The sequence below is a fragment of the Euphorbia lathyris genome, chromosome 10 (genome assembly GCF_963576675.1).
Source record: "Euphorbia lathyris chromosome 10, ddEupLath1.1, whole genome shotgun sequence".
Taxonomy (NCBI): Eukaryota; Viridiplantae; Streptophyta; class Magnoliopsida; order Malpighiales; family Euphorbiaceae; genus Euphorbia; species Euphorbia lathyris.
Window position 1 is genome coordinate 39,373,547 of NC_088919.1, and position 72,089 is coordinate 39,445,635.

Here is a 72,089-nt window from a genome sequence, read left to right on the forward strand (position 1 = left end):
CGATTAGTGATTAACCGAATTTAATGGACTAGTGTATGGTTAGTGTTTTTAAAAAAACCGATTAAATGGTTAACAGACTAAATTAACCTTAATGGACTGGCTAACCGACCACGTACACCCCAATAATACATCACTTAATATATCATTTAAAAAAATAAATATTGATAATGATAAAGGATTGGAAAAGAGATAAAAATAAGATAGTTGAGAATATTATTTCATATTTGATATGTTGGATACAGAAATGGATAAAATATTACATTTCACTATATTAACCCTACTTAAATTACATATTACCTCCATTCCACTTTATAAGTCATTCTACCAAGTTAGTTCTTTTTCCAAAGTCATTTTAGTTTTCTAAGAATTTAAGCATTAATTTTTTTTGTCTTGGTCTATGTGTTTTTTAACATTCCAATGTTTATTCTCACAATTACATACATGAGAGAGAATTTTTTTAGTTAACCAGTATAACTTCATTAATTTGACTCCAAATTAATTATATTTCTTAATTTATATGAAATACCATAAAATGACTTGTATAATGGAACAGAGGGAGTAACATTAATTGAGAGATAAGATGGAATTTTCCATAATAAAATTAACTCACCCTTATGGGGTTCTCATCAAACGCATCCCCATCACTATCGTTATCGGCATTTCGAACAATAACATGATTAGGATGTCTTACCTCATGAACCCGAGGGTCCATTGGTTGTTGCATTGCGTTTCTCATAATGGGTGGTGAGTGTGGTTGGGGTTGGGGCCGAATAGCCTCCTTTTGTCTCCGGTGAAGATCTCCGACAGGTTGTACATGGGTGTTTTGGCCATTTAGATGGAGTCTTTCAATTGAGAGAGTTAACTCCCATGTACTCGTTTGATGCCTTTCGTCGAGCTCTTGAAACTTATCACCTAACATCTTCAATGTTGCTTCAAACCTTTGATCATTGGATCTTATAGCTTTGTTTTGAGGACGTGATTGTACCATTTTCGAGAAGAAGTCTCTGGGAAGAAAAACGAGTCCGCTCTGATACCAAATGTTACAGATTAAAACGATATAAAGGTTTTAATCTTAAACCAACAAAGAATACAAACTTCTCAAGCTAAACTTGAAGGATGAATAACCCCAAATGGATAAGAATCCAAGCTCTCAATGGAGGCTAAAATATTTGATTTCATAAAAAGTTCCTCTTCCGTACAAAATAAGGAGCATATATACCCCTCTCTAAGTTAAGTAAAAGTACCAAAATGACTTATTAGGGCTACAAGCTTATATCTAATAGTAGAGATATGGGAGGAAGAGATATATAAGATGAATGGCAAAATAGTAATATGTTGAGTGGCAGGACAATAATTATATGATGGCAGCCATTGTCTCCCCCAACATCAACTTGTCGGGAAAGGCAACTTTAAGGACTCCACATATCGTGTCATATAACTCACACGGCGTGCTAGTCCAGTGCTGGATTCCTGAAGTTCTTCGCTCCTCATTTGCACGACGAGTAGCGGGGCACATCGATTGGCACATCGTGCGAAGTATGACTCGGTATGCCATGCTAATCCTGGCCATTCCTCCTATCGGCTCCATGGGTGGCACGCCGTGTGACATCTGGCTCGGCATGCCATACTGATTCTTCCCCATCGTCTCTCTTCCACAGCAACCCATCACCCTTGGTCTCTCACACTTTGGGTCTCATGCTGAAGATGTCTGCATCATATATGGTGATAATAATATATATAATGTTGATAGAAAGAAGTATAGAAATATAATGAATTCCCTTAATTAGGGTTGAGCATAAAGTTTTATGTATATAGTGGAATACCTGAATAGAGTTTAATTAGAAATATAAATAAATATAAACACTAGTTATTACATAACTCTAAACAAGTCTAATAGTTATCGTTAGTATTTTAGGATAGGTATCCAACACAAATAAATCATAATTTTATTAATTTCATGAATGAAACTAAATAAAATAATGATTTTGAATATATGCCCCAACACTTCTTAATAAAAGAGAATCTATAATGAAACCCTGAAGCTTATAATAATAATTGATAAATAGTATGAAAAGGAGAAAAGATATGATAAAATATGAAAAAGATATATAATAAGAAAAGGGAAAGAAAGTGGGGGAAGGTTGAAAGAAAGACATTGTTAGAAAAAGTAGGAGAATTCTATCAAAAAAGAAAAAAAGAAAAGAAAAGTAGGAGAAGAAAAAGACAGAAAAAGGCCATGCTTATATATATGAACCCTCAACAAACAAAAAGAAACAAATTATAATGTAGACATAGAAAGGCCATGCTTATATATATATATATGGACCCTCAAGAAAAAGAAAGAAATAATTAAATAATGTACACACACATGTGCTTCACTTTCAGTTTCAGAGCCTTCCAGGTTTCCTCCAACCAAACCTTCCATGTTCATGTTTTTCTTTTTGGCTTAATGTGCTCACTCTTTCTCAGCAATTGCTTACTTTCTCTAAACATTGATAAAACACTGATTTCAAAATCAAATTAAAATTACAACGGTGTAAAATGAATTTAAATATCAATTTAGTTTATAAACTGTCAGATTAGTAAACACGTAAAATGTCACTATATTATTTATTGTTTCAATTTAAGAAGTTTTTTTTTCAGGATTTGTATTTTACTGATATGTTAAAATAATTTTTTTTAAGGTAAAAATGTTTTTTTTGTTATAATCAGAACTTACATGAATTTTCACATGCATCTTAATAACAAGTGAATTTGCTCATTCACCATTAGATATATGCTTATTAAATCTAAACCTCATGACGTTTTGAATCTCCACCTTAGGATTCTAATAAACCTAGATCTAACGGTGAATGAGCAAATTCTACATGCTCATTAAGGTGGATGTGATCAAAACTATAGAACTTAACTGTATAATTGTAATACTTTGTTTTGTAAATAAAACATACCACATACCTTCATTTGTAAACTTTTAAATCACAAACATTTTTTTTTTCCCTTTTATCTTCTTCACTTTCACTTTCTCTGTAATTCATCATCTTCATCAATATAATTTTTTTCTTGTTTCATTTCAATACATGGATAACTCAGTCCTTTAGTTTTTCTTTGTAATTTATTTGTTTTAACTTAAAATATATTCACATCAATAATAACTAACAACAATAGTTATAACAATTTATCATATTAATTATCAATTCATTAATAGTAAATAATAAATAATTAATAACAACATCAAAATCTAATAACAATAATAGCTATCGGTCAACAACTCTCTTAAACTCAAAAAAAAAAAAAAAAAACCCTTGCTTTCATCTTCCTATCCAATCTTCTCTGTTTCCCACCGTTCTTTTTTTTTCTGTCCAAATTTCATCATTTGTTGAATTTCGAATTGTCCTCTTTTGAAGATCTACTTTGAGTAGGAAGAAGGAAGGAAGTTTGTCTTCCTTCTTCCTACCTCACCGGGCAAGATTTTATATGTTTTATTTTATTGTTTTTTCTTTTTAGTCTGTTTCCATATATTTTATCGGATCTATTTATCCGTTTGAATTATATATGCTCTCTGTTATTCTTTCATTTATATCATTTTCGAATTTAGCAAGTGCGGACACGGTTTATCTTGTACGTGGATCAATATATATACGTGGTTGCATCAAAAGAAAAGACTCAGATCCGAATGTTCGGAATGACCTAAATGCTGAAGATTGGATTGCATGTACTTTTCTGCAGATTTCGATTTAAGATAAATATATGTTTTATTGTTGTTTTGTGTTTTTTTATGCTTTTATGACATTTTTTGCTCTCTGTAGCCGTTTTAGTCTCTTTGTAGATCTTGTAAGAATTGATATCTTACTGTTGTTTTCTTATTGTACTTGTGTTTTAATCTAATGAAGTTATAAGCATTTTCAAAAAAAAAAACTGAACTAAACAAATCAAGGTTGGTTCTAGACTAGAAATAACATTTGATACCAAACTTAAACGATTAGAAATGATTTCATTCAAAATGAAATTTAATTAATATGAGTTATAAATAGATTTTGAAGTATTGGATATCAAAAAAAAAAAAAAAAAAGAAGATAGCATGACCCAGGTCAATTATGAAAATAACAGATTATCAACTACTGTTGATTTATTCAGTTCACATATTTCCAACAACTAGATATCTTATGATGTGTGTCCAGCTGGTCTATACTCATTAATCTCTAGCTATAATCTTCTTACTATGCATGGAGGATCATATCTATTATATATGTCACAATTTTAATAAATTTATTTAAATTTATTAATATTAAGAAAAATATATGAAAACAATTCTTTTTTTTAACAAAAAAGAAAACAATTCTAATTATGTCAAATATAAACATAATTTTAGTGTATGATCAGACCGCCTTAAATATTTTTAGAGTTCTATGCTAAATAAAAAAATTGGACCCTATATTCATTCAAAAAATGGGCTTTTTGCATGAATATCATAATTGACTATAAAATTACAATTAAATCATATTATTAAACTTAATTCTTAATATGTCATTTTTCTATATATAACAAATAAAATATGCTTTTATACCTAATTTAAAAAGTTTAAATCCCAATTCGTAAATCTCAAATTCTTGACAATATATTCTAGACCCCTAGTTTATAAAATTTAATCTTTAAAAATAATGATTTTATTAATTTGACATAATTCAAAATTATGACTTGACACAGTTGTAAATAGTTTTTCAAAGGTGAATTTCTATGTAAATTTCCCTAAAAAAAATTAATAAAATTGGGCGGTTATTATGTAAATTTCTTAATATTATTAAATTTGAATTAATTTACAATTGTGTACTTTCATACAACAATAATGTTTCTACAATACACCAAAATACTTTTAACTTGATTTTTTATCGTAATAAATATAATAAAAATAATTTAATTAGATAATAATAATAATAATAATAATAATAATAATAATAATAATAAATTGGGATCCATTAAGATTCTTAGAGCGTTAATATTCTAAATAAATTAACATTCACTTAATTTTTTACATAATAAATAATAAAGATAATTTAGATAGATTTGTATAATATAAAAAAATTGAACCCCGAACAGCTTTTTATACACCATTGTCATGCTACCTAATATGATAATGATTATGGTTTTCAAAACCAAATCGATTAAAGGATCATATTAACCAATTCAACATAATAAATTCATGATATAAATATATCATATTTAGAATTAATAATAAAATTATAAATGTTCATTAATATATTGATAGATTTTTTGTTTTTTTTTTTCCTAAACAATGAATTTGATGCTTAAAAATATTAGCTACTTCCTATGTCGGCGGCCAGACTCACCATACCATGGATGGTTTTTGACCCCCGACTGTCGGAACCACCCCTACTGTAGATGGTTTTCAGTCTCGACCGCAGGAACCACCCCTACCATGGATGGTTTTTTTGCTCCTTGGCCGTTAGAACTACCCTATGATGGTTTCTGACCCCCTGTTTCTGATAAATTAAGTTTTAGCATGGTTAATTAACTCATTGAGTTTGTATTTAATTACAATATCCAACTAGATTAATCTATGATAGGTGATAAATTTCTCCAAGGTTGTTCAAAACGACTAAATCTTACTTTTGTAGTCCAAATCTAGCATAATTTTGAAATGTTTTATATTGGTGTATAAAAATTAGTTTTTGGTCCACTTAAATTATAACACTTATATATACGCTAAAAAATTTGAGCAACTTTGATTTAATAATTTTTTTTCCCGTACATATCAAATTGGCTCCAACAAACTAATCATGTAAAGAATTGTCATGTTACTATAATTTTTTTTCCATAAGAAGTGATAGAAATCATTTTATTGAAATAAAAAAATGATTATTAAAACAAAATGAATTTTGTAGAATTGATCCTGCTAATGACATATAAAGACAAAAAGATATAGCAAAGAGGGAATAAAAATTATAAAATGATTATAGTAAGAATAAATAATTGATGCATATGGGAAAACAATGATGCCTAGTCAAAAAGAGATTCATATATTTAAAAATAAAATTGACCCATATAGGAAAATCCTATTGGCTGGCTACTCTTATCTTCAAATCAAATAGGAAATTATTATTCCAATTTCCTTCTCTCTCTCTCTCCCCTATATAAATCATCATCTCATATCCCAAATTAATAAAACCAAACTTAAAATTCTCTCTAAAAATGGGCAATAGTTGTGCATCACCTCAATACACTAGAAAGGGCAATCTTAGCCTAGAGTGGCAGTCCACAGCCAAAATCATACACTTAGATGGCACACTTGAAGAACTCCACCACCCAACCAAAGCCAGCCATGTTCTGTTTCAGAATCCTAATTGCTTCCTCTGTAACTCCGAAGCTATGTATGTCAACTGTCACGTGCCTCACGTGTCTCCTCATGAACACCTCCAACTTGGCCATATTTATTTCCTTTTGCCCCTCTCTAAATCCCATTCTCTTCTCTCTTTGCCTCAATTGTGTGCATTGGCTATCAAGGCTAGCACGGCCCTTGCAACGACCCCGTATTCGCCGGGAAATGGTGATCACCGGTTTTTTAAAGTTCCGGTTGCTGCGAATGTGCGGCCGGCCAGGCAAGGCTGGCCACAAATTAAATTGTAATTTCTTATTGATTTTATTAGGGAAATTTATTTTATCATTTACTTTTTTGGTCTCTAGTAAGTAGTCAATTGTAACATCCAGCTTTAGACATTGCCAATAGGAATATTAAATTAATTCTCTAATTTTTAAAAATTATGATGATACCCACTAAGTCATGTTCACACAATAAAGGTGATATAATGATAATTAACATTATCTTTAATTAAGCTTTACCAAGGGAACTTCCTTGTAATGATAACATTAATGGCAATGGAATTTCTTTAAGGAATTAATTTTATTTATTTATACAACGTTGACATAATGCCAATTATAATGGACATAATATATATATATATATATATATATATATATATATATATATATATATATATATATATATATATATGAATGAGAGTTATACAAATATTTCACTATTATGTTCTAGTTTTGTATTTAGAAACAATTTAGTGACTTTTGTTGTTATTTACTTTTTGTACGGTTGTTTTTTTATATTTATGTTGTTTTTTTAGGTGATGATGAAATAAACAACTTTTTCAAATATTATATAACGTTTTTACAAAATGAAAAATCAAAATACTTTAACTTGATTTTTAACATAATAAAAAATAATTTAATTAGATATTATATAATAATAATAATAAAATTAGACTCCTTAAAACACTTAAATCGTTAAACTTTAAATATTTTCTGGATAACTTAACATTCACTTAATTTTTTATTTAAGTAATTTAGTTAGATATTTTATAATAAAAAATAAATTACACCCCATCCCTCTTAAATTTGGAGTTCTATGCACGCCAACTGTTTGAACTCCCTCCTTCTATGCCCCATGTCTGTGATTCTTCTTCTTTTTTTTTTTTTTTAAGAAAAACAAGAAATTTATTGATCATTTCTCACAGCTGAAACAAGAAAGAGAGGGGAGCAAAGCACGACAATCTATGTACTCTGATATAGAACCAGTCATCCTAACTAAATTTAGTGAATTGTTAAATACCGCTCACAAATTACTAGTTACCGCCTCCATTCGGACTTTTTTGCCCTTTTCATAATTTTGATAAAAAACTAAAAATTCTTTCTCCAAAATCACAAACTTGAACAACAATAATTAAAATTATGAAAATAATTGATATGTGAACCCGAATCCCGAAAATGGATGATTACGAATCGGAAACATTAAAATTTACATTTTTTCTCTCAAAAAAATCATGAACATAATACATATTTTTTATGACGATTAGCATTTTTCGTCACAAAAAAAATTGGAGAATTTTGTATTTTTCATCGTAAAAAATTGAACGATTTAACAATTTCCATCGCTAAAAAATCTACGATTGTGCCTAGGCCCAATTTGGGTCTAGGAGGGTGCTAGCTCCGCCGAGCCCATAAGCTGGGCAGATCCAGCATCCGACCAGCCAATGGCTTGGGCGGATATACCACCTGCCCAAGTCCTTGGTTGGGCGGATCCAGCATCCGCCCAGCCAATGGCTTGAGCGGATATACCACCCGCCCAAGCCATTAGCTGGGCGGGTGCTGTATTTGCCTAGCCAATGGGCTGGGCGGCTGCTGGATCCGCCCAGCCAATGGGCTGGGCGGGTCCAGCACCCGCTTAGACCAAAAGTGGCGTTTTTTTTCAAAAAATTTAATTTTTATTTTTTTTCAAAGGGCAAAATTGTCCAAATGAAAATGGTAACAAGTAATTGGGGGTGGTAAATAGCAGCATCCATTTAGTTATGAAGATCTCTTGACAAATCGAACACAATAACTATGAATTTCCGTTATGAACTCTAATGGGTTCAAAGTAACAAAGATTAAGGGGGTGTTTGTTTACCTACTTTTCACCTCCTGTTTGCCTTTTCATTTTAAAAGGCAGAGTTTTAGGTGTTTGGTTAGGCTTCTCCTGTTTGCCTTTTACAGTTGAAAAGCAGCATTAAGTGTTTGGTTAGTGATCTCCTGTTTGTCTTTTACACCTGAAAAGCAGCCTTTTATAAAAGCAGAGAATCTCTGCTTTTTGGAAAAGCAGCCTTTTCCAACAGCAAATAGTAACAGCAAACAGCAAACCGTAACAGTAAACAGCAAACAGTAAATAAAACAAACGGGTCCTAAATACCACTAGACTTGTATGAATTGCCATTTGCCACTCACCTATTCGCCAAGTAGATACTCCTGATACGGTCCATACTTTTCATAATTATGTATATCAATTAGGATTGAAGACGGTCTGCTTTTAACACCTTTATCCTAACAGATTAAACAGATACAATAACTTAATATAAAAACAAAGGTAAAGTTCAAATAAAACTCACGTGGTTTCATTAATTTTCAAATAAAGGACTGTGGTTTACTTTTTGTCAAAACGGGGACTGAGGTTTTCAACTTTAGCAAAATAAGGACTCTTTCGATTGATACTATTAAAATCACCCTTAACAACTTCAAAAATGACATCTTTTAAGAACTACCAATATTCTAAGCAACTTTAATTCTTCAACTTGTTTATTTCGAGATTATTTAGATGATGTTTGGTAAAGAGAGAGAAAGTTAATGTTTAGAGAGAGAAAGTTCCAAAAAAGATGATTTTCTAAAATCGAAAATGTAGTTCCATAGAATATATGACATTGAACAACTTTAATTCTTGAAATTTTTTATTTTTAGGTCGTTAAAGATAGTTTTAATAACATTATTAAAAGTGCGAAACCTCAGTCCTCGTTTTGATAAAAAGTAAACCATAGTCCTTTATCTGAAAATTAGTGAAACCACAGGGGTTTTATTTGAACTTTTCCCTAAAAACAATTAACCCGTTTATAATTATACCTAAAAAGAATATAATATATAAAGCTAAAAAGTACTGAATTAATATAAAAATAATATAGTCTCTGATAAATGTGCTTCAATTAGGGGGTTTCTTTAATTAAACAGATAATGGCGTATAAACTTGATTAGTTTTTTTTTTTTTTTTTTTTTTGATAATATAAACTTGATTAGTTAATTAGTGGCATTGCCAAAACAAAAGACATTATCATCATACTCTATATATATATATATACACATGAAATTTCTGTGTTTCTTGTGGATATCACGTGCTTGGCTTTTGCTTTGACAGATATCAATTAATTATATCCCTAAACAATCTTCAATAATTGCAGAAATATATTATATATTTGGGAGAATCCTAATATATTGATGGGAATATATACATATATATATCCACACAAAAGAATCCTAATATATTATATACATATATCCACTCAAAACACATATATAAAATTGTTCGATTGTATACAGAGTCCGACTATTTTTTTTTAGAAAAGTGCACATATATTTATAGATAAGAAAAAATAAGGAATAAAACTGAAAAAAACGGGGTAAGAGTATTTAATTTCTTACTGAATTTCTCATTAAAAATAACACAGTGCTTAGTGCTTAATATGTACCTATTACAGGCTTGTTGATCAAGAATAAAAAGGACAAGCATAAATGACAAAATAAGAAAGGACTAGGATAAGTGGAGCAATCATAACTGTTAATCAAGGCTGATGGTGATGAATGACAGTGATCAAAAGGAGGTTTGCTCGGCTGGGTAGCAGTGCATGATTGCTACATGTGGGCTTTATTCTAGAATGTTGTTCTGGCAATAAGACTAAATTACCCTTGATGTTGAGACGTCTTCAAGAAGACTTAAAGTCTGAAGTCTGTATACTTAGCTTTGGGAATCAAAAGATTATCAAATAGAGAGAGAGAGATAGTCTCTTCTTCTTCCTTCTCTTCTTTCTTCATGTAACTTGCTTTCTTCCTTCATTAGGTTTCAAGACTGTAACTTGAACTTAACCTTGAGTTTATATTTCCAGTCTTATTACCCTTCCTCAAACTAGGCTTGGTAGAGATTACACAAGCTGAGTTTGCTAAGCAGAAAATGGAGCTGAGGTGAATGATTAGCCTTTGTGCGCCAGTTGCATAGCTGACGAAATGGGCATAAGGCGGATCAACCCCGACTGGACCCTTTCGCGAATCATGTGGCAATCAATGTCGATGTGCTTCGTGCGCTCGTGGAACACCAGATTTTGCACGATGTGCATGGCAGAGATGTTGTCATAGAAGAGCAGAGTGGATGTCGTTCGCGGAGCTGCTAGATCAGCGAGCAAAAAGGTTAACCAGTGAAGCTCGCAAGAGGTGGAGGCCATGGCTCGATATTCCGCTTCCGATGAAGAACGAGAGACCGTGTTTTGCATCTTCGATCTCCAGGAGATGATGGCGGAACCCAGAAAAACGACATAGCCGGTGATCAATTTCCTGGTTTCGCTGCATCTCAAAATCCGAAAAGGCCTGGAGCTGGAGGCTGCTCGACACTGGGAAGAAAAGTCCAAGGCCAATAGTGCCTTTGAGGTAGCGTAAAACTCTTGTAACCCTTTGTTGGTCATCTGTATTTGGTTGGGTTAAGTGTTGGGAGAGTTGGTTAACAATGTATGAGAGGTCAGGTCTTGTGTGGGTGAGGTAAAGTAGTTTGCCTATGAGTTGCCTGTAACTTGTGATATCTGATAGTGGGGTGAGATTTGAGCTTGGTTTGTTGTTTGGGAGTGCTGGGGAAGAGGCTGGTTTACAGTCAAGTAGATTCATTTCTTGGAGCAATTATAACGTATACTTTCTCTCTGACATGTGCAGTCCCCTAGAGCTGCGAGCAAAAACGAATCCGAGAAAGTAGTGAATGGAGCCAAGGTCCTTGATGTTGAAGGAGGCATGCAAGTAGTCTTTTGCCGTAGAAATGGCATGTTCGTCATTACCCGAGATAATAACATCGTCAACATAAACAAGGAGCATAATGACGGATTCGTTCTTCTTCCTGGTAAAAAGAGATGGATCAGCGGTCGATTGTAGAAAATCCATGGATTTGATACTAGCAGTGAGTTTGGCATTCCATTGCCTCCCCGCCTGTCGAAGGCCGTAGAGGTACTTGTTGAGTTTGCAGACTTTCCAGGGAGAGGCCCTTTGTACCCCGGGAGGAAGTGTCATATAGACATCTTCGTGTAACTCACCATGCAGGTAAATGTTATCGATATCTAACTGTTGAATATGACATCCCTTTGATGTGGCGACGGTTAACAACGTTCTGATGGTTTTGAATTTCGCTACAAGTGCTTGCTCAGCGAATGTGGTGAATTGACAAAGTCTGGCACTGGAGCTCCTCGTAATAGGGCTATGTGGTAGTCATGTAGGTAAGTGGGAATTCGCCTTGTTCTAGCTAGTCTTGTGTGTAGGAAAATAGACAAGCCTAGGCGTAGCGGAATAATAAAATTTTATCTATTTTATCTATTTCCCTTTTCTAAGATCTGTTAATTGTTATTTCATATAAAGAGGGATAGAATGAAATACCTTTCTGAAAAACTATCTACAGTTGCAAACGAAGTGCCCACAACTTCTTATATTCAATCCGTAAGCCACGAAAGATTTTGTTCAACACAGAAAACAATAACTTATTAGTAATCAACCTTAATAATAAGCAATCGCAATGATTGCCTCTAACAAAATCGATACGAGATCAAAGAGAGAGTAAGAAATAATGTAAATTAGCCGAGACGGAGACGGAACGATTCCTCTTGCCCTAGTGTTCAGTGTGTCAAAATATGAGGGTTAGGGAGTCTATTTATAGACTTCTCAAAACCCTAATCCTAGTTGCATTAGATAATTAATTAATTAGAATCTTATTCGGAATAGAATTACTAATTAGATAATTAAATAAACACTTATTATTATCTAAATAATAACTAATTATATTTAGATAATATTACTAATCAAATTAGTAATTTAATTATTATTAGGGATAATTAATTAGAGTTCCAATCTCATTAAAATCTCTAATTAATATTATCAGATAATCCTTTAATTTAATTCACAACTATAATCCAATTATAATTGTTAATCAAATTAATTTATCCCTAATTTAATTACAAATTTCGGCCCATAGATTAGTGTCTCACTAATTACATTTTCGTCCTCTGGTTCCAAGTCCCATATGCGACCCAATAGGTCCTTTATTGCCACTAGCCGTATATATCCTTTGAAATTAATTCATCATGATTAATTCCACCATATATATAACGGAATACCATCGTGAGCTGTTACTAGCAGAACCTATGATATTCCCCCAGAGCAATTAAGAAGTCGGGTTGATAACTGACGTTAACCTTTCTGCATTAGGTACAGTATAATACGATCCTTTATCAACTATATCTTGTTGGTCAATTCCTTATAACCATGGAACGTGTCAAGGTTAAATATAACGAAGAGTCTGTTTTACTTGTACAGGTTGAATTCACTCTGAAAGATAAGTTAAGTGAAATATCTATTTCTACTCTTAACTCTATCACCTTGCAAGGATTTCAGTTAATTCACCACAAGCGGCCATTTGGATATATCTCCCACTTATCGGGAGTGACAAATGCTCAATCTGACATTAACTATTCTACAATCACTTTATGTGATACCCAACCCTGCTCTCACACACCCCAGGCTCTCACCTATAGTGGATCATGCTCGCACAGAATCAAAGCATCACACTCCACAATCCAGAATCACTAATTAATGAATGTTTGAGTCTGAGGATTAGTTATACCTACTAATACCAATGAGATGAACAATTGACACATTAGACAAAACAATCCATGCTGTTATCTCAAGTCGGGTCCCAATCCTAATGAACTCCTTCACCGGATCCATATAACTGTCTAGATATCTAAATATCTAAAGCTTGTGAGATCAGCTTTCTGTCTCGACAGAAAACACTGTTACATGCAAGTCTCAACAGTAATATGCCAACCCCTATAACATATTACTTGACTTGGGTTAACTTTAAGTTTATTGGTCTTATTATAAAGTACAGTCTCACTTCATGCTTGTATGAACACTTTATAATTACTTAAAAAAACTTAGGATTACTTTCTTTATGAAAGATTTGTGCCTTTATATATAGTTACATTTTAATGTTATATATCTGATTAAACAAATGATTAAATAAACAATTTATTCATTAATATTTATATCCTAAAACAATTGTCTTTAGGAAACTAAACTCCAACATTATGGTTGCATGTTGTTGTGGAGGGTCTGGTTCTGTAACCTCTTCGATGATGTGAGTGTCTGTGTGTAGGTTTGCTTGCATATCTTCTAGCTGCATTGCTTTTGTACTATCTTCTATGTCTTCATCATCTTCCATCAATGTCATGTGAAGAATGTCGAGTTCATCTTCTGTGCAACATGATGTGTCCACTGTTCTATTTTTATCTGAGAATGGAAAATGATCTTCGAAAAATTGAACATGCCTGGAAAAGAAAATTGCATTAGTGGTTAGGCTCAACAATTTAAAACCTTTGGTATCTTTTCTGTATCCCATAAAAACGCATTTTATGGCTCTATCTGTGAATTTGTTATTGTGTCTATCCAGGGTTAAGGCATAAGCCAAACACCCGAAAGTCTTGAGATTTTTCACATTGCTCTTTTCTCCATAGATGCATTCATATGGTGTCTATTGTTGTATTGACACGGACGGTAGTCTATTTATCAGGTAGACTGCATGACTGACTGCCTCTCCCTAATATACTTTCGGTAGTGAGCTTTGCATCATTAATGCCCTTGTTGTGGTCATTATGTCCAAATGCTTTCTTTCCACACGTCCGTTCTATTGCGGTGTTTCTAGACACGAAGTTTCATGTGTAATTCCTTCGTTGACATAGAAATCCCGCATAGTAAACTCGGGGCCATTATCAGACCTAATTTTCTTTACTTGCTTGTTGAACTGTCTGGCTATATAATTGCAAAAGTGCTGCAGTGTTTGTCTAGCCTCCCTTTTGTTCTGCAGTAATGCAACCCATGTATATCTGCTGTAGTCATCAAGTATAGTCAAAAAATAGTGTTTATCAAGATGGGATTCCTTCACAGGACCCCATATGCCCACGTGTATTAATTCGAAAGTCTGCGTTGCTATACTACTGCTTAATGAGAAAGATTTTTTCTTTTGCTTGGCCCTTTGGCAAATGTCACATGGCATTCGTTTGAATTTTTTATAGTCATTACATGGTAAGTTTAGGCCCTTCAAACGCTCATAAGAAGGATGCCCAAAGCGTGAATGCCATACATTTGTTTTGATTGAATAAGAAAAAACAGAATTGTCTCTGGCTATACTAGGTAGTGGATGTTCTAGGTGATATAGGCCTCCCTGTTCCTTAGCCCAACCAATCTTCATCCAATTCGTGGTGTCCTGTATCACACATGTTGAACCAGTTATAACAATGCGTATTTCACCCGTGTCTATAATTTGGTAGTTGATATCAAATTATAGTCAAACTTGGGAATGCATAACACACGATATAGGATGATTTTTGGACTTAGAATGACTGTGCCAATATATTCTGCTTTCACTTTTTCTCCATTTGGTAAACTAACCCAGCATTTTTCTATCTTTTTGTACGAGCTGAAAAAATCAACATTGCAAATAATGTGGTCGGTGGCCCCAGTATCTATGATCCAACAGGAATTCGCAGTTTTATCAAGAGAGGTGTTAAAAATGTTAGCAGAACTGTCTCCTTTCATGAAGGCGTTGACACTACTCGTTGAGGCTAGGGCCTTTCCTTGCTGTTTCAGAGGTAGCAGCGCTACATGCTTCTGGTATTGATCTTTGGTGAGAATGAAGTGATCCCCATTGTTTTGTGAGTTGTCTTCCTCACTCGAATCCTCTACTCCTTCCTTCCCTTGATTGGTGGCAACATTTGCCTTGGCTTGTGGCATTTTATAACTGCTGTTTTTCCCTTTGTTGCCGTAGCTCGGAGGATAATCGTGCTTCTTGAAGCAAATATCCTCAGTATGGCCAGTATTGCCGCAAAAAGTGCAAAGGGATGAGTTCTTGTTGTTGTTGCCTCTGTGACTTGGGAACCTGGTATTGCTGCGATATCCCTATTTGTTTTGTGTGTTGGTGAAGCCGGTGAAGGGGCTATTCTCATTCCCCTCATTTTGTTTTGCAGGTGATAGGCCGATCTGCCGTTCATGTTGTATTGACAATGCGTAAATCTTATTAAGCGAGGGGAGTGGCTCCATCAGAAGGATCTGAGAGAACATGGTGGAATAGGCCTCGTTGAGACCTTGAAGAAACGTCATCACTTGTTCAGCATCCTGTTGATCGCGTAGGATCTTGAAGGCATTGCAGCAGCATGCCAGCTTGCATGAACATACTGGCATCGGAGGTTTGAAAGCTCATCATATAATATTTTAAGGCTTGTGTAATAATCATTTGCGTTCCCATTCCCTTGTTTCAGGCTCTGAATCTCCCTCCGCAGCTCAAGGATCCTCAAGGAGTCCGTTTGAGCGAACCTTTCCTTCATATCTGCCCAAATTTGGTGTGCCTTGTCCAACCACATGATGCTCTTGGCTATTGACGGAGAAAGTGCGTGATGGATCCAAGACATGACCATATTGTTGCATCTTTCCCACTGGCTATACATATTATCTTCAACTGAAGGTGCAGTTATGGTTCCATTAACAAAGTCGTATTTGTTTTTGGGCATCAAGGCCACTTTCACTAATCTAGACCACTGATGGTAATTTGGTCCAGTAAGGACCTGTGAGACAAGGCCCAAAGTTGGGGTCTCGTTTTGAGGGAGATGGTAGGGAATGCTAGATGTGATCATGGGGCCAGCCATGATTGCAAAGAAAGCTTATGATGAAGCTTGATAGAGTCAGAGTATTTGCTCTGATACCATGAAAAGAATGAGGTAAGAGTATTTAATTTCTTACTGAATTTCTCATTAAAAATAACATAGTGCTTACTCCTAATATATACCTATTACAGGCTTGTTAATCAAGAATAAAAAGGACAAATATAAAGGACAAAATAAGAAAGGACTAGGACAAGTGGAGCAATCATGACTGTTAATCAAGGATGATGGTGATGAATGACAGTGATCAAAAGGAGGTTTGCTCGGCTAGGTAGCAGTGCATGATTGCTACATATGGGCTTTATTCTAGAATGTTGTTCTGGCAATAAGACTAAATTACCTTTGATGTTGAGACGTCTTCAAGAAGACTTAAAGTCTGAAGTCTGTGTACTTAGCTTTGGGAATCAAAAGATTATCAAAAAGAGAGAGAGAGAGTATCTTCTTCTTCCTTCTCTTCTTTCTTCCTGTAACTTGCTTTCTTCCTTCATTAGGTTTCAAGACTGTAACTTGGACTTAACCTTGAGTCTGTATTTCTAGTCTTATTAAAAACCTTATATAACTACAGGCTATACCTAGTACAGAAACCATAAAGGTAAAAAAAAGAACTACATAGAGTAAAATAAATCATGAAAGATACATGTAAAATAAATAACAAATGAAATATATACTTCCTCAAACTCCAAATTTACAGAAAAATATATGTAGTCTGACTATTAAAAGAAAGAAAGAAAGAAAATTCTACAATGAGGGGCCAGCTGAGTTTTTAGGGAAAAATTAAAAATTAAGATTAAAAACTATAAATTTTAGAAAATATAAGTCTCTTCCTCGTAAGAGTTTCTATCTGTCTCTTCCAAATAAGTGATGTAGGCATTTAGTCGACTAAATATGAAGAAACAAGTGTTGGAAGAAGCCAGGTCAAATGGACAACATAGCGAATAAAATAGATTGCCATTTATATGAAAACAGAGCTCACACATCGTATGGAAAACTAGCATATTGTGTGGGTCTAAAGAAGAGATTCAGCTTCTCATTATGTAATCGCGGTATGGCTATTCTCACACGCCATGTGGACTACCAAAATCACCATCTATATTTCGAATATAAAGTCCACACATCATGTGGCTATTTCCACACGTTGTATGAACTTTTTAAAAAGTCTTACAATTCAGTATTGTTCTTCATTCCAGTTACTCCTAATTACAACTTTGCCACCGGTTATTTACAACTCATACCACCATTTTATGTACAAGTTTGCCACTCCTTACACTTATTACATTTTATCATTAACCTTATCTCTTTTAATTACTTATGTAATTTGGCTTTTATGTAATTTGTTCTTTCGAGTTTTGAAGATGATATAAATTCATCTATTTCTTTGTAACGAATAACTTTTTATCAATCAAACTTATATTTCTCTTTGAGAGCTTTTGTTAGGGTATGCATATTGGGGGTTTTGACTCCTTCAAGTTTAGCTTAAAAATCTCTTTGATGATTTAGGGTAAAAATCAACTCTATCATCATAAATTCGTATGAGTAAGAGTTTCAGCTAGGGTTCTAATTTTTGCTGTAACTATTTTCTGTCCCTAAATTTATATCATATTGCTTTGTGAAGGCTGCGAGGAGAACAAAGCGGCACCTCCTAGTCAGACAATTTTTTTATCGGAATGGTCAGTTAACCCTGTGACCATTAAAGGGGAAAATCAGCGAAGGGGGCCTTGTATCTTGATTGGTTCCCCTTTCGATCATCCTGAAACAATAGTCCTTTAAATAACGCCAAGTGGCATCTACTGAAGCCTTTATAAAAGGACGAGAAGGCTATATGTGACTTCTTGGTCGGACTCGACTTGTCCTTTACTAAAGAGACCTTAGTGGATTATATTGACTGAAACGGGGTTAATCCTTTATTTAGTGCATTACTAACAAAAAAATATATATATTTAGTGCATTAATAATACAGTAAAATATTTTAAATAATTTTTTAAAAAATTGATTAATTTATATGTAGCATGTTTAGTTTTTTTGAAACTGTCTAAAATATTTTACTGTGTTATTAATATAGTTACAAAAAAAAGTATGAAACTGCTTCAATTTATCGATAACCCGGTTTAGAAGGTCCGATGTAGGGTTTAATAACAGTCAAACAAGTATTTTCAAATTTTCAATAGCACGTGGTTAAAATTGATTTTGTTTGGAAACATTAGGGTTAAATTTAGATAATTCTATACATTAGAGCTAAATCTGCACTTCGCTTACAACGGTAGGGTTAAATTTGTATAATTTCAAATGTTAGAGCTAAATCTGCACTTCGTTTGAAACGTTAGGGTTAAATTTGCACAATTTCATACTTTAGTTATGCAGTAAATATTTAATCTCAATGTTTCAAACTACAGTTTTGATCACATGGACCTTAATAATCATGCAGATTCAGTCCTAACGTACGAAATTATACAAATTCAATCCTAACGTCTCCAAATAAAATCAAATTTAAAGTTAAATAAAATTCTGTAAAACAATAATTTAATAATATAATTTTATTTTTATTTTATAATATTAAATTTTAAAAAATTATTAAAAGAAATTGTGGGCAGTGGCTATGCCACTGCCCAATTGTTGACAGGAATCCCTTTGAGGATTCCTGTCAACAACATGCCCATTACGGCGCCAATGGGTAATAAATTAATAAAAAACTGCTTTTCTTAACCCTGGTTGGGAAATAGCCCCTTCTAGGAGAATATTTCCCAACTAGGTCCAATAAAGTAATTTTTTTTCAAAATTACCCTCAGTAAGGGATTAATCCACTGAAACGTCCCTTTTCTCCTTCAGTCCCCCAAAGGGGTGTATATTTTGAAGGGTCTCCTGAATATGCAGCTTTATTTACAGGTATTTTCTGCTGTTTTGTTATCATGTTTTGATTTAATCCCTTCATGTGTTTGCAGACTCTAACATGCTTTCTATTCACGAAAAAAATGTTAGCTTGTCAAGTTGCCTAATGGATTGCGGCTAAGGAGAAGCATAAGGCTCATACCCTCTCAGCCTTTTGGAACTGATTGAACTAAAAGCCAAAACTGATAGTTAATGGCCAATCATAAATCTTATATACACCACTGGTCCATCCTACCACGTGTTTTTAATTCCGCAAATTAATGAGGTTGCCAGGACTCAAACCCTCGACCGTTTGGTCCTAAAGGCTCTGATACCATATCATGGAACCGATTGAATTAAAAGCTCAAGTTAATAGTTAAAGTCCAATTATAGATCTTATATTAATGTCTGACATATTATTCATAATGAAAAATACTGACTCACTACTTTATTTACTATAGTTATGCTGTTCAAAACGATATCATCACAATAAAAGTTTTGTTGTTCATACTAATTTTTTTTTTAAAGATCAGGATGGCACCGGACCGTCGGTTTCTGATTCAACTCCGATCATGTCAGGTTTGTTGAGGATTTAATAAACCGCTAAAGTTAAGACCGGATATCTGGCCGGTTTTGTGATTCGGTATGAGTTTTATAAGAATAAAACAGACCAAAAAATTCTTGGTAACATGTGCATATAATATAAGCATATGTTCATGGTCAATCTTATTTCTTCAATTCATTGACTATCATATATTTACCACTTTATAATTTCCGACTCTATTTTTCAGATATACGCGAAAGGTCATACTGGATATATGAAATCCTTTCCGATCATATATTAACCCACTTTCTATACAATTCATTGTATTATAGGCCGTCTTTTATTTTTATTTTATAACTAAAATTAGATTAGAGGAGAGAATATGTTGTATTATTACTAGTAGTTTATAATTTATTTTAACCGATAATTAAAAGTAATCATTAATAGAAAATAATAATAACAAGAAAGGACATAGAGGAAGGTCAATTTTCAAATACGAAAAAGGAAGAAGTAGAAAGTGAATTAGATTAGATAGCTTACAGTTTTTGTTGCAGACTACTTTCTACTAAGAGAGTGTTTGTTTACCTACTTTTCACCTCTTGTTTGCCTTTTCACTTTAAAAGATAGCGTTTTAGGTGTTTGGTTAGATTCCTTCTGTTTGTCTTTTACCGTTGAAAAGCAGCTTTTTATAAAAGCAGATAATCTCTCCTTTTATGAAAAGAAGCTCTTTCCAAAGACACCAGCAAATAGGAACAACAACCAGCTTGTTTGTTAATACTTAAATGATTTCTAATAGCTATTTGTATCAAATATGGTAAAACCTTTATTTGGGGTTAAGAGATAGTAATTAGGGATACAAATGTTTTTCAAAAGAGAGAGCAATAAACTAATTGAAAAACTCATAAAATCAGTTTTTTCAAAATTAGTTTTTCGGATCCAATAAACTCTTTCAAACTTTTATTCATCAAACACATATTAGAGGTTTGACTAGAACCATAGCCAAAAACTCTAATTTTACTCCAAAACACTCTTTACCAAACAATGCCCATAATAGACTATAGTAACAAAAGCTAATTGGTCAACTAATTTATTGAGTTAGGTATAATATAAGGGGAGAGTGTAATGGGGGAAAGTTGTTGTAATCTCAAGCTTGTAATGGAGAGAGTGTATATATGTAACGGAGGAAGAGTGGGGGACAGTGTGTAGGCAACCAGGGCAGCAGTGAATGAAACATTGTAACATCCACTGATCCTGGGCTTGGACTTGGTGTAAGAAACAGTGCGAGTGACTACTCTATCCGGGACTTGTCATTAGGATTGGCCTACTTCTTTTCATCTTTAGTAATGGCCCCTAATACCACCACTGGTATTGGTAGGGCATTGAGAGTGTATAATTGTTGCCTTTGAATTAATAAAATGAGCAGTACATTATTCATATATCATGTCTCTTTCTGTATTGTTGTTGCTTGTTGTTAAGTGTGGTTGGTGCTGATTGTCTATAATGTCTCTGGGCTGGGACTAGTCATTGGCAGTCTGATTTGATCATGTAGCTCGGATCATATGTGCATCTTACCCCTGGGCGGGCAGCGGAGTTTCATGGAACCGATTGAACTAAAAGCTCGAACTGATAGTTAAGGCTCAATCATAGATTTTATATTAATCTCTGACACGGAAATGGCCGGGGTCCAGAGGCTATCGGCGGCTCTTACATTAGGGTTTAGCAAAAAGAATCGGTAATAAGTAAGGGAATCGTTTCTAACTTAATTAAATTGATAACCAAAATTTCATTATTTTGACAACAGTACAGAACAAAAAGTACAAATATACATACCATGAAACACAAGTACATTCATTAATAAGAGGAAGGCTTCATTTCAGCCTTAATGGAAGCAACAAGTTGGTCATAAGCTTCACCCCAAGCACTCTTCATTTCTTCCGACCAAATTTCTCCCACTGCTTCCTTTATCGTATCCAATAACGCAAACTTCGTCACCTATATCCAATCAATTCTATTTTGTTTATCTGAAATTGAAAAAAGAAAACATAATTGGGAATTTGTTTAACAAACATATATACCTCAAAGTGTTCATCAACAACTCCGAATTTGAGGTGGACAGCTCCCAGTTTTTTCAAAGTTGTTTCCCTGACAGTAACTTTGCCAGCTTTCCTAAGTTGGACAGCTGATTCACATGTCATCATAAAGACAGCCATGGCATGAGACTTTAGCTTACTGTTGTGTTGAAGAGGAACATTCGACTCCTTTAAGAATGAGAACATCTTCTGTGCTGATGGTGCTATCTCAAATATCCTAATCATTCATTAATTATAATTTCAAAAACAATTCAAATAGAGGAAGGAACAAGAATATAAAATAATAAAAAATTGACTTACTTCAAGAAGAATTTAAGACCCAAATCTGCAGAATTCTTCTTCATAATATTCCATGATTGAACAACCAAAGCTTCTTGTTCTTCAGTGAAAACAACTTTACAATCTGAGGAGGTACTCATGGCTTGTGGTCTGAATATATCTTTGAAAATATAGATATATGATGGCTGTATAAATAGTCAAATTGGGAAGAAATAAACTTAACTCTTAGGAGGATTGAAAAGCCAATGTATGTTTGTTAATTTATGAACATGGAAACATCCTAAAAACCTGCGGCTGCCGCTGTTTGTTTAAACTGGAACTGGTGTTTGGTATGGTATGGTATGGGATTGACTAATGGATATTGTTTTTATTTTGGTCACTTTAGCTGTTCAAATTGAATTTTCCTTTCTTTGGAAACAAAATATTATCACTTAGGGAAGTGTTTCGTCAAGTATGTTTGTATCTTCCATTTATGAGATACAGATGTTTGACAATATATGAGAGATCCTAACACATCTTAGATAGTGATGAAAATAAGTACAGATTTCACCGCTATCCCTTATTAGGATCGAATAAGTACAGATTTCACAGCTATCCCATATTACTCTATCGTAATGCACGAGACTATCTAAATTCTTCGAGACAGGAATTACATTTTAAAAAACATTATCCTGAAGGGTATAGGACGGGAATGAAAATATTCCTATAAGGTATCTTCTATCCTAATTTGTATTTGCTAATACATACTAAAGAAATGAATAGAAATAACATTTTAGATATGAAATATCTTGTAATTGTTGTTGAATAGTGTATTATGTTAACAAGTGTTTGAATTGTTTGTTAAATGTGTAGGATACTTTTATGGTAATGCTACTTGTATATATATTTTAACGACATTTATCTTCCATAAAGTGGTATGTTGTTGTTGTTTACTTTTCCTTTTTTCCTCTTAAAGATTCATACTTTGTTTTTTGGAATGCTTGTTTTTATTTTTGGGTGAAACAGGGTTTGATTTTCAGTCTTATCCCATTGGTTTTATATGATACCTCATTGATAAAATGAATATCTTTGGCTGTTGGTTTTCTGATCTCAGTGATTTTTTTGCAATAAAACTAAATTGGTTTCTGGAACTACTTTGTTATTTTAAATTAGTCATTGATAAGCTTTGGAAGTATCAATTTTTCAATAAAAAACATGAAGAGGGTCGTGAATCAAATGAATAAATAAATAACAAAACATCATGATCTTAATTGCCAAAAGTTCCTGTCTTTTTTTTGCTTTTCATTTTGATCAGTACATAGAAACTTTGAAGCTTCAAATATGAGTTATCTCTCTTCCCTCTAAAGATTTTGAGAATCTGGCTTCATTTCAACTTTAATGGCAGCAACCAATTGATCATAAGCTTCAGCCCATGCATTCTTCATCTCTACTGACCACATTTCTGGTACTGCTTCTTTTATTGTTTCTAGCAATGCAAACTTTGTCACCTACAAAATTAACAACTTCCTCCATTAACTCCTCATATCATAATTCAAGATTACCAATGTAAAAATTGAAAATTATTATAACCTCAAAATGTTCATCAACAACCCCATATTTGAAATGGGTGGCTCCTAAATCTTTCAAACTCGACTCTTTCACAGTAACTTTCCCAGCCTTTCGAAGCTGCACTGCTGATTCACACGTCTGCACAACGTAAAATTTCTCATCTTTCATTCAAAAACAAACTTGGGAAATAATAAGAAGATGTTGGATGTGAACTCACCATAACAAAGACAGTCATGGCATGAGGTTTAAGCTTTGGATTTTGTTCCAAAGGAACATCTGAGTCTTGCAGAAATTTGAATAGCTTCTTAGCAGACGGTGCAATTTCAAAGATTCTGCATAGTCAATCAATCCCAATTTCAAGATCACTTTAAAAATCTAAAGCCAATTTGATGTTGAAGATTGAATTATTGAAAAAACATGAAAAGGGATAGAGAATGGTTTACTTAAGGAAGAAGTTTAGACCCAAATCTCCAGCATTTTTCTTCATTGAATTCCATGATTTGACCACTAGAACTTCATGTTCTTCAGTAAATGCATTCACTTTCAGTCTTCTACTCTTCTGATCTGCACCTTTCCATATGCACAAAACTCATATTATGAAAGGGAAACAAAAATGAAAGCAAAGATCTAACAAGAATCAAAAGAGGGGAAAAGAAAAGTAACTAGTACCATGTTTAGTGTTTGTGCTTGAACAAGCAAACCTGGGCAACTGAAAAGATTGGTTGTGCAAGAGATTAAATCCATGTTTTAGTGTTACTTTATTGCCATACTTGTTGATGCCTGGACCTGTGATTTGTTTTCCATCAGAGAAGAGAGGACAATGAATGAGATCCAATAAAGTGAAAAACCTTAACTAAAATGAAAGAAATTAATAGAATAACAGACCGTGAGAGAGGAGCATATTGTTTCCACATCTAAAAGTGTTAGTATTCATGTCTAAGAGCAATAACAGAAAGAAAGAACACATAAAACTAGGGTAGATAGATACAGGTGCAGCTGAGATGAGAAAAAGCTTTCACCAGTTGAGTTCTACCACTTGTACAAAAGGAACTTTACTTTGACTGTAAACATAATTAATTATTATTATTATTAATTAAATAACCTTTGGAGGTCAGATGGAGCCAACTTACTCCATTTTATGCGGCGAGGAACAGTATTTGGACTTGATTATTGAATGAAGATCATTACATAATAAAACACTCAACTTTACCCTCTCCATTGAACAGAGTTTTGTTTTTAACCACAGCTTTATTTTCCAATTATATAATCTGAAATTCTAAATTTAGTTATCAGTCAAACTATAGTAGTAACAACTCAAACATATGGTATCATTGGAAGGAACAGCTTCCATGGAATTTCCGGGCATTTTTTGGCAACCCGTGGATGCTCAAGGCCCCTTGCCACTTCTTGGATCCATCACCGGCCTTGTCTCAACTGTAACGTTTAAATGAATTGATACAAAATAATTTTTGGACAAATAATTCACAAAATGCATATTCAGCAATTGCAATAAAAGTAGCATTAGAACCCAAAATCTCTGCTGCGGATTGGAAAAACGTCATAACTTCCCAAAAGGGTGGATGCAGCAGTTATTAACTGTGACATATTCTCTAGGCAATTGATACAAAACCTTTAAACCGCATATTGAAGAAACAAGATATACATATAATAGGGTAAGGATCTAAAAAAAAAAAAATCCTAAAACAAAAGTTAAAAGGAAGAGGAAGAGGAAGATAGGCACTAGATACCACATTAACCACATCCAAAATCTACATCTGGCTTAGCAACCACTGCTGCAAAAGGAATTGCAACCCTCTCTTTGACAATGCAACGAGTTTCCCCATTTTCCACCACCAAAACTCTCCCAGGTGGGCACTCGCTACGGCTCTTCTCTTCACTTGCTGCTTGTGGAAACAACTCCAAAATCTTCACTGGTAGACTTATTTTCCCAAGTTTAGGCCCGAAACCGGACAACCTTAGCACCGATATCACACCGACAAGGGTAATCATTGTCTTGGCTGCAGCACCAATGAAAAATCCCAACCCTTTGCTTGAGTTTTGGGAAATGTTATTAGCTGGTTTGCTATTTGAATGATTCAGATTTTTCTTCGCTTCAGCAGTGATTACCCCATTTCGCGTAGACTTGTGTGAGAGATAGTGATTATCTATAACTAGGGATGGTGGAGGCCGACTTGGATAAGGAGGAAGTAAAAGATCATTGTTATGCTCTACTGTTTCACCAGCAAATCTTGAAGCTTCTTGTATTACTTCCAAGTCTGCTCCTTTGTAATCCTTCAGTTTATCCAGTAACATCTTGCGGCTATGTTCAATGTCGCTAAGGGCAACTTCTCTTTCATAACGTTGCTGTTGCTGCAAAGCCTGTGTATAGCATGAAGAAACAATGAAAGAGTCCTTAACCAATATACATGATATTTCATAGAAGTTTACATCTCCATTTTTAGGTATTCCTATTTAATCTTTACCTTTATATTCACAGTAAGTACCTTATTTATGAATAGCATGGACTCGAAACAAAAAAAAAAAAAAACAGAATGCAGTCTTCCCTGCACTATCAATCATGAGTTTCTGCATAAAAACAACCCTGTCTCGCACATGGATGCGGGGAATTTTTGGATGGGATAAACAAAGGAATGTCTAACACCTAATCAATATCACTCAGAACAAGAACAATTTTGCAACATTCAAGGAACCAAGGACCATTTCCTAGTTAACAAAGCAGATTTAACGATCGTATGAGTACTTTATAATACAAGAAGTCACACATGCAGTCCACAGCAACATAAAATGACTATGTTAACTTGATAGACCACATAATACTTCGGTATAGGTCAATACTTGAGTATGATACAAAACAAAAGGCCAAGACCTTTAGTAGACACCATGATCCAAATGTGCCTGACCTACATCAACATTCTATGCTATGCCCTCAATTAGCTTTTAAACTGCGTAGCAAAATGACGTGCATCCATGGTGTCCAACACATTCTATTCTCACCACAAATTCACAAGCTAATGGGATAATTATGCTATTCATGTGAGCACATAACATGAAAGAACGTCACTTTATTAATTCAGTATGAAGACTAATGATCATGCATTCTCGGACATTTATGTTTGGATAAAACAAGGGTATTAGGACTCCGGCTCTACTTCATCAAAAGTCATAAGCATATAGCATACACAAAAAGTTCGCCTATGAACAAAAAAATTGAAACATTGAGGAAGCAACGACCTTTAAGGCTAACTTCATTCCACAGAAGCATGTATACACAAATTTGGACGCCAATTCTTGGAAATCCTCAAAAAGAAAGTTCCAAAACTTGATTTCAAATATAAATTGAATGCATTTGAAGTTCTCTGTAGGTATGCTCACATGCTGACTAATTTATGCATAAACAAGTACCTCAATTGGATCTTTAGAAATTAATCAAATAACTGAAATTTTAACTATTAACATATCAATAGCCCTTTTTCTCGGTATAACAGATGAAGCAAAAAAGAAAGGAAAAGAAAAATGATTTTCACACAAGAATTAAACACAGTTATGATAAAGGTACTCTGTTTGCTGCTTAGGTACAAAAAGAGAACCTTTAAGGACATCTGCCCTCAAATGATTATTTCGTCAATAATTTCACATTATTAGTCAACATTTTCAGGCAAAAAGAAGAAAATGGCAGGTCTTATAGTTCAATAGTTTATCTGTGTAGTGACCAAATGAGAATCACAAGTCAGAACTCAGAACAGATAAAGAACGCGTCTCTCACTCACTCATTCTCACAGCTAGGTTCACATATGCAAGATAATCAAAAGAAGACAAATTCTGTATTTTGATGTAAAAACCCTAACTTTTGAGAATAGGGTATTGCGGAAAAACCTGCAAGTTAGAGAGCTGGTGCTCAAGGGATTCAAGAGCATCGAGGATATGCAAAAGTCTCTCAGCATCTGCATCTGCATCTTCATCGTCATAATCTTCTGCTTCATTGTGTGAGCCGTCCTGAAGAGACAGAGAATTAGGGTTCACTTCATTCAAAATCCTACCCTCTTCAAGACCCTCTTTTTCTTGTTTGTTGTCTTTAGAAGGTAGAGAGTTTCCATTAGTGTTGTTGCTTGCTTTGTGGATGCAATTGCTGATCTTTAACCTCAGTTCTACAGCTCTTGACAGTACTAACTCAACTCCCTCTTCTTCCATGGCTCTGCTCTAGTTTATCTCTCTCTTTCTAGGTGGGTTTTCCAAGCATTCAAGAAAGCTATGAACTTTGGGCTTGGCGGGTACATTAACAGTGATGGGTTTTGAGAGTTTGTTTGTATTATGCAGCAGAAGCGCCAAAAAGAGGGTTGTGAAATTGGGCTTCTTGTGCTATATAAGTGATTGTGGTGAACTCTCAGCAGATAGAAATCTCTCTCACACTGTTTGTGTTGTGTTTGGCGATTGACAGCTGAACCAAACAAACTTTTTTTCTTTTTTTCCTCTTTTCTCTTTATTTCAAAAGCCTAATAACCAATTAAATTTTAGATTTTTCTTTTTCTTTTTCTTGGAAAGAAAAAAAAAGGAAAAATATGTGGTTGAGACTTATACTTTGTTTGGGAGGAGGTTAATGGGAGTAAATGGGAGTAATGGAAGGTTAAGTATTGAGTTAACCTTGTTTGGGAGTTATTTTTTTAGAGTAAATGAGGTTAATGGGAGTAACGTAAACTTTTTTAAAATTTTTTGTGTCTGCAGAGTAAATTTAACCTTCCTTCCCCTCCATATTTAAACTCCCAAACAAGGTTAAACATTTAACCTTATTTACATCCTATAAACTCCCAAACAATGTTAATTGTTAACTTTCCGTTCCATCACTTCCCTTCCCTTTCCATTACCTCCTTTAACTCTCCCCTCCATTAACTTCCAAACTCCCAAACAAAGGCTCAGAGAAAATCTGTTGTTTCTATAGAGTATAGACAGACTTAAGTGAGGGAAAAGCTTTTCTCTTCTCATTTATTGGTATTTTACTTTTCATTATTGATGTGAATTCAGAAACAAAACTAGCAACTAAAAGGTATAGTTCTAGGTTCAAAAAAAAAAAAAAGTATAGTTCTTTTTCTATTTAGTAAAAAAAAAATGTGATTTTTAGGACTTTATTTGTAAGATAAACTTTTTTTTTGAAAAAAATCCAACAAAGTGTATATTCATAGCTATTTTGAAAGAAAAAACAGTTAAATTTACCTAATAACATCAAACATCTAACAGGAATAGCAAACAAACAGAACCAAAGGCGACCTAAGGTAATGAACACGCTAAGAAAGCGAAGGTAGTTATGAGAATTTCTCAGTAATTATGCTCTGGATTCATGATGGCTCGACTATTTCGATCAAATTATTAACATTTACAAGTTCTATATTTGAAGTTAGGATAAAAAAAAAAAATTAAATAGAAAGCCTTCTCATTTTACATTAAGTTCAGATGGCCTAAAACTATACAGCAGATGCAAACAAACTTCAAAATTGGTGATAAATGCTTGTAAGCAATTTTCCTTATACAGACAAATACAGAATAGATTACTTTTACACAAATTGGTTGCAAAAGTTGGGAATGACAGCTAAATCACAACATAACTGCCTTAAGAATGATCATCATACAAACTTAATTAAACAGACATTATTCTAAATTCATCTAATATTCAAGCTCAATGATCTTCAGCCTGTATGATCATCATTCTTCTAACCAGCTTACTTCAATATAGAGTTGAAAAATCAACTTCACAACTAGTTGATCAGTCCGAAAAATCTAGTTATGATTCCCTTTCACTCCGCGTGGTATGCTAGCAGAAGTAAGATATATATATTGCATAAGAGAACTGCTTACTGATCAAGAACATTCCTTCCATTAGGCTAATTCTTTTGAAAGCAAATAGCGGAACGTGAAGTTGTGAGGAATCCATTCAATGCTCTTGCTCAACTTTCTTTGTTTAAACTGAAGAATGCTATTCCTCATAGAACTAGGCAGTAGATCTTCTATCATATCCATCAAACCAGCAGGACAAAGATCTAATTCTTTGGCAAATGACTCCACAAGCTTTGGTAGATGGAGTTTCTTTTCTTTATGTACAATTATGTTTGATTGAATGTACTCTTCTTTTGCTGCTTCCAGATCCTCAAACACTTGCTTCGGAGTGTATGCTCGAACCTAATGATTTGCAACGTATTAACAGCTAGCATATCAGAATTCAAAACAATCAAAATGGAAAGGTATCGAAAGGGATATGATCTTCGTAGAACTTGTGTGATATGGAAAAGTTCAGTTAGCTTAGTCCTATAGAGTAACAACTAGAAAAGGTTGAAATAACTATCTTGAAAAGGAAAATCAAGTTCAAGATAAACATACCGCAGGATCTGAAGAACTTCCTGCACTAAGTGCAAAATATAGGCGAGGTTCGGGGTGATCAATAGAATAGGCTTTCATTGGATCTCCAACCTTGAATTTTGTTTTTGAAGGAAACAGTATTCGCAGCCACTGCAACCATATGCATGCAAACTCAGCTCCATAAAGGATCAAATATCTTAAAGTTCCCATCATAAGTGGATTGACTCTTACAATTTGGTAAGAATTTAAGTTATAAAGACTGATTATGTTGAAGTTCAAATGAAGATTTCTTAGTTGAACTATTAAATCATTATAAAGCAGATGTAAGATATAGAAATTACTTGTCCAGGACGGGACAACCGACACCTCAGAATAGAACTCTGGATCATATCTATGTTCACAGTGTGACCCCCAACATTATATGCTGCCTGAGACATAAAAGAGCTCGTGATGATCATGATATACCCATAAAAGATTTTATTCTCAGAAAGAATTCAAAACTTTTGCTTACCTTGAGAATCAAAGATGTTCTTTTCATATTATTTTGTGGAATCCCATAAACCAAAAATGCCTTTAGAGCAACGAAAATAGTTTTAGTTAGTTAAACAAACAAAAGATAATAAACAACACTAACACAGAATGAGTATCTGAAAGACATCAATTTCTAAGATGTAGAACTTTACATGCATAACTAGGGAGTTATGTACGTTGATCCAAAAAGCCAGCTTTTCCTCGTGTTTCAGTTTTCTCGGATCAACTTCTTCCAAATCAGAGACAAGTGACCTGCAATTCAGTAACTTCTTTCTTTTCAACTCCATTGCTATTCGGAAGAAAGAAACAGGTTCCTAAATCTACATGTCTTTTCACAAGTTTCTTTCTAATACCATATTAACATTATTTACTTCAGATATGATATCAAGCATATTTAAAGATTATGAGGAAGCAACAAAAGTAAATATTGGCATGAAATAGAAAAAAGACTCACCTGAATTTTTTTAGCATATGATGTATATCTTTTAGCTTTTGATCATCTCTACGAATCGTTTGCACCTTTGCCATTGTGCAGTAAGGTCCGCTGAATTCCTTAGACTCTTCAATGTGGAAAGGGTTGTCGCGAGATGAATTGAAGGATGAAAAGTTTCCCTGCTGAGGGCTCCACATCTCAGTCTGTCCTTGTGTTGGAAACTCATTCAGTGATGAAGAGAATGAAGCGGGAGAGGAAGGATAGTCATGATCAATCAATGGTGGATCTGCTAGTTCACAGTATATGGCTGAGATGCACTTGATCATCTCCTCTGAGAGCAAGTTTGGAGTCTCTAAAACAGGGTTGCTAATAAAGGTCCCAAGATGTTCTGCCAGACTGATGCTGTTTGAATGCTCCTTTCGGACTTGCTGAAGGGACAAGAATTCGCTAATTAGTGCAAGATTAACTTGGAACGAAATGTCGCAGAAATATTGTTATCACAATCTTAGCTTAACCAAGTTACCTCTAGCATTGACAATGGAAGGGAATGGTATGAATCTATAGCATTAACTATAGATTTCATGGGAGAAGTTGCAGCTGATCGCTGACATAACGAGGAGGAACATCTGTAGATACTAGAATCTAACAGATTTTCTTCTCTTCCCCAAGTCTCATTGCATTGCTTAGGCTGGCTTGACAGAATAACTATATTGCCTTCATGTTTCATGCTATCTTGTCTATTAACTTCTGGAAGCTGCCCTTTCTGCACACTTGAATTCCTTTGGCATCTTTCATCTATAGATGGTTGAGATGGCACTTGTTGATCAAATGTTTTTCTATACAGAGATAGAAGATATCGTTCCAAATACACAACTTCCAATTCTAACACTGCAATCTCCTTAATTAGTTCCTTGGCAGCCTGAAAATTTTGGCGGTTTTGAAAATCAATTCTAGTGTAGAATACTGTTATGCAAGGGGAGGAACTACAACTGAGAAAATCATCTAGATATGCATGTATTTTGGCTGCGTATAACTTAGTTTATGAATTTTGAGGAAGAAGAATTACCTTAGGAACTGAATCATCATTCATGGTATCATAAGAAAGGGTCCTGCAACTCATTGCCTTCTCTAATTCGTGACGCACTACAAACTGGCCTTGTAATTTGTCTTGGAGCTCTAGGATCTGCAATAAGAGAATGAAGTTTCAGGAAATAATAATAATAAAATTGTTCATAGTCTTCTCAAAGATATTTAGCCTAAAGCTGAGAATCTTATAGAATTCAAAGCATGAATTTCAAGGATTATAAACAAAATGTCTGGACCTGATTTTATCGGCTCAACCCTGTGCTATTATAACAAAAAGACTACCTCTAATGTATTTAACCTTCAAGGAATGGAAAAAAATAAAAAAAATAAAAAAACAGGGGTTTTGAGCTCTTGGAATGTTCACCTCAGCTTTCAAAGATTCTTGAAGCTGCGGTTTAGGAAGTTGTCTCTGTTTGGCTTCAACCGAGTCATCTAGCTGTCCCATTTTCTTCTAAGGAAAAGGTATTAACACATAAATGGCTCAATCTTGTTGAATATATATATATATGATATAGATATAAAACAAGTTACAAAATTCTTACCAATTTAAGGTGATTACAAGCTTCAAAGATGCTATTTGGTTGGTTTTTCGCCTCTTTTCTTTGAAACGGATCACTGCCAATGGAAAGAATGTATCAATGGTTAGTTACTGTATTGACAAACAAATCACCAAGCTGTTCTGATTCATAACGCATAGAGCTGTAAAACATATCTAGGTGCTGCCTTTCATAATTATGCATTACAAATGCACTTAAAGAGCTGAAAATAGCAATTTTAGAGCTTTGTGGAAGTAAACAAACTTCATGAATATGTACCAAAACGTCATGCAAAAAGCAGTTGCTGAAAATCATGTTCACAGAGGCAAATCATCGAGCAAGTTATGATCTTGTTGAAATGAAAGAAGTTTGCACACTAAATTGTTAGCATCATACATACAGCATGCACATCATTTATCCTAGTTTCCAATCCTCCTAGCTTAAACAGAGAAAATTAACCTTGAATTAGTAAGAAAAGTAATGAGTAGCAGTGCAAAAAGAGAGACCTATAAGAACGTTTATGCCTGGTAACTCCTAGTTGAAATGGGTTAAAAGTTGAAGCTCCCCGCCACTTTTGTTCAAGCAAAACGGCAAAAGATTTGTGCTGAGAAGACCCCACAGTTGAAAATTCACTGAAACAGCATTAAATTCAATAGCAAATAACACCATAAGATAGTGACAAGAAAACATACACTACATATAGCAAACATCCAAAAAACATTAAATACTAACAGAATAAAAACCTTGTTTATGAGCATAAAATATGACTACTCACACCAATGGGTTCCTCATTTCATGAAAAGATGAACCCAAATTTTTGAAAATCCAGCTATATTTCTGAGTTCTGAGGGTTGTATTAATAAAATTAGGAAAACCCCAAAAATCCTTTTTGTCTTTTTGACAAGAAGCATACATTTATATATATATGTTATAGTGTTTGACTAGTCCCTTGTCTAAGAAAGCAATTCCACCTTTGAAGAAGCTTTAGGCAATGGTGGGCTTTTAACGATTGCATGAAAAGAAGCAAATCGACTATCTCTCGTGGCTTTTCGATTGAAGAGAAGAGAAAGTTTTACTCACTCATTCATAAAGGGGGGAAACAGACAACAAACAAGGAGGTGAGCTCATTGACTCTCTTCTCTCTATTTAATATTACTATTACTATTCAATCTAGAGTTTAGATATAAAATAATATTTAACGTTTAAAAAATAGTATCATGTCTTAATAGCGAAACGTGACACATCATTTATGTTGTTTTTTGTACGTGGAGAGAGAAATCAGAACTTGACGGAATAATATGAATGGTGTGTCATATTTTGTTATTGATGCATTTGAACATTAAAAATATATTAGTGTTATTTTGTATGTGAAATCTAAATTGGTATTTCTCCAAAAATCATAGTCTTATTTTAATACTTTATCCTTTAAATGGAGGTTTGCAACCCTTCTATTTCAAATAAAATTAACTATTCGTCCATAATTTGTTAAATTAATACAAAATTTATTTTACCTTTTTACCTTTAATTTATATATATCAAATATTATATGTTTTTCATTATATTAATACAAGTATCAAAAATATTAGTAACTAATTTATATTATTATTTAGTGTATTTTGAATTGAAAATAGGTAAGTAAATTTAAAATAACCTGATATTTTAATTTGAATAAAAATAAATATATCTTTTATAATATTAATTTTATATCGTTTTTATATTTTATGTATTACTGAATTTGAATAAACAAAACCAATAATATATTAAAAATAAATTATTATATAGAAAATGATATTAGGACAACTCGATCAATAGGTTTCTCTTGCTAAACTATTAAACAAGAAAATAACTCATTATAGACAATAAATTGATAAGTTTTTTTAATGAAAGGATGGGACACGAAGGGAGGGCCGGACATCCCAACTAGGTTGGCACACCAGCACACTCCCAACAACCCAGATATTATTCAAATAAAATGAAAAAATACAAAGAATGAGGAGCAAAGAGGAAAAGAAAAGAAAGAAATCAAAGAAAACGAACATGTCCTAAATTACAAATGTCGTCAAACACTAAGGATTGACAGAAAAACGGTGTAGAAAGCCACCAAACCAATGTAGAAGCCGTCTTTCCAAAATTCGCGAGTCGATCCGCTGCCTGATTTCCTTCCTTGAAAATGTGGGTTATTTTACACTGCATAGCTGAAAAGCGAGTGAGGCATCTGACCCAATCCTGTCTAACTCTCCAAGAGACCTCTCTGGAACTGGAATTTAGCATAGTCACGGCATACAGAGAATATGATTCAATCCAAAGGTGTCGGCATATCTTTTCCCAAGTCGTGTCAACAGCAAAGATAATCGCCATTAATTCGGCGATATGAGCGTAAATATCCGAGATAGGGAAAGAAAAACACCCTTTTACAAAGCCCTTGTTATTTCTAAAAATGTTGCCCGCACCTCCATTTCTAGACGCAGCCCCGTCCATGTTAACCTTGGTCCAGCCAGCTGCTAGCGGACACCAGTGGACGATCAGCAGATCAGGGGCAGGCAGCGGGCGCTCGTAAGAAGGAAATTCTCGGATAAAATTCCCCAAGCGTTGTTGTAAAATTTGGATCGAACGAAGCTCATTCTCAAATACCGCACTATTCCGAATCTGCCAGATAAACCATAAACAGGTAATAACCGCATGATTCCACCCTTTCCTCAACCCCCGTCTCACTCGTACCGAACGGGCTGACAGGAAAAGCTCCTCAAAACTCATACTGCGACAGCAGGCCACCCCGAACGAGTTAAAAAGCAAAAGCCAAAGGCTCAAGGCAACCGGACAAGTGACAAATAGGTGATCCAAAGATTCAACACTACATTTACACAATTCACAATGGGATGCGAGGGAAAAACCACAAACCTGGAGGCTCTTTTGAACTGAGATGCGATTGTTGAGTAACATCCAGCAACTTACTGATCTTCTGGGAGGCACAAAGGAATTCCAAAGAAACCTGTGCCAGGCGACTGTCGTAGCAGGCTGAAGGGACCTGTAAAGCTCACGCATAGTAAGCTTTCTAGACGCCGACGGCTTCTAGATGCAAGTGTCTGAGCCATCCTGGTTTTGGCGAACTTGAACGATACTCTGTTGCACGTGCTCGGGCAGCCGCTGCAGGTTCGTCCAGACGCCCTCAGCCCTGAACTCACTGATAGGTTCGACAAGGGTGCGCTGTATCTTACCCGGAATCCCCAACTGATCTGCAATGGTTGGTGAAATCCAGAGACCAGTCCAAAAATTTAGATTAGAGGGGCTTCCACACCACCAAACAACCTCATTTCTGATCAGATTAATCGTGTGGAGGTCCAGACGAAAGAATTACAAATGAATCTCCGAGGGATACTCGATAAATCGAAGAATCTCGAGCGAAGGACCTTGGGAATAAAAGAGTCTTTTTAAATTAAGTCCCAGCTAAACTTCCCAAGCAAAGCAATATTGAAAAGCTTGAAATCCTTGATGCCCAAACCTCCCTCATCTGCTCGTTTGCAACAAATACTCCACGGGACCGAAATCAACTTTCGAAGGTCCCTATTTCCCGTCCAAAGAAAGTTTCTGACGGCTCTGTTTATCTTAGCTGGCAAAGAAATCAGACATTTATAGATCATAAACGAATGAATTAGGGCACCCGTCATTACCGATTTAATAAGAGTAAGGCGACCAGCAAAAGAGAGGGTTTGACCATGCCAGAGACTGGAGTTAACAATGAATTTGTCAACTAAAGGCTGCAAAAAACAGGCTTTTGGGGGTCCTTGGAAGAGCGGAACGCCTAAATAGTTAAACGGGAGGGAAGCATGTCGAATGCCCAAAATATCCATTAGACCGTTCTGACGGGAAGCGCTGATGTGAGAGCCAAATATAGCCTCCGATTTATCCCAATTTACTGATTGATCCAAAATGGAGGCATAGAAGTTGAATACTTCCCTAATGCAATTCATATTGCTAGCCGTTGCACTTCCAAAAAGTAACATATCGTCTGCATACAAAAGGTGAGGCGGAAAATTGGTGTTCCTGGTATAGCTCATCGGGACAAATTTGCCCTCCCTCACAAGACGATTCATCCAACGACTGAAGAAATCCTACGCTAACCCAAACAGCAAAGGCGATAACGGATCCCCCTGATACACTCCACAAGAGCATCGAAAGTAGCCTTTTGTTACCACCTCCAAGAGCAATTGAAATTCGGGCCGATTGGAGCATTTCCAAGATCCAATTTCTAAATTGCAAAGAAAACCAAAGGCTTCTAGAACTGCCAACAAGAAGTTCTAATCCAAGGTATCAAAGCCCTTTCTAATATCAATTTTCAGGGTCATATTCCTTCCATAACACTTCTTCCTCAGCATGTTAACTCCTTCGGAAGCCGCTACAATACAGTGATGGATGCTTCTACCAATAATGAACCCAAATTGGTTTTCTAAAACGATGCCTGAAGCAATAGGAGCCAACCTGTCAGAAAGAATCTTGGAAATAATTTTGTAATTAAAATTACCCATAGCAATTGGCCTGAATTGATGAATCTCATTAGCACCCTCAATTTTTGGGATCAGTGTCATGATGCTGGAGTTCATGCCCGGAAACATACAGCCCGAATAAAAAAAAACTCTGAACCATCTTTCACACATCCTTGCCTATAATGCCCCATAAATACTGATAAAACACGCCTCCATACCCATCTGGCCCAGGCGAATTGTCACGGCTCATGGCAAACACCATTGCCCGTATCTCTTCATTTGAGGGACGACGCAGGAGCTAGTCGTTGGCCTCAACGGAAACACATGGAGGAATAACCTCGGCAATGGCTGAGTAGTTGATATTCAGCAGATCACTAGTGAATAAAGAAGAGTAATAATCTACCACGTGTTGTGCAATAGTATTCTCATTACTTGTTAGACTTCCATCACTTGATAAGTTGAAAGACATGTTTCCATTTAAATTACTTTGAATCATAAGTATCATTCAAAATTAAAGAATTATAAGAATATTTTCATTTTTATAATCGTAAACATCACAGGATGTAGTCTTTACTCCTGCATTATCAGAATTTTAATCCCACTTTTAAATATAATTTATCTTTCAACTTACTTTATAATTGACATAACTTTCCATTTGTGGAATCCAACTAATATTTATATAAAACATATTTATTATCAATATAATACGATTCACACATAATATTTTATCTTAACAATCATTTCTCTCCTCTTATTTTAGACTTACAATTGATTTTACAAGGACATCTCTACTATCAAGATCATCAAAGACGAGTTGGGGTCCAACCCTTTTGAAAAAAGGGAGAATGAAGAGGGTATTTCCATCACCATAGGCACCAAGAGAGTTGAAGAGGAGAAAGGGGCAGAAATCATGTGGCACGCCGAGCCATATACCACACAGAGTGCCACACCAAGAGCCAAGACAACCAAATGTTGAAACACCTTTCCACATAATTTTGATTTGACAAAATTGTTTAAGTATAATTTAAAATACATATTCTAAACACACTAAGTTTAAATGCTTTGATTTATGCTACTAATGTGTTTGTTCAATGTTGAGTTAAAACTGTTATAAAACATAAGGATTAAATGGCCCAAGCCCAATACGGAAGTCAAGGCCCAAGTCAAACAACTCAGTACACTCGTCCCGCGTATGTCAAGACGTTGCCGTTTTGAAACAAAACGCAACTCAGCAAACGGAAGGATCTAGAAGACCTTCGGGAACAACTTCAAGATGAAGCTGCTGAGTAGTCTCGACAGACGTACAAGACAGCAGCTGGCGAAGGAAAACTTTCAGACAAAGTGTTTCCTCTTTTGGCAAAGTTCAGACGACACAGTATGCTGTCCAGTTGACCTTACCATAAAAGGAGAGACCATCTGCTGAGCTGACCGAGGACAGAAGATACACGATTGTGATTGGCCGAGAGCTCTGAGCAAGTCAGGATGATAGCGACATATAGCCGTTTCCCTCCAACGGTTATTTCGAAATTTGAAATGACCGATGCCCAGACGTCTCTATAAATAGTGCCATCATAAGCTTCACAAGACACAGAACTTGATTAAGCAGTTACGCTGACCAAATTTCTACACAAGTTCTGCAAGCAAGAAGCAAAGCAAATCTTACACTACAATTTCTTATATTTGTGTAAAAGTCTAGAGTGATTGTTAAATCGTCTAAAGTGTCTTAGCACATCTTTGTATTAGGACAAAACACTTATCATTTCTAGAGATAGAAAGGAGAGGCTGAGTACTCGGTTTTAAGTACTCAGCGTGAGATTAGGATTGAGTAGAAGTATAGAGGAAGGTACTCTTGTCATACTCAATTGCTGATATTGTAAAGGGTTTGAGGCTCTACCTTTAAAGAGCTCAGTAGAGGATTTGAAATCTCGGAACGTGTTCCGGGGACAGGACGTAGGCTTAGAAGAAGCCGAACCTGGATAAATCTGCTGAGTGAAGTATTTCTTACCTTTAACTCCTTATTTATATTGCTTGCTTTAAATAATTAAAACTGACCAAGTAAAGAGGTCAAATTGAGTTGTGCGCGTTGAACGTCTGAGCTCAGGAATAGACTCTAAGTGCTATCTCCTGATTCAAGCTAAGAAACTGACCTAGTCACCTGTTGACTAAGCCAGTATCTTGCTGTTTACTCAGCGCTGCTGTTCAAACCTTTTTCTTTAGAAAAAGAAGTCTGCCCTAATTGCGAAGAAGTTTAAATAGTTCCTACCCCCCTCCCCTTGGAACTATACTAGCAACCTTACAAGGGACCAACAAGTGGTATCAAAGCGTAAAAGCTCACTCTAAAAGGTCTAACAACCTTGAGCTGATCCCTACCATGGGCGAAAACAGCACTCGGTTTCTCCCTGGAAACCAAACAACTCAAATACTGCCTGAGGGGCTGTCCATTACTAGGCCTCCCCTATTCTTCGGGTCAAACTATACCTTCTGGAAGAATAGGATGAAGAACTTCATTCAGGCTACAAACATGAGTGCCTGGCTATCTATAGTCCAATGCCCATTTGTACCTGTCGAGGTTGTGGCTGGCCAAACAGTTGTAAAAGCTGAGGCGAAATGGACAGAGGATGATCTTAAGAAGCTCCAAAACCATGCTTCGGCTATCAATATGCTTCACTGTGCGCTCGATGCTGCAGAATATAATAAAATCTCAGGTTGTGAGTCGGCACAAGAGATTTGGAGAAAGCTGGAAGTCACCTACGAGGGAACAAATAAAGTAAAAGAATCCAAGGTGAATCAGCAGATGAGACTGTACGAGCTGTTCGAGATGAACAATGATGAGGGCATTTCAGACATGAATGCAAGGTTTACCAACATCATTAATGAGCTCAAGAGACTTGGGAAAATCTTCACTGAGGAAGAACAAGTCAAAAAGATTCTCAGGAGTCTTCCTAAAGACTGGCAAGCAAAGAAGACAGCAGTTGAGGAAGCTCAGGATTTAACCACCTACAAATATGACAAACTCATCGGTTCATTGCTGACCCATGAGATATCCATGAAAAACTTTGAGGTGAAGGAAAAATCTGAAGACAAGAAGTAGAAGTCACTTGTCATGAAAGCTGACTCCACTGACGGGAGTTCAACTGACGATGAGGAGATGGCTATGTTCACAAGGAAGATGAAAAGGCTATTCAAGAAGAGTGACAAATACTCTAAAAAGCCTTACAGAAAGTTTGATAAGTATAAGGCTGACTCAAGTGACAGCAAATACAGAAAGGACAGCTCAAAGCCCATTACATGCTTTGAGTGCCATCAAACTGGCCATATTAAGTCAAACTGCCCCATACTGAGGAAAGACAAGAAAAGTGGGAAGAAAGCAATGGTGGCTACTTGGAGCGATAGCGATGAGTCTTCATCTACAGAAACTGAGGCCACCGAGTCAGCGAAGATATGCTTCATGGCTGACGAACTTGCTGAGCCATGCGTCTCTGAGCATGATGACCTATCAGAAGACGAGGAGCAATCAAATGAGGTAATTTCTCTTCCCCAGCTCAGAAATGATATGGTTAATGCCCTGAGTGATCTCTATACACTTGTCAAGAAGTGTAATAAGAAAGTTAGAGCACTCAGCAGGCGCTGTGACGAAGTGGAAGAGGTCAAACTGAGTGACCTTAGATTCCTTCTTCAGGACAATTCGACTCTGCATGATAACATGAAGATCATGCATGAGTATGTCTCTGAAGTCCAGTCAGTTTCAAAGAAACTGAGGAAGGACGTCAAAACCATCCAGAACCAACTAAAGGTTCCAAATAAAAATAACATTCCTCTGAGAACTCAGTACCAAGGTACTCGGCAGAGATGGAATCCCCAGCGAAAAGTCCAGTGTGACTTTTGTGGGAAGTTAGGACACACCACTAAGGTGTGCTGGCACGCTCAGCACTGGGGTGCTGACAAGTCAGTAAAAAATCCTAAACAGAAGGTCAGTTGTGACTTCTGTGGAAAGAATGGCCATATTGTCCATGTATGTCGCCATAAAATAAAATATGATGCTATACCTGTTGCACCTAACAAGTCAGGACCCAAAAAGAATTGGGTACCTAAAAGTAACTAGTTACAATGCAGGTAAGCCTGAGATGTGCTGAGAAGTCAAAGATGTGGTATATTGACAGCGCATGCTCAAGGCATATGACGGGTGATGAAACTCAGTTCATCACGTTTGAGCGTAAACGAGGAGGGAGCGTAAGTTTTGGAGACAACAAGAAGGGTAAGATAGTAGGGTCAGGAACCATCGGAGGTAATCCTACTATTAAATCTGTCTCCCTAGTCAGCGGACTCAAATATAACTTACTCAGCGTAGCTCAGCTATGTGACAATGGGAGAAAAGTTATATTTGATGCTACTGGATGTAAAATATACGAGGGTAAAATAAATGAGTTAATTTTAACTGCCCCTCGGATAGATAATGTCTTTATGCTAGACTTGGAGAAAAAGTTTTCAAAAACTGTGTGCTTAGTATCAAAGGAAGAAAATTCCTGGCTATGGCACAGGAGACTTGGTCATGTAAGCATGGACCTCCTAGCCAAACTAGCAAGAAAGCAATTGGTTGAGGGACTGCCTGAACTTAAATTTCAAAAAGATCAGTTATGCCACGCTTGCCAAGCTGGAAAACAAACCAAGCAATCTTTTCATAGCAAAAATATTGTCTCAACTATCGTCCGTTAGAGTTGCTACACTTGGATCTCTTTGGTCCAGTCCAGCCGCTGAGTCTGGGTGGAAGAAGATTTTCCTTGGTCATTGTAGATGACTTCTCTCGGTATACGTGGGTTATCTTGCTGACCAGCAAGGATGAGACCTTTGAGACATTTTCAAATTTGGTTAGAAAAATTGAAAATGAAAAAGACCTAAAATTAGCTCATATCCGTAGTGATAACGGTGGAGAATTCAAGAACCAAAAGTTTGTTGAATTCTATGAAGCCAGTGGCATTGACCACAATTTTTCTGCTCCTAGAACACCTCAGCAAAATGGGGTTGTGGAAAGGAAGAACAGAACTCTGGTTGAAATAGCCAGGACAATGCTGGATGAGCATAGGCTTCCAAAGTATTTTTGGGGAGAAGCTGTTAACACAGCATGTTATATTCTTAATAGGGCTCTAGTTAGACCTATACTCAAGAAAACCCCCTATGAACTTTGGAAAGGACGAAAGCCCAATATTGGATACTTTCGTGCCTTTGGCTGTAGATGTTTTATTTTAAATACCAAAGATAGCTTAGCAAAGTTTGATTCAAAAGCTGATGAGGCTATCTTTTTGGGCTACTCAACAAACAGCAAAGCATACAGAGTTTTTAATAAACGAACTCAAGTTTTAGAAGAGTCTATACATGTAGAGTTCGACGAAACTGACCCTGCAGGTAGATACCAGCCGCTGACCGAAGATGATCCACACTCAGTAACCATCGCTGACCCAGAACCAGCTACTGAGTCATTCACGAAAAGGCTGACCAAGAGTAAGAGTGAACCTAAGATTACTTTTACTGACCCATCTACTTCTGCAGAGATTGTTGAAACAGAAATAGCACAAGACATAAATCTACCTAAAGAGATAAGGATCCCAAGAGGGCACTCAGAGAGTGCGATCCTTGATTCTGCTGGGAATACCCTGATGACGAGGAATCAACTCAAGAAGTACCTCAGCAATGTTGCCTTCGTCTCAGTACAAGAACCGAAGAATTTCGCTGAAGCTGAGTACGATGAATTCTGGATGAACGCAATGCAAGAGGAGCTCGATCAATTCAGAAGAAACGATGTATGGGAGCTAGTACCTCATCCAAAGAGTCAAAAGACCATCGAAACAAGATGGGTCTTCAGGAACAAGATGGATGAACAAGGAAACGTAGTCAGGAACAAGGCAAGGCTTGTAGCTCAGGGCTACAGTCAGCAAGAAGGTATTGACTACGGTGAGACCTTTGCCCCAGTGGCAAGGCTAGAGGCAATTAGAATTCTATGTGCATATGCATCTTACATGAATTTTAAATTATTCCAAATGGATGTCAAAAGTGCATTTCTTAATGGAGTTATAAACGAGGAGGTTTATGTAAATCAACCTCCAGGTTTTGAGGACCCTAAGTTCCCAAACCATGTTTACAAACTCAAAAAGGCTCTATACGGCCTCAAGCAAGCACCACGTGCTTGGTATGAGAGGCTGACCAGTTTCCTGCTGACTAGAAATTACGTCAGGGGTAAAGCTGATACAACCTTATTCATTAAGAAAAAGGGTAAAGATACCCTGCTGGCCCAAATTTATGTTGATGATATAATATTTGGTGCAACTAACGAATCAATGTGCAAGGAGTTTAGCAAACAAATGCAGACTGAGTTTGAAATGTCCATGATGGGAGAACTCAACTTCTTCCTCGGTCTTCAAATTAAACAAGGAAAGAATGGCATCTTCATCAGTCAAGCCAAATATGCCAAGGAGATATTAAAGAAATATGACTTGGAGAATTGCAAGCCAGTATCCACTCCTATAGGCACTGACACTGTCCTCTGCGCTGACGAGAATGGTAAGTCAGTAGACAGCAAATTATATCGAGGTATGATAGGCTCTCTACTTTACTTAACAGCCAGTAGACCGGACATTCAGTTTTCAGTATGCTACTGTGCTAGATATCAATCTAACCCTAAAGAATCTCATTACATTGCTGTAAAAAGAATCCTTAGATACTTGCAAAGCTCAGTGAATGCAGGTTTGTGGTATCCAAATACTCATGATTTTACACTCATTGGATACACTGACGCTGACTATGGACGAGATAAGCTGGAACGAAAAAGCACCTCTGGAGGATGTCACTTCTTAGGAAGCTGTCTTGTATCCTGGTTCAGCAAAAAGCAGGCGTCAGTAGCCTTGTCTACCACTGAAGCTGAGTACATTGCTGCTGGTCATTATGTTGCTCAAGTCCTATGGATTAAGCAACAGCTTGAAGACTATGGTGTTCAAACGAAGACAATTGAAGTCAAATGTGACAACAAAAGTGCAATTGATCTTTCCAAGAACCCAATTCAACATAGCAGAATGAAGCATGTCAGCATCAGACATCACTTCATTAGAGACCATGTACTCAAGGGTGAGATCAAGCTGACCTTTGTCCCAACGGACGAACAGCTTGCGGATATCTTCACAAAGCCACTGGCCCGTGAGCAGTTCAGCATACTGAGAGAAGCAATTGGTATGTTTAATCCTCTTCAGTAAATTCCTGTGCTAAATGAATATGAATGCTGAGTGAATTACTATGCTGAATGATTGATTGTTTGCTAAGTAACTCATCGAAACTGACTGAACATCAAATACTGAGTAACTTGCACACTGAGTAAATTAGTTTTAAACTTAAACTTTAAAATCATCCGTAAATGTATTACTGACCACTCAGAATATCAAACGCTTGACATTCTAAATACTGAGTGTTAGATCCGTTAGCATAAATGCAAAGCACACGTATAGCCCTAGGATGACGTATTCGCCGTATGTGTCATAAATGCCAGGATCTTTGTCGGTACACAATCCCAAGACAAAACTGACACATGGATTCGATTAAGATCCACACCGTTCATTTCGTCTATAAATTATGGGAATTTCCCCATCTTTTATTCTTTACGCTTAATCAATTCTAAAGGCAAAGAAACTACCTTGAACTTCTTCTCTCTCAAATTCCTCTAATTTTCTCATCTTCGAAGAATGACTAAGTTATCCTTCAACGTCTCCGGTGCCGGCCACCAAAAGACTAACTCCGATCAACCTACTCAAAATCCCTCTACGCCGAGTAAGGGAAAAACTGGCCAGAACTCTGGTCAAGGAAAAACCGTGAAAGTCCGAACCTACTCCAAAGTATTTGAGAACGTACGCGAATGGAAGGTTGAACCCTCCAGATGGGTCTCGGAGCACTTCGTACAGAATGAACAGCCATTTGCCGAATGGATTTCCAAGAATGAATGGACTGGGCTATTCTCAGTCAGGGATGAAACTTATCCTGACCTAGTGAGGGAGTTTTACCACAACCTCAAGGTTGCCAGTGACTCCACTGACTACCTATGCACTGAAGTAAGAGGAAAAACCATCTTCATCAACCCTTTTTACATAGGAAACCTTCTCCAACTGAAAACTGAGGGACAAGGCTGAGAAAATCAGGAGATCAGGACAAGACAAACTATGTACACAGTTTTTGCAAACCTGATGGCTACTCAGGAGAAGTCTCAGCTTCTTCGATGGGCCAGCACCAGAAAATGGCTCACTACCTGCTGAGTTATTTTATTTACCCGAAGATCAACTGAACTACATCAGCAACAAACTTTGAACAGTGCTTCATATGGCACATGCTGATGTACACCCCCATCAACATGTCGGTCTTCTTAGTTGCTGGGTTCCTACGCAGCACGGGTACGCTGAGACTTGGGTCACTCATAACTAGGATCCTCATTGACCACAAGATTGACCTCCAATGTGAGGAATCTTACCGAGGATCTGAGATAACAGCATCCTCGCTGAGGGCACTGAAGTTTGGACAGCCTTTGAAGAAAGGTAAAGCTGCTGCTGCTGATGCTGGCCAAGCTGAGGAAACTGCTGAGCCAAAGAAAGGGCGAAGAACTAAGGCCCCAGCTTCCCGCAAGAGGAAAACTGCTGAGACTCCTACTCCAAATGTTGAGTCTCCAGCAAAGAAGCAGAAGTTAGCTGGCAAGACAGCTGAGAAAAGAACCAGGCAAGGTGAGCCTGGAACTGAGGAAGCTGCTGAGAAACCTCAGAAGAAGCATAAAACTTCAACTTTGACTCCTCTGGAAGCTATACCGACCGACTTCATAGTACCGGGTGACTCTCACTTCACCCAGTGTCAAGGTACAGGTGCTGAGTCTAAGGAGCCTGAGGTCCAACTAGATGATCACTTCATCTCTCAAGTTGAGGAAGAACTTGATGGAGATAGTACTGAGGTAGAAGAAGAAGAAGAAGCCAGCGGTCAGGATGACGCTGAGGATTCTGAGGAAACTGCCAGCGAACATGAAGCTGAGGATGCTAACACTGGGTTAGCTGGTGGAGATGTGCATGTCGACACTGAGTTGGCTACAGGAGTTGAGTAAGTACTTGATCAACACACTGTTGATCAAGTTGAAGAGCAAGCTGACCAGCTTCATACTGAGCAACAGGAATCCTCCCCTACTCACTCAAGAGAACCTGCCCATACTGACACTCCACCTCGTAGAAGGCGAAAGTTGGTCAAGGCCAGTGAGAAGATAGTCAGTGAACTTCCTGTGCAACTTCCAACTCTTCCTGACATTGTCCTCTCTAAGACAACTAAGGATCCTTCTACCGTCAAACTTAAGTTCTTCAATCGCCAATCCACTTCCACTACATCGGGGCAATTGGAAAAACAAGCCTCTGTTTCTTCTCAACAGGAACATGCCGACCCAAATGCCTCAGCAACATCAACCAGCTAGGTTGAACCGTCTACTGTCCATGCTGTGTCCTCAAGCATGGTGCTGACTCCTCATCCTTCTGCCGTCAGCACAGACAGTGTTCAGGTTATTACTTCCACAACTAAACTCTCTGCTGATCAACCACCAATTCCTCCAACTCAAGTGTAGATTAAGCATACTCTTCCAGTCACTGACCAGGGTACTCCTTTCACTCCACTTCCTTCTGGTCATACTGATGTCCATCTGAATGCCACTGAGTCCGACAAAAAGATCATCGACTCAGTGCAAGCATTAATCCGGGAACTTCAACATTCCACTCCTCCTGCTGCTGGTTCTACTATTCTCGAGACCACCCAGCTCTCTCAGGTCACTCAGCTTCTCAATGAAGTTAAGGGACTTAAAGATTTGCTGAATGTCGTCTTATCTTTCCAAGCCCAGCAAGCTAAGCAGGATTCTATTGCCAAGTTGGTAGAAATACAACTGACAACAGTTCAACATCTGAACTCTCTCCATCACTAAGTCCAGAAGTTGTCCGCTGTGAACACTGACTACGCCACTTCCTCTGAACTCAAAATGCTCTTTGCTCAGCTTCACACTGAGCAACTGAAGACCAACGAGCAAATGGTGTCATACAGTCAGTGCTCAGTAGAGCAAATCGGTGAGGCTATAAGACTGCTTAATCTGAATAAGCAAGAGATGGATACTGACGCGTTGAAGCAAAATGAATTGTTGTCCCTCGCACAACAATCTTTCAACCACATCCGTCATAACAATATCCAACGTCATCATTATGACTCAGCTCTCTTAAAGACATTCCACCAAATCTTTGCTGGCCTCTCTGAAGCTCTTATCTGGCAAGCCAAAGCTCAAGCCTTCAGTGTAAATATGCTCAGTGCTGCTGATCTTCGAATTCCCACTGAAGTATCAGCAGATGGAGTTGCCATTTTTGATGGCGTAAATGAAAGCGCTGAGAAGCTAAAGGAGCTTTCTCAGGAACTGACTCGCGCTGTGTTAACCGATGCATTCAAGCTCCCTGAAGTTGACAAAACGGGGGAGAAAGCGCAAGCAGCTAGAGCTCAGCACGAGCGACGTCAGTATGAGCGAAGTCAGTCTTCACAACACAAGAAAAAGAAATAGATAGGCTAGCTCAGTATACAGTTTTAACCTTTTGTTGCCTTATCTTTTTATGTGTTGCTGTGTAATGAATGACTTCCATCAATATATCATATCCTTATCTTCATCATCTTCAAATCCTAAGTTATGATATATATGTTGCTAATTACTGAGTTATTAAGTATCTTCAATTAAATCAGCCATGTTTAACACTTGTAAAATTATTTGACTGAATCAAATGCTGATAACATGTTTGACATTGACCTATGTGTTTATAAAACATTCTGATAAGAACTCATTGAACAATAAATTACTCAGCGCGCTCTATATGATTAAACCTTCCGCTTAATGCTGAGTAGATAGAATATGTTGAAATAGCTGACCTATAATCTGAAAACTGACCTTAAATTTACTCATGTAAACCCTTAAAAGTTTCAAGTAAAACTTAAGTCAGTAGCTCAACCCTTACGGGGGAGTTTGCTAAATTATACTAGGTCAACTATCATGGGGGAGCTCATACTGAGTTCCTTGCTGAATAGTTTTGCCAACATCAAAATGGGGGAGTTTGTTGAAACACCTTTCCACATAATTTTGATTTGACAAAATTGTTTAAGTATAATTTAAAATACATATTCTAAACACACTAAGTTTAAATGCTTTGATTTATGCTACTAATGTGTTTGTTCAATGTTGAGTTAAAACTGTTATAAGACATAAGGATTAAATGGCCCAAGCCCAATACGGAAGCCAAGGCCCAAGTCAAACAACTCAGTACACTCAGCCCGCATATGTCAAGACGTTGCCGTTTTGAAACAAAACGCAACTCAGCAAACGGAAGGATCTAGAAGACCTTCGGGAACAACTTCAAGATGAAGCTGCTGAGTAGTCTCGACAGACGTACAAGACAGCAGCTGGCGAAGGAAAACTTCCAGACAAAGTGTTTCCTCTTTTAGCAAAGTTCAGACGACACAGTATGCTGTCCAGTTGACCTTACCATAAAAGGAGAGACCATCTGCTGAGCTGACCGAGGACAGAAGATACACGATTGTGATTGGCCGAGAGCTCTGAGCAAGTCAGGATGATAGCGACATATAGCCGTTTCCCTCCAACGGTTATTTCGAAATTCGAAATGACCGATGCCCAGACGTCTCTATAAATAGTGCCATCATAAGCTTCACAAGACACAGAACTTGATTAAGCAGTTACGCTGACCAAATTTCTACACAAGTTCTGCAAGCAAGAAGCAAAGCAAATCTTACACTACAATTTCTTATATTTGTGTAAAAGTCTAGAGTGATTGTTAAATTGTCTAAAGTGTCTTAGCACATCTTTGTATTAGGACAAAACACTTATCATTTCTAGAGATAGAAAGGAGAGGCTGAGTACTCGGTTTTAAGTACTCAGCGTGAGATTAGGATTGAGTAGAAGTATAGAGGAAGGTGCTCTTGTCATACTCAATTGCTAATATTGTAAAGGGTTTGAGGCTCTACCTTTAAAGAGCTCAGTAGAGGATTTGAAATCTCGGAACGTGTTCCGGGGACAGGACGTAGGCTTAGAAGAAGCCGAACCTGGATAAATCTGCTGAGTGAAGTATTTCTTACCTTTAACTCCTTATTTATATTGCTTGCTTTAAATAATCAAAACTGACCAAGTAAAGAGGTCAAATTGAGTTGTGCGCGTTGAACGTCTGAGCTCAGGAATAGACTCTAAGTGCTATCTCCTGACTCAAGCTAAGAAACTGACCTAGTCACCTGTTGACTAAGCCAGTATCTTGCTGTTTACTCAGCGCCGCTGTTCAAACCTTTTTCTTTAGAAAAAGAAGTCTGCCCTAATTGCGAAAAAGTTTAAATAGTTCCTAACCCCCCCTTGGAACTATACTTTCAACCTTATAAGGGACCAACACCAAAGACCAGGAGTTGCATGGCATGGCATGCCACAGAACGTGCTAGAGGGCTCAACGCGTGGAAGAAATGACGAAGAAACGAAGAAGAACCAGAGCTCTGCTCCCACGTCGTGCAAGATATATGGCACGGCGTGCGAGCTCATTTGAATTTCCTTCTCCACCAAGTTCTTCTTTGGGAAGACAAAGCCTGCCAACCACTTATTATTGTTTTACCCCTATGCTTATTATCATTATGATATTCCTCATATTTACATCACTACCCCCATCCTTCCCTCTCCCTATTTTATCCCTATTACTTATGTTATTGTTGTAATCCTAATTAGTATTTTTATTTAAGTTAAGAGGAGGTATATATACTCCTTAGTCTATAAGGAAACCTAACTTTAGATGAATTAAACAAAATAGCCTCCTTTGAGAGCTTAGATTTCTATCCATTTGGGGTTACTCGCCCTTCTAGTTTAGCTAGAAAATGTTGCACCCTTTGTTAGTTTAAGATTAAAACCTCCAGTTCGATTTTAATCTACATCATTTGATATCAAAGCCGAATCATTTTCCTTCGGAGACTTCTTCTCGGGAATGGTCCAAACACATCCTCAACATGAAGCTATGGGAACCAATGAGCAAAGACTTCAAGCACTAGAAGTTGATGTGAACACAATACATGAGAAGCTTCAATGCATGGAAGAAAAGTATGATGTGGGTATGCAAATATTATCTCTCGCCATTGAGGGGCTTACTTTACAGTTCCAAACATTCTGAGCGCCACCCGTCGGAGACCCTCACCGGAGACAAGACGAGGTCAATCAGCCTCAACCCTAACCCCACTCACCACCACCTATGAGGAATGCAATACAAAAACCAAGGGACTCTAGCGTCCAAGAGGTAAGACATCCAAACCACGTTACTATTAAGAATGTCGATAGCAATGGTGATGGGGATGCATTTGATGATTTTGAGCCTCATAGGATTGTTAGAAACATGGGCATTCGTAATGATATTGATGTTGTGAATCCTAGACGTATGAATGCTAGGAATATGAATGTAGTGAATGATGTGGATGTTGTTGGTCCTATGCATGTGAATGCTAGGAATATGGATATCGTAAATGATATTGATGTAGGTGGGTATGGAAGAAGAAATTATAGGGGAAGGGGTCTGTATATGGAGGATGAAGGGGTTTGTATATGGAGGATGATAATGTGATGGGCAGATACGGAGGAAATTATGGTGGAGAAAATTATGGTAGAGAATATGCTTTCAAGCTAAAAATTGATCTACCGTCCTTTGGGGGCGATCTAGATATTGAATGGTCCCTTGATTGGCTCTTAGAGGTAGAGCGGTTCTTCGAATATACGGGAATATCGGAGGGTAGAAAGGTCTGGTTGGTAGCATACCGATTGAAGGAAGGAGTTTCGGTTTGGTGGGACCATATGAATAAGGATGGAGGAGAGGAGGAAGGGATCCGATTAGGCCTTGGTTAAGGATGAAATCGATGTCGCAAGAGAGATTATTGCCACCCAACTATGAGCAATACATCTACAGCTCATATCGAAACTGTTCGCAAGGGGCAAGGAGTTTACACGAGTATACTTCAAAGTTCTTACGACTCTCGGCTAGGGCAAACTTGTCGGAAACTGAGAGTCAAAAGACTTCCAGGTATCTTGAAGGCCTATGGTATAACATTCAAGATATGATCAGGGCACATATGGTGATTCGGGTTCAAGATGTTAGGAACCTTGTTTTGAAAGCCGAGTCACAATTAAGTGTGAGATCGCGAGATGGACACCGGAGGTCGGGGAGTGAGAATGCATATGGGGAAAGAGAAGCTTCCAAGGAGCGCCACAGTCTTGTCACCTGACCCACACGTAAGCAACCCACAATTGCTCGCTCTTCAACTGAAAGTGAATATAAGACGTTTGAAAAATGCCACTGCTGAACTTCTTTGGATTAAGTCTCTTATTCATGAGTTGTAGTTCCCTATTCCGCATCCTATTCAGCTTTGGTGTAACAATGTAGGTGTCATATATCTCACGGTTGACCCAGTTTTTCACGGGAACACGAAGCATATTGAATTGGACTACCATTTTGTATGTGAGCAGGTTTCAAATAGTCTCATTTCAGTTCATTTCATTTCCACAGATGATCAAGTTGCATACATTTTGACCAAGCCTCTCTCGGGCACTCGTTTTGCACTTCTTCAGGATCGTCTTCAAATGCGACATCAACTTCGGCTTAAAGGGGATTGTTAGTACATATCTATATCTCAGAGTTCTACTCTGATCTATTAACTAGATACTTATATGTATTTAATTAGGGTTTACTTAGTGAATTTAGCATACTAAACTGTATATATTAAACTTATGTTTGAAACACCTTTCCACATAATTTTTTATTTGACAAAATGATTTAAGTTAATCCATGATTAAGACAATTAAATTTAAGTACTTTGATTTAATTGTACTAATGGGTTTGTTCAATGTTAAGTATAAAAATATTTATAAGAACGGGAATCAAGACAGAACTTAGTCAGCATGATAACATAGCACGGGCTGAGTAAAGAATAACTCAGTACGAAAGAAGAAAAGACTTCTTCAGTATCGAAGCTTACAAATGAAGCTGATCTCAGAAGCTGAGTAGAAAGCAACTCAGCATGAAAGAAGAGAAGTCTTCTTCGGAACTATATCTTGCAGAATGAAGCTGACCTTGGAAGCTGAGTGAAAAAGCAACTGAGTATCAGAAATAGCAACAACGGCTATCAAAGTCAAGCTGTGTGTTTTTCAAGACAGCACTAATGATCTGTTTGCTAAAAGACAAGATCCGACAGAGATCTGCGCTAAATCAGAAAGCTTTGGAAATATGCATGGATACAGTTTCGAGACGCATGGGTCAACTGTCCGCTAGCTAAAAGATGAAATCTGAGCTAGAAGACAAACATGCGAGAAGAAGACAAGCCCGGTGCCTGCCGAATTCAGACGACAGGATTGGCCTGCAAATCTGAAGCTGACCAGAACAATGACGCAAGCAAAGAGCCATTTGAATTCAACGGATAGATCCGAATTCAAATGATTGTGTCTTTAGATTTCATCTATAAAAGGACAAGTACACTTCTTGGATTCTTTGCCGAAAAATACAAGAGAAAAAAAGAAAAACATACAAAGCACACCAAAACAAGAAAAAGATCTTACACCAAATTTCCATTTCTGTGTAAAAGCTAGATTGATTTTGTAATCATCTAAAGTGTTCTTTGTCTGAAAAAGAACAAGTTTGTATCAATTGTAAAATTGAGAGAGTTGTGCTGAGTACACGATTTTAAGTACTCAGCGGTAGAGAAATCTAGGTGTTCGGTTATAGCACTTAGTAGGAGTTGAGTAGACGAATAGAGGACGGTACTCTTGCATATTCAACTTCCTTGTAAACGGTTTGTGCTCTACCTTTAAAGAGCTCAGTATTGGATTGAAAAAGCCTGGAGGATTCTGGGGACTGGATGTAGGCGGAGAGGCCGAACCAGGATAAGTCATGCTGAGTAACTTCTAACTCTCTCTCAATATATATCTGTATGTGTTGTTTGCTATATTTACTCAGTATATAAATTGTTTAAGCTGACACTGAGTAAATCAGAGTGCTGAGTTGGAAGCTGACCACAAAAGTGTCATTTCCCAACTCGCAAGTAAAACAGCTCTAGTCAGTATCTGACTAAAGTTGTCTTACGCCTCACTCGGCCGTGCTGACCAAAACTGAGTTGTGAAACTCAAAGAATTATATTAAGTCAGCATAATTAAAACGAAAAAGTTATATTATTTCCTAACCCCCCCCCCTTGGAACTAATTACACGGGACCAACAAGTGGTATCAGAGCCAGATAGCTCACTACTCAAAGATATAACTATCTTGAGCTGATCCCAATAAATGGCTGAGAACAGCACTCATTTCCTTCCAAGGAACCAAACAACACAGATACTCCCTGAGGGATTATCAATTAGTCGGCCTCCCTTGTTCTTCGGATCAAATTATACATTCAGGAAGAACAGGATGAAAAACTTTATTCAAGCCACAAACATGAGTGCATGGCTTGCAATAGTATAAGGCCCATACGTGCCTTATAAAACTGTTGATGATGAGAAAGTTGTTAAGAGTGAAACTGAGTGGTCAGAAGACGACCTTAAGAAACTACAAAATAATGCTTCGGCTATCAATATGCTTCACTGTGCTCTAGATGCTGCTGAGCACAATAAAATCTCAAGTTGCGAGTCAGCATATGAGATATGGAAAAAGCTGGAGGTGACCTATGAAGGCACAAGCAAGGTCAAGGAATCAAAGGTGAACCAACACATGAGATTATACGAGCTGTTCGAGATGAATGAAAACGAAGACATCTCGGAGATGAACTCAAGGTTCACAAATATCATAAATGAGCTCAAGAGACTCGGAAAGAATTTCAACGAAGAGGAACAGGTGAAGAAAATATTGAGGAGTCTCCCCAAGAGCTGGCAAGCTAAGAAAACCACTGTGGAGGAAGCTCAAGACTTGACCACATACAAATATGACGAGCTGATCGGATCTCTGCTGACTCATGAGATCTCTATGAAAAACTTCGAAGCAAAAGAAAAGTCAGAGGACAAGAAACAAAAATCACTTGTCATGAAAGCTGACTCAACCGAAGCTAACTCATCAGATGATGAGGAAATGGCCATGTTCACAAGGAAGATGAAGAAGTTGTTCAGAAAGAATGAAAAGAACAGCAAGAGGCCATTCAGAAGAAGTGACAAATACAGAGCTGAGCCCAGCGACGGCAGATACAAAAAGGACAGCTCTAAGTCTGTCACATGCTTCGAGTGCCATCAAACTGGGAACATTAAGTCAAGCTGCCCTAACTTAAAGAAAGAAAAGAAGGGAAGCAAAAAGGCAATGGTGGCTACATGGAGTGATAGTGATGAGTCAACCTCATCAGAAGCTGACGCAAATGAGACAGCAAATATATGCTTCATGGCCGATGATGCTGCTGACCAATGCCAATCTGAGCAAGCTGACCTCTCGGATGATACTGACCAAGAGGAACACTCCAATGAGGTAACATCTCTACTCTTGCTTAGAAATGAAATGGTTAACGCCCTGAGTGATCTATATACACTGACTAAAAAGTGTAACAAGAAAATAAAAGCACTCAGCAGGCGGTGTGACGAGATTGAAGAGGTCAAACTCAATGACCTTCAATATCTTCTCCAAGACAACTCAGCTTTGCATGACAACATGGAAATTATGCACAAGTTTGTCTCGGAAGTCCAATCAGATTCAAAGAAACTGAGAAAGGATGTCACAACCCTACAAAACCAAGTAAAAGGTTCAACTAAAAATAAATCCCACGCTAAGTACTCAGGTATTGGTCAGCGTAGATAGTTCACTCAGTGTGACTGTTGTGGGAAAAGAGGACACACAATAGATGTGTGTTGGTATAATCGGGGGATTGTCCAATGTGACTTCTGCGGAAAGAAAGGTCATACCACTAAGGTATGTTGGCATGCTCAGCACAATGGTGCTGACCAAAGACAAAGTCACCCAAAAAGGGTAACTCATTGTGACTTCTGTGGTAAACAAGGCCACACTATAAATGTATGTCGTCACAAGTTAAAAAGTGATATAGCACCTGTTTATGCTAACCAACGAGGACCCAAAAAGAATTGGGTACCTAAAGATGAATAGTTTAAAATGCAGGTGAGCCTGAGATGCGTGGAGAAATCAAAACTGTGGTACATTGATAGCGCATGCTCGAGGCACATGACTGATGATGAAACTCAGTTCATCACACTTGAGCTTAAACGAGGTGGAAACATAAGCTTTGGAGACAATAAAAAGGGTAAGATAGTAGGTTCAGGTACTATCGGAGGTAACCCTACTATTGAGTCAGTCTCCTTAGTTAAAGGTCTCAAATATAACCTATTGAGAGTAGCTCAGCTGTGTGACAGCGGTAGAAAGGTTGTATTTGACGCCACTCAGTGTCGGATACTCGAGGGAAAAACAAATGATTTGATTTTAACTGCCCCTCGTGTTGACAATGTATATATGTTGAGTTTAGAAAAACAGTTCTCCAAAAATATATGCTTAGTATCTAAAGAGGACAACTCATGGCTATGGCATAGGAGACTTGATCATGTAAGCATGGACCTCCTCGCCAAATTAGAAATTAAAGTTTGAAAAAGATCAATTATGCAATGCTTGTCAGCAAGGTAAACAAACGAAAAAGTCTTTTCAAAGTAAAAACATTGTCTCAACCAAGCGACCATTGGAATTACTACATTTGGATCTTTTCGGACCTGTCCAGCCACTCAGCTTGGGAGGTAAGAAATTTTCTTTAGTCATTGTAGACGATTTCTCTCAGTATACTTGGATCATCTTGCTGAGTAGCAAGGATGAAACATTTGAGATGTTCACAACATTGATTAAAAAGCTTGAAAATGACAAAGACCTAAGAGTAGCTCATATTAGAAGTGATAATGTCGGAGAATTCAAAAACCAACAGTTTGATGAATTCTGTGAAGTCAGTGGCATTGACCATAACTTTTCTGCTCCTAGGACGCCTCAACAAAATGGGGTTGTTGAAAGGAAGAACAGAACAATAGTTGAAATTGCTAGGACAATGATGAGCGAAAATAGGCTTCCAAAATATTTTTGGGGTGAAGCTGTCCACACAGCATGTTATGTACTAAATAGGGCTTTAGTTAGACCTATACTCAAGAAAACTCCTTATGAACTTTGGAAAGGACGAAAGCCCAATATTGGCTACTTTCGTGCCTTTGGGTGTAAATGTTTCATACTCAACACAAAAGATAACCTTGCTAAATTTGATGCTAAAGCTGGCGAAGCGATCTTTTTAGGGTACTCAACTAACAGTAAAGCATATAGGGTGTATAATAAACGAACTCAAGTTGTGGAAGAGTCTGTCCATATCGAGTTCGATGAAGATGACCCTGTAGGAAAGACAACTCAGTCTGCCGAAGATGAACCAAGCTCAGCTTCCGCTGACAAAATTGGAGCCACTGAGTCATCAGTACAAGGGCTGGCCAAAGGTAAACACGAAACAGAAATTACCTTTGCTGACCAATCTACTCCTGCAGATATTGTAGAAACACCTATTCCAGACAACTCAACATTATCCAAAGAAATAAAAATTCCAAGAGGACATTCGGAGAAGTCCATTCTTGATGCTGCTGACAACAAGCTGATGACAAGAGATCATCTTAGAAAATATCTCAGCAATGTTGCATTCGTCTCAGTTCATGAGCCAAAGAATTTCGCTGAAGCTGAGCATGACGAACATTGGATCAATGCTATGCAAGAGGAGCTTGATCAGTTCAAAAGAAATAAGGTATGGGATTTAGTACCAAAACCTAGGAATCAAAAGACCATAGGAACTAAGTGGGTCTTTAGAAATAAGCTAGATGAGCAAGGCAATGTGGTCAGAAACAAAGCCCGACTTGTAGCCCAAGGCTATAGTCAGCAAGGGGCATTGACTATGGTGAGACCTTTGCTCCCGTTGCTAGGTTAGAGGCTATACGTATATTGTGTGCATATGCTAGTTTCATGAACTTCAAACTATATCAAATGGATGTCAAAAGTGCTTTTCTTAATGGATTTATAAATGAAGAGGTATATGTTAGTCAGCCTCCTAGGTTTGAAGATTCAAAGTTTCCAAACCACGTTTATAAACTCAAGAAGGCCTTGTACGGCTTGAAACAAGCACATCGTGCTTGGTATAAGAGGTTGACCAATTTCCTGCTGACCAGAAACTATGTCAGAGGCAAAGCTGACACGACCTTATTCATTAAGAAGAAGGGTAAAAATACCCTGCTGGCACAAATTTACATAGATGATATAATATTTGGTGCTACTGACGAATCTATGTGCAAAGAATTTAGTAAACAGATGCAAACTGAGTTCGAAATGTCTATGATGGGCAAACTCAACTTCTTCCTTGGACTTCAAATCAAACAAGGGAAGAACGACATCTTCATTAGTCAGTCTAAGTACGCCAAAGAAATGTTAAAGAAATTCGATATGGAAGATTGTAAGCCCATATCAACCCCAATGGGTACTGACACTGTCATGTGCACGGATGAGAAAGGTAAGTCAGTAGACAGTAAGTTATATCGAGGTATGATTGGCTCTCTACTCTATCTTACTGCTAGTAGACCTGATATTCATTACTCAGTATGTTATTGCACTAGATACCAAGCTGACCCTAGAGAATCACACCTTATAGCTGTGAAAAGAATTTTTAGATATTTGCAGAGCTCAGTTAATGCAGGTTTATGGTATCCAAACTCAAATGACTTCACACTCATTGGATACACTGATGCTGACTACGGACGGGACAAGCTAGAGCGTAAGAGTACTTCTGGAGGATGTCATTTCCTTGGAAGCTGTCTAGTGTCTTGGTTCAGCAAGAAGAAGTCATCAATTGCCCTGTCTACAACTGAAGCTGAGTACATTGCTGCTGGAAGCTGTGTGGCCCTCCTATGGATTAAGCAACAGCTTGAGGATTACGGAGTCAAAACAGAAACAATTGAAGTCAAGTGCGATAACAAAAGCGCTATTGACCTATCCAAAAATCCAATCCAACACAGCAGGATGAAGCATGTCAGCATAAGGCATCACTTCATCAGAGACCATGTACTCAATGGTGAGATCAAGCTGACCTACGTACCAACAGATGAACAGCTTGCGGATATCTTCACTAAGCCTCTGGCTCGTGAGCAATTCAGCATATTAAGGGAAGCTATCGGTATGTGTAATCCTGTTTAATAAATTCTTGATCAAATGTTGAATGATTATACTGTATGCCGAGTAGTTATTGCATGTTAGGTAACTCACTCAAACTGAGCTAAATTGTATAATATAGAATCACCCTATGCTGACTAGACATACATGCTGTGTGATTACTATAGGCTGAGTTACTTTTGTATGAAAACTTCTTCGACGTAAAACTAAGTACTCAGTATCTCAAACGTTTAGAATTCCAAATACTGAGTAAAATTCATTTCACATTAAATGCTAGCACACGCGCCATAAATAGCCACCTAGGATGACATAAGCGCAATAATTAGAAAACAAATGCGCCGAACATGTCATAAAATGCCAGATTATTGTCGTCTGATCATCTCGAGGTAAAACGGCTACTCCACCGTATTAGATCAACTCGACATCCCTATAAATAGTGGACGAATTCCCACTCACATCTCTTTACATTTGAAATCTCCGGCATCTGATTTCCATCTCTCTCTCTCTAAATCCCTAAATCTTCAAACTCTTTCAAAAATCCCTGAGAAGATCATATCGGACTCTCAGAATATCTCCGGTGGCGATTATGACCAAAATCGCTCCAACGAAAATACCCCATCTCCTGCTCAGTAGGAATACGTCGAGTCTCCCACCAAGTCTCAAGGACATGGTCAGTATGACCAGGCTAAGATTAGCATCTCTGGAAAAGACACTCACGCTGACCATGCAACACCATCAAAGAAAAAGCAGAAAAATGAGAAGGGCAAGAAACCATTGGAAAGAACCTACTCTCCAGTTTACAACAGTGTGAGGGGATACAAGATCGACCACTCCCGCTGGTTCTTAAAGGGGTTTGTTGAAGCTGAAAAACCCTTCTGTGAATGGATCTCTAAAAATGGCTGGACCGGACTATTTTCCCTTCGCGAAGCCACCTATCCAGAACTGGTAAGGGAATTTTACTCAAATCTACGGGTTGCTAATGATGACCGTGACTACATGGTCACCAAGGTCCGAGGGAAAGAAATCTTCGTCAATCCTCCCTATCTCGCTAAACTCCTCAAACTGACCACTGAAGGCACCAAACTCAGAACCACGAATGACCACACCAAAGTTGACTATCCTGTGGAATTTTGTAAACCAAGAGATCACAAAGGAGAAATCGCTAGCACTTCTATGGGTCAGAATCAGAAGATGGCTCTTTATATTCTGACGAACTTCTTATTTCCAAAGGTCAATTCCATATCCTTAGCGTCTAATTTTGAGTAGTGCTTCATTTGGCACATGCTGACCTACCAGCCACTCAACATGCCTGTGTTCCTCATCAGTGCTTTCCAACGAAGTACGGGCACACTCAGGTTAGGTTCACTAATCACCAAGATACTCAAAGACTACAGGGTGAACTTAGTTGAGGAAATAAATGTTTGGGGTACAGAAATTACTGCAGCCATATTGTTCGGTTTGGCCTATGACCAACCCATCAAACCTAAGAAAGGAAAGGGGGTCGTGATTGAAGAAGCACATGATGTGACAACAAAGGAGGGAAAGAAGGTAGTGATAAAACCTCATGCTGACCGAACAAGACAAGATAAAAAGAGGAAAGCTGACCAAGTCGCTAAGGATGTCAACACAACTCTGAAGAAGCTGAAAATAATATCCAGTGCTAAGAAAGTTGACACTGAGCAAGGTCCGCAAGTACCTAAGTCAGCAGAGAAAAGGCCAGTTGAGCCTGAGGAAGTCGAAAGTGAGGAAATTCCGGAGACACCTCTGAGGAAGAATAAGAAAGTATCTGGTCTAACCCCGATCGATGCATTGCCTCTTGATTGTGTAATCTCTGAAGACTCACACTTTGTGAGAAGTTAAGAGATTGATCTTGAGAAAACACCCTCTGAACAGGAAGAAGAATTGGGAGATTTTGGAGGACAGTTTGAAGCTGAGCGAACAGCCAATGTTGATGATGAGCAAGATAAGGATGCTGCTGAGCAAACTAAGTCAGTTGATGCTGAGCCAACTGAACTACAAGCTGACCAAATAGTGAGAGTTCAAGCTGTGAGAAGCCTTAATGCTGCCCTAGGGCTCAATTCTTCATCTGGGTCTCTTGACTCAATTGTTGTTGACTCCTCACCTCCGACCAGAACGGTCAGTTCTGAAAAGCGTTTTAAACACAAAGCTCACAAGTCCAACTCCCTAGACCTATTGGCTGATTCTCCACTTAGAGAACCAATCACTGACCTAACTGGACTTCAGTACGAATTTTTCTCCTCCATCATAGAGCCAACTCCGGATCAATTCACACAAAAGCAAGCCTCTGTTACTCATACTGAGGAACAAGCCGAGACTCCTGAAAATCCAATTTCTGCCGAGCAAGAGCTCGAAGTTCAAGCTGCTCAAGAAGGTGAGCGAGCAAAGGAAAATCTTGTCCAAGTAAGTTCTGAAGTGTGTCCTCCTGCACCAACTCAACTTCAGACTGATACTGAGCAGGTCAACATCTTTACCGATCCACCTCTTCCTAACCCAGCATCGCAGAATGTTGAACAGTCAGCTCCTGGTGCTGACTTAAACAAAAGTCCAGCTGTTGACCAAGCTGGCCCATCTGGTTCTGGAAAACAACCTACTCCTCCACCATCTCGTTCTACTCAAATTCCGGCCGCTGAGCAAAATCCTAAGACAACTTATGCTTACCTACATGCAACCGAGTCTGGGCGCAGAGTCATTGACTCAGCTCAATCCCTACTTCAGGATTTTAACCAATCTCATGCCAATGTTGCTGGGTCTGTTAATGTTGAGTCAACACAACTTTCTTCTGTCACTCAGCTCTTGAACGAGATCAAGGGTCTCAAAGATCTTGTGAGTGTCATGACCACCGTTCAATCTCAACAACCCAAGCAAGACTCAATAATGAAGCTGGCTGAACTCCAGTTAATGATGGTAAACCATATGGATTCCCTCCAAGGACAAATCAACAATCTTTCAGCTGTGAACGCGACATATGCAACTTCTGCTGAGTTAAATCAACACTTCACTCAGCTGAACTCTGAGCTGACCCGTGCTAGTGAGTTAATTTCCTCCTCTTCCCAGTGTTCCATTGAGCAAATTGGCAAAGCAATCCGTCTACTCAACTTGAGTAAAGAAGAGATGGATATTGACCTGGTGAAGACAAATGAAATTCTGCAATACTCACAAGCCACATTCAAACACGTTCGCTATACCAATGCCCAATGTCAGTTCTACGATTCGGCTTTACTCAAAATGTATCATCAAGCTTATGCCAGACTGACTGACACGCTCACCTGGATTGGGAAATCACAAGAATATATTCTCAGTATGCTTAGTGCATCCATTCGAGTCCCCGGATCTGTTATAGACGATGGCGTTCCTGTTTTCGATGGTCTCAGGGAGAGCACGAAACAACTTAAGGCGTACTCAGTGAAATTGACTCGTGCTGTTCTTAATGATACCTTCGCTCCTCCTCAGCCCGATGCTGGCAAAACGGGGGAGAGAGACCAAGCTGATGGAACTCAGCGAAACTTGGGGGAAGCATCTGGTAGTCAGCAACAACGAAATGCCAAAGGAAAAGGCATTGCTAACCAAGCCCAAGTCAACAGGAGGAAATAGATTAGTTAATCCTAGGACTTGATTTGTAATGTTTATTTGGCGTATTCTATCCTTTTGTATGCTGACTAACTATCTATCTTAAAGCATATTTTATTTCAAACTGACTCATCTACACGTGATGCTTATTTATTGTGCTATATGCTGAACTATCTTAAAAGAACAAACACACTAAAATTAAAAGGGAACATGCATGAGAAAAATGCTCAACACACACTTACTCTGATACATGAATACATTTGCTCTAATACATGAATCCATATATGTAATCTATTTGATACCTAAACTGACCGTGTATCAAACTGAGTAAATACATGTTCCAAGTATTAAACTCTTCTGAAAGCTGGCCTAGGCTCATCTGAATTAGATCTTGGAAGGTCTAGAATTGAACTAAGTCAGTATAGGCATGTCTTACCTTTTACTCGATTAAATCTTAGAAGGTTTAGAGTTAAGATAATGAACGCAACCCTTATGGGGGAGTAATTTCAGAAGAATGAAAGATAATTCAATCATGGGGAATTTCAAAACTGAGTTCCATAACTAAATATTTTGCCAACATCAAAATGTGGGAGTTTGTTGAAACACCTTTCCATATAATTTTGATTTGACAAAATGATTTAAGTTAATCCATGATTAAGACAATTAAATTTAAGTGCTTTGATTTAATTGTACTAATGGGTTTGTTCAATGTTAAGTATAAAAATATTTATAAGAACAGGAATCAAGTAAGACAGAATGATAACATAGCACGGGCTGAGTAAAGAATAACTCAGTACGAAAGAAGAAAAGACTTCTTCAGTATCGAAGCTTACAAATGAAGCTGATCTCAAAAGCTGAGTAGAAAGCAACTCAGCATGAAAGAAGAGAAGTCTTCTTCGGAACTATATCTTGCAGAATGAAGCTGACCTTGGAAGCTAAGTGAAAAAGCAACTCAGTATCAGAAATAGCAACAACGGCTATCAAAGTCAAGCTGTGTATTTTTCAGGACAGCACCAATGATTCGTTTGCTAAAAGACAAGATCCGACAGAGATCTGCGCTAAATCAGAAAGCTTTGGAAATATGCATGGATACAGTTTCGAGACGCATGGGTCAACTGTCCGCTAGCTAAAAGACGAAATCTGAGCTAGAAGACAAACCTGCGAGAAGAAGACAAGTCTGGTGCCTGCCGAATTCAGACGACAGGTGTTAGACGAGGTGCCGCGGCCTAATCTCCCGGGCGGACTGGGGGGTGGACACCTCATGGCGACGTAAGCGGTGATTGGCGCCGAAAGCAACCAATCATGGAATCAAGCTGCTCGGCAGGACCGGAGCTCGGAGATATGGAAGAGTCGCCACCCACGAATGAGAAAATGAACACCGATCCCTTGCGGGAGACCGGTGTGGGTTCGGGAAACTTAGGTACGAGCCGAGAAGGCTAGCTCCTTTCCAGAAAAAGGCTACTAGGCACCCCGATATCGTCCGGTTATGAACCACCGGCCTCCTACTCAGCATGTTAGGCGATAACGGACTAATCGTATATTTCTTTAAGTTTAAAATTCATTTGAAACCTTTTCTTTCTCGTTTTGAAAACCGTTTTGAGCATACATTATTGAAAAGCCATTTTAGTAAAGAATCACCCATTTACATCAGTTCAATATACATAGGAAAGAGAGGGGGAGAAGGAAGAATTGATTTGTTTGTAACGTTATTTATGCTTCGTGTCACATACTAATTCTATACTAATTCACTTCCCCAAAACGAGTTTATTTACATGGTTCGTACCTTAATCGCCGTTGGAACGATTTAGGTACGTTTCAAAACCCCGTTTAATGATGTTCACTCGAATCACCGTTGGAACGACTCGGGCGTTGAAAATGTTGGGATAAAAGCCTTTGATAAGAAAACGTGGTTAAGCATATAAGTCAATTTATTTTGTATAAATCATTTAAGAAAACGATTCAAAAACTCTATTATTTATAATGAAAACGATTTTAATTACAAGGTTCGCTTAATCCGTCGTTGGAACGGACTAAGGTTTTAAAACGTGATGTTTTGGAAACAAGTTAAAGATGTCAAGAAAACGTTATTTACACTTTTAGAACCTCTAGAAAAGCCTTTAGTTTAAATCATCAAATTGAAAACTCTTTTTGGTGATTTATTTCCCCCTTTTGACTCAATGGACTCTTTACTTGTCATAATTACAACAATAAACATATTAAATCAAAATTCACTCCAAATAAAGCCCATTTGAAATATGGACCCCTAAATGTCCAAAGAATAAAGAAAATAATATAGACATATATATACATTTTAGCCAAAAAACTCATGAAATATTTATATAGAAAATAAGAATAAGTGAAAAGATACTATGTAATAAACATATAAGAAATGATAATAAAAATACTAAATATAATACATTTTTACTTTAAACATGTGAAAATAATAGATAAAGCTCCTAAATAAGAAAATAACATTTATCCCCAAAATAGTTTCACCTAATAATAACTAATATAACCCGAATAGCCCAAAAACTATATATATATATATATATATATATATATATATATATATATATAATGTAGTTTAAATATCAAAATAATACCCATTATCCACAAAATATCTACTAATTAATTACTTCCAAAACACCCAAATAAATAACATTCTAAAATAAAATCCATTATCATTTAAATGAAGGAAAAAGAAAAAATATATATACATATACTTATATTAGATTAAATCAAAAAATGATATATAAATATCCTAAATAACTATATGTACCAACTATCCAAAAATAGTTTGAAAATATTTATTACATAACTACATATATATATACAAAGGATTAGAGGCTTAAAAGTTGAGAAAGAGGGACTAAAACAGCATTTTTACATTCTGGCAGATTTACCGACGGAAAATCCGTCGGTAAACAGCAATTAGTGACAGAAATAGTAAATTACAGCAGCACTCCATTTATTTCCAGATTTATTCAAAAGCTCTAAATTAAGTCTAATTCAATCGTTTTGGATTTCCGAACTACCAAAAATGGATCATAGTCAATAACGGAAGTTCCTAAAACGACGTTTTTATTTTAAAACGTTATTTGGAAATTTCTTTTTCTAAAAAAAAGCTTATAATTACAACGTCTTTTAATACCCGAACTACCCTTTTTATCGGATCACGGTTCGTATTGGGATATCAAAACGAGGTTTTTTTTTATTTTAAAATAAAACCAAATTTTATTCAACCCGAAATGGAAATTAAATAAATACACCAAATTAAATAAAAAGTGATAAAATAAATGAACAACTAAATAAATAAAAACTATAAAAATAAATAAAGGAAAGAATTAAATAAAAATAAAAACGAGTCTAGTCCTCGGATAATACCTTAAGTTCGGTATTGACGGTTGACGTCGGTTGATTCCACGAATCGTGCTTCCCGTTGTTTTTGGTAAAATTTTAACTCTTAGGAGATTTGGAATTTTTAGGAAAAAAAATGTTTTTTCCCAAAAAATCAATTTTCTCTCTCTAAAAATGTTTAGAGTGAGAAAATCTTTCCCAAAAAGCCTCCTCCCCTAAATGCATGGGGATCCGTGCCTTTTATAGGCATTGGATCCCCGGACGGAATGGGCGACGCCCGAGCAAGATCGGGCATCGCCCAAAGGGGTTGGGCGGCCGCCCAATATTGTTGGGCGCGCTCGCCCGACGCCTGCCGGGGCGCGTCCCGCTCCGTCTGTTGGGCTATCGCCCAACATTATTGGGCGATCGCCCAACAATAGTTGGGCGGCCGCCCAACATTGTTGGGCGCGCTCGCCCGACGCCTGCCGGGGCGCGTCCCGCGCCGTCGGGCGCACACGCTCTATGGCTGTCGAGCGCGCGCTCCGCGCCGCCGGGCTCGTGCATCCAACGGACGTCGAGCGCGCGCCACTCGCAGTCGGACGCGTACGTCCAGCGGACATCGAGCGCGCGTCCCGTGCTGTCGGACGGGCATCCGACCATCGTTGGACGCACGTCAGCTGCCGCTAGGTGCTCGCACCGCGCTGCTGAGCACTCGCGAGCCGCCCAATCGACGACCGCGCACCATCGCAACTTCTCCTTTCTTATTATATATTATTTTTTTGTTTTTAAAACTTCCGGAATCAACCGTTTCAACCGTCTTGTTTACAGGTTTTCGTCACAGGTCCTCCGACTCGGTGTCTACAGTTGCCCCTACTTTCCTATTTTGACAGTGATGTGTGTATTTTGAAAACGTTTTTTTTGCTAACGCAACACATGCAATGTAAAACATATAAAAGTAAAAGACACGTAAAGAGTAGGAGGAAGAATACCTGACCTTCGCGCTGCGCGTTCGGGCGTCGTTCTCGATTCTTTCTGTCCTTGCCTCTGAATCGGCTGCCGGCGGATGTTCTTCTTACGGACCCTAGCGTACGTTGACTGTGGGTAAAATTGGCTCGAAAGCAACCTCGGTCGTGGACCGTAGGTAAGATGGCTAAAAAGCTATCTCGGTCGTGAACCATCTTAAAAGCTACCTCGGTCGTGAACTGTAGGTAAGATGGCTAAAAAGCTACCTCGGTCGTGAACCGTAAGTAAGATGGTTAAAAAGCTACCTCGGTCGTGAACCGTAGGTAAGATGGCTAAAAAGCTATCTCGATCGTGAACCGTAGGTAAGATGGCTAAAAAGCTACCTCGGTCGTGAACCGTAGGTAAGATGGCTAAAAAGCTACCTCGGTCGTGAACCGTAAAAAAGCTACCTCGGTCGTGAACCGTAGGTAAGGTGGCTCAAGGGCAAAAAGGTTCTTTCTAACGATTCTGAATTCTTTTAAAACACCGTTGTCTGTATTTTCTCACTGGAACTAGTGTCCTGGAGGTTCGAATGGTTTGGTAGGAATGTCTTTTTGGTTCGGAATGATTCCCATTGTCGATTATTTTTCTGTTGACTGTCGTCTGTATTTTGACTGGTGCCACTGTTCTGTAAAAATTGGCTGTCGTCGGGAGTTCTTATCTTGACAGTATTGGCCACTGTCTGGGAGAAGCGCATGCTGAAACGGACTGCAAATCGGAGGTCTGTGCACCTGGTAATCAATTATTTACTTTTTACCTTTATGTCACATCGTACTTTTTTCGCTATTTACGGGAATGCCATTCCTCTTTCCTATATAAGGTGGTGGGGTTCCATTTCAACCCCACACCTTCTCTTTCTTTCTCTCTCTCTCTAGATTTTGATTTGGATTATTCTCGGGATGGATTTGGATGAATGCGATGGCACGAAAGACATGGAGGAGGTTTCTGTGAACCTTGCTAGGGTGGACCCTTTCCACGACCCTACGACGCATCTGAGTCGGACACGCTGTAACGAGGTAAGTACTTTCTCACTTTTTCGTTATTTGGTTCAAATTCTAGGCTTTAGTATCCTTATCCGAACATGATTTGCATGCTAACCTTTAGATTGCCTTAGAGGACTCTAGTTAGAAAATGTGAATTTCTTTACTTACAAGTAACACTTGTTTACTTTTGTGTAAGAATGTGCGCTATATGCATTGTGAATAGTAAAACTACGACTTTATGCATGCTAACAGTAAAAATAACATGAATAATGAACGTGAATAGTAAAAAAACGTGAATAGTGCACGCGAATAGTAAAAGCGTGAATGGTGCACGTGAATAGTAAAAAACTTAACTAATGCCCGTGAATAGTAAAAACGTGAATAGTGCACGTGAATAGTAAAAACCTAACTAATGCACGTGAATAGTAAAAACCTTAACTAATGCACGCGAATAGTAAAAACTTGACCAATGCTCCTTGTCAGTGCGGACGAGAGTGGATTAAAGAATAAAGAATTAACTAAATCCTACATAAATGACCCTAAGGAGAGATTTTACAGAAAATTGGTCCAAATTGACCAGACGTCTCTAGGTTACCGAAAGAATAACTAGTCTTAAAGTGTTTTCATCAAATGCAAGCTTAGGAACCATATTTAAACTTTCTTGTATTGTTCTTTCTAGTTCCTCGAGATTTCCGGGACCACGGCCGAGATCCACGTGTGGTATTCTATGTTAGGCACCGCGGCGAGAGCCCGTGTGCGTGAGTTGGGCTTTGAGCCCTTTATTTCAGCGCTGCCCCGCACCAATGGGGTGTGCGATCGCTTTGGCCTGCGGGCCCTATGCGAGAGGTGGGTTGACTCGACCCATACCTTCCACCTTTCTTTCGGGGAGATGACCATCTCGCCCCGAGATTTCTCTTTGCTGACAGGGCTACGGGGGAGTAGCACTCCAGTTCCCTTCTGCTTTGACATGATACGTCCGCGGGTCGACCGCGCTAGGCTAGCCGCTTTGATTGGGCCAGGAGTTTACCCAAGTGCCAAATCCTCTCCAGCGAAGTTCATTTCTACCGCGAGCCTCTTGAGTCGCAGAGATTTTTGTGAGACGGATGACGCTGACTTGGCTGTGCGAAGCTTCCTAGTGTACACTTTGAGTGAGACGATTTTCCGCACCAAGAGCGGGAAGGTACATGCTGGTCTTATTCAGGCTTTTAGCGGTTTGGATGTGGCGGCGTCTTATGATTGGGCGGGGGCGGGCCTAGCCTTCCTATATAAGTTTTTGGATTTGACTTGCCGGAAGCGCAAGGACTTCGGTGGTTACACTTTCGCTCTTCTGGTATGTGTGCACCCTGGACTCGTCCTTTCTATCTTCTTCATGCTTTCCGTTCGTAACCTTTGTTTTTTACAAGCAGGTTTGGGCATACGAGAGGCGGATTCTTCCTAGCCAGTCTCAGCATCGGTCACGAGTACCGAGGCTCCCTCTCATGACTCGGTGGAGAGAGTTCGATTTAGGCACAGAGAAGAGACGGATGGTGGCGCGGCTCCTAGACTGGATTGACTCGCGGACCTTGGGATAGGTAGATATCTTCTAGTCGTGCTAGATTCTTGTTTGATTGGATCTGACTTTTTCTTTGTGTTTTTAGATCAAGTTTAGGTGGGACAACCTTGACTTCGGTCCCGACTATGCGTACGTGACTTTGATCCAGTAGCAGCAGTGCGTGCTCACCGGCCCTTGCGTGCGGGCCTGGTACTTAGGCGACCGGGGCACCACCATGATTAGAGCGTCGCACTGGTCCCCGAGCGAGATCCCCGTTTCTATGTTCGCGGTGCGGACCATGCCCTTATCGGTTATCCGTCAGGACTTGACCCGTCGGTTCGTAGGTAGAGAGGTGTGGGTTCACGCCGGGGGCCGTGATCTTTACCTATCGACTTTGTTGAGCGCGAGGGATGCCCCAGCGGTGGCGATGGATGTGGATCCCGTGGCAGACGTGTTTTCACGGGAGGCTGTCGCGGCAGTCTTCGGTCAGGAGGAGGTCCCAGTGAGTGGTTCAGCCTATTTACCTTTATTCACGAGATAGTTAGCGGTATTTATTGTGTTTTCATTTGTAGGAGGGGTCCTGGAGGAGTGCTCATTTGTCAGACTTCTTCGATGGCGCTCGGGCTCAGACATCTGCGAGCGAGCCCCCCTACTATGTCGGCGAGTCCTCCAGCGCTGCCCGACCGGAGAGATCCTCTTTAGGTGTGCCTGTTCCGGACTACGGGAGAGATTTCGCGACCCTTTGTTATGATGAGTCCGGGGTAGCCTACGCGGGTGTCGAGATGGATCCTCCCATCTTCACATCGAGGGTACCATTTGACCCTTCCGACGCTTCTTAGACTACGAGAGAGACTTGTACTGACTACGTGGGGCTGTCCGGTTACCTCAGAGACCGCCTCAGCTTGCGCTGTGTCGACCACCTGGTATGTATCCTTGCCTTATTTTAGTGTAGTGGAATGCATGCATATATGTATGATTTCTGTTCTTGCCTATGCTGCTTTTTTTTCACATCTGTTTTTCTTCTTTTTTGTTCCTTTTTTAGAGCGATCTTCACGCCCATGAGCGGAGACGGAGTGAGTCGGTGCGGGAGGCCGATGCCAGGGTTGGCCAGGTGTACCAAGAGCGGAACAACCACTGGTCGGAGGTGATGCAGAGGGAGACTGAGGGTCGCCTTGCTGTCGAGGAGAGAGCACGAGTCACCGAGGAGAGACTCCGAGTTGCCGAGGAGGCCTTATCTGCAGAGCGGGCGTCACGCTTGAGGGATTTTGAGGACTACTGGGATATCCCTCCTTATTAGGCTTTATGGCTTTGTAGTAGTTTTTTATTAGGATTACCCCGATGTATATCTGATGTATAGGGAGCGGGGTGGATAGCATGTAGGCTTTTTATTGTGAAAAGTAAGGTAGGAAATGTATAACTCATGATTCATATTACCATGCATTTAGTAGATTATGATGATTCCAATCATTCTCGTCAAATATATTCATGCCTTTATTTATTTACAAACAACAGAAATACTTAGCCTCTTATACATTGTTTTTGTAATTGCTCAAGTTATAACTACTGTTACCAGGACCCGCCTTTAAGTTTTCGGATCCCGACGATTTTTCTCCTCTCCTTTTGCTATCCCGGAATTTTCAAATGAGTGCCCTTTCGGGTTTTCACCCACTGGGATGTCCCTTATTGTTGCATAGGCCGCCCTTTACGGGTTTTCAACCTATCGGGAATTTTTCTTTCTTTTTTTTTTACGAAAAGTATTTCTTAAGCCTATCCAGGTTGGTAGGTTCGGAGAATTCCATACCGTCCATAGTAGTTAACTTCACTGCTCCTTTGCTTAGTATCTTCTTCACGAAGAATGGCCCTTCCCAGTTAGGCTTAAACTTGCCCCTAGGGTCGGTGTGCATCACACGGATCTGTTTCAGCACCATGTCCCCCTCTTTGATAGGGCTGGCCTTGACCTTTTTGTTGAAGGCTCGGGCCATCCTTCTCTGATATAGCTGCACATGGTAAAGGGCTTCCATCCTTTTCTCGTCAACCAAAGCCAACTGCTCATATCGCTTCTTCACCCATTCCGTCTCGGGAATCTCTGCTTCCACTGCGATTCTCAACGATCGCTTTTCGATCTCAATCGGTAGGACTGCTTCTGCCCCATACACTAAGGAGAACGGCGTTGCCCCCGTTGACGTCCTAACCATCGTGCGATAAGCCCATAACGCGAGTGGGAGCTGCTCGTGCCAATTCCGATGTGATTCCACCGTTTTTATGAGAATTCTCTTAAGGTTCTTATTAGCTGCTTCTACTGCGCCATTAGCTTGCGGACGATACGGAGAAGACCTGTGATGTTCAATACCATGTTCTCGGAAGAGACCTCTCACTTCTCCTTGAAACTGGACCCCATTATCTGTGATTATGTGATGAGGCACTCCGAATCTGGTGATTAAGTGTTTTTCGATAAACTTCCTCATCTGTTTAGACCCCAACTTGCCAAACGACTCTGCCTCTACCCACTTGCTGAAGTAATCAATGGCGAATTCAATAAATTTGTGCCCATTTGAAGCATTAGGCCTCACCTCCCCGATGATATCAATGCCCCAAGCCGCAAATGGCCAAATAGGTGCCAACACATGCAATTCCATGGCTGGTAGATGACTATAATCCCCGTGGATTTGACAATCGTGACATTTCTTCGCATATTCGTTACAATCTCTTTCCATGGTGAGCCAGTAGAAGCCTTGCCTTATGATTTTCTTTGCTAACACCGCTCCTCCCATATGGGCCCCACAAATTCCCGAGTGTACCGATTCCATTGCCTCGCGGGCTTCTCCCGCATCCAAGCATCTCAGTTGTAACCCATCGTTCTGCCTTTTGTAAAGCAAGTCGTTGTGGATGACGAATTGCTGAGCTAACCTTCTAATCACAGCTTGATCCCTAAGTTTTGACTCTGCCGGGTATGTTCCACTTTTCATAAAGTTCACGATATCGAAATACCATGGCTTTTCATCTGCCCCTAATAGCATTACGTCTTCGTAGCATGGTTTGTGAGATCTCCTCAATACCAACGGTTTCGAGGCAAGGTTCCGGGGGTTGTCCCAAACTGACACTAAAGTGGCCAAAGCGTTCGCAGCCTGGTTCTGTGCTCGAGGGATATGATAAAAACGACATTCCTTGAATCTTTATGCCAACCCTTCTAGCTGGTCTAGGTATGGACGCAACCTTTCTTCCCTCACTTCCCAGTTTCCCTGTGCTTGTTCGATAATCAGTTTTGAGTCGGCCCAAATTTCAACATATGATGCTCCCAGTGCTGCTAATGACTCCAACCCATAGATG

At 38.1% G+C, this 72,089-nt stretch overlaps 3 protein-coding genes across 8 annotated transcripts; all 3 read right to left on the reverse strand.

Moving 5' to 3' along the window:
* Positions 1-21,499: 21,499 nt before the first annotated feature.
* LOC136208550 (anaerobic nitrite reductase MHB1) lies at positions 21,500-22,528 on the reverse strand. Its single transcript, XM_065999525.1, has 3 exons — positions 22,131-22,528; positions 21,816-22,047; positions 21,500-21,732 (listed from the first exon to the last, which is right to left on the reverse strand). The coding sequence occupies exons 1-3, from the start codon at positions 22,247-22,249 to the stop codon at positions 21,592-21,594; spliced, it is 492 nt and encodes a 163-aa protein (XP_065855597.1). The 5' UTR covers positions 22,250-22,528; the 3' UTR covers positions 21,500-21,591.
* Positions 22,529-23,312: 784 nt separating this feature from the next.
* Positions 23,313-28,113, reverse strand: LOC136208087 (plastid division protein PDV2-like). The gene is made up of 8 exons (XM_065998921.1): positions 27,552-28,113; positions 25,413-26,036; positions 24,543-24,669; positions 24,327-24,443; positions 24,101-24,227; positions 23,875-23,989; positions 23,679-23,795; positions 23,313-23,596 (listed from the first exon to the last, which is right to left on the reverse strand). Exons 1-8 carry the CDS (start codon positions 27,864-27,866, stop codon positions 23,450-23,452), a joined length of 1,689 nt encoding a protein of 562 aa, XP_065854993.1. The 5' UTR covers positions 27,867-28,113; the 3' UTR covers positions 23,313-23,449.
* A 1,011-nt stretch (positions 28,114-29,124) lies between these two features.
* LOC136208549 (uncharacterized) lies at positions 29,125-33,700 on the reverse strand. 6 transcript variants are annotated; one of them, XM_065999521.1, is made up of 12 exons: positions 33,578-33,700; positions 33,113-33,238; positions 32,613-32,685; positions 32,435-32,521; positions 32,051-32,167; positions 31,508-31,903; positions 31,006-31,412; positions 30,704-30,803; positions 30,532-30,591; positions 30,362-30,448; positions 30,042-30,170; positions 29,125-29,843 (listed from the first exon to the last, which is right to left on the reverse strand). In XM_065999521.1, exons 1-12 carry the CDS (start codon positions 33,619-33,621, stop codon positions 29,544-29,546), a joined length of 1,926 nt encoding a protein of 641 aa, XP_065855593.1. In that variant the 5' UTR covers positions 33,622-33,700; the 3' UTR covers positions 29,125-29,543. The 6 variants fall into 6 exon arrangements, with proteins under 6 accessions (XP_065855593.1, XP_065855592.1, XP_065855591.1 ...); XM_065999520.1 differs by lacking the exon at positions 33,578-33,700 and adding an exon at positions 33,382-33,533 and having other exon boundaries at positions 32,435-32,518; XM_065999519.1 differs by lacking the exon at positions 33,578-33,700 and adding an exon at positions 33,382-33,532.
* Positions 33,701-72,089: the final 38,389 nt, after the last annotated feature.

Excerpts from the sequence above, each read along its gene's own strand:
- LOC136208550 (XM_065999525.1), bottom strand. The coding sequence starts at position 22,249 with ATGAGTACCTCCTCAGATTGTAAAGTTGTTTTCACTGAAGAACAAGAA. Across the intron at positions 22,048-22,130 it reads GGTCTTAAATTCTTCTTGAA|GATATTTGAGATAGCACCAT; the intron begins GTAAGTCAATTT and ends ATGAATGATTAG. Across the intron at positions 21,733-21,815 it reads TTGTTGATGAACACTTTGAG|GTGACGAAGTTTGCGTTATT; the intron begins GTATATATGTTT and ends GATTGGATATAG.
- LOC136208087 (XM_065998921.1), bottom strand. The coding sequence starts at position 27,866 with ATGGAAGAAGAGGGAGTTGAGTTAGTACTGTCAAGAGCTGTAGAACTG. Across the intron at positions 24,670-25,412 it reads ATGTAGATTTTGGATGTGGT|CTTTTTCTCATCTCAGCTGC; the intron begins TAATGTGGTATC and ends AACTGGTGAAAG. Across the intron at positions 23,796-23,874 it reads CCATGACTGTCTTTGTTATG|ACGTGTGAATCAGCAGTGCA; the intron begins GTGAGTTCACAT and ends TACGTTGTGCAG.
- LOC136208549 (XM_065999519.1), bottom strand. The coding sequence starts at position 33,521 with ATGTATGCTTCTTGTCAAAAAGACAAAAAGGATTTTTGGGGTTTTCCT. Across the intron at positions 33,239-33,381 it reads GAAATGAGGAACCCATTGGT|TGAATTTTCAACTGTGGGGT; the intron begins GTGAGTAGTCAT and ends ATGCTGTTTCAG. Across the intron at positions 29,844-30,041 it reads GAAGTTCTTCAGATCCTGCG|GTTCGAGCATACACTCCGAA; the intron begins GTATGTTTATCT and ends GCAAATCATTAG.